The 72,089-nt window shown below is 32.0% G+C and overlaps 2 protein-coding genes, 2 long non-coding RNA genes and 1 pseudogene across 4 annotated transcripts; 3 read left to right on the top strand and 2 right to left on the bottom strand.

Annotated features, from left to right (window-relative positions):
• The first annotated feature begins 10,402 nt into the window (after window positions 1-10,402).
• On the top strand, window positions 10,403-11,032 carry LOC132936704 (uncharacterized). The gene has a single exon (XM_061003465.1). It carries the CDS (start codon window positions 10,403-10,405, stop codon window positions 11,030-11,032), a length of 630 nt encoding a protein of 209 aa, XP_060859448.1.
• Window positions 11,033-14,276: 3,244 nt separating this feature from the next.
• LOC132950405 (cholesterol 7-desaturase nvd-like) lies at window positions 14,277-29,605 on the top strand (annotated as a pseudogene).
• A 1,792-nt stretch (window positions 29,606-31,397) lies between these two features.
• On the bottom strand, window positions 31,398-31,917 carry LOC132934014 (uncharacterized). The gene is made up of 3 exons (XR_009662972.1): window positions 31,781-31,917; window positions 31,600-31,690; window positions 31,398-31,535 (listed from the first exon to the last, which is right to left on the bottom strand). It is a non-coding gene; the product is annotated as an uncharacterized LOC132934014 (long non-coding RNA).
• Window positions 31,918-32,066: 149 nt separating this feature from the next.
• On the bottom strand, window positions 32,067-33,387 carry LOC132948267 (uncharacterized). Its single transcript, XR_009665015.1, has 4 exons — window positions 33,160-33,387; window positions 32,917-33,083; window positions 32,254-32,413; window positions 32,067-32,182 (listed from the first exon to the last, which is right to left on the bottom strand). It is a non-coding gene; the product is annotated as an uncharacterized LOC132948267 (long non-coding RNA).
• Window positions 33,388-41,957: 8,570 nt separating this feature from the next.
• LOC132934100 (uncharacterized) lies at window positions 41,958-42,587 on the top strand. Its single transcript, XM_061000376.1, has one exon. It carries the CDS (start codon window positions 41,958-41,960, stop codon window positions 42,585-42,587), a length of 630 nt encoding a protein of 209 aa, XP_060856359.1.
• The last annotated feature ends 29,502 nt before the right edge of the window (window positions 42,588-72,089 follow it).

The following is a 72,089-nucleotide window of genomic DNA, read 5'->3' as shown; positions in this document are numbered from 1 at the left end:
AAATTGTATTGCCTAAAAAATTAAAACTTTGTTAAAAAAATATGTCAGTGCATCATTTGTTTTCTCTCTTTGAATAACGAGCAACATGCAAATGTGAGTACGGTAGATCTAGTTTTGTATTGTTAGTTTTAATATTAGAGGTGATATGACATGATATTATAATCAAACTTAAAGACAAAAATATATTTTAAGGAACCTTATAGAGAAGCACTAAGCACTTATTTGTATTTTATTTTTGAAACAAGTTATGATTATATTAAGATATTAATAAATAATTATTTATTTATCAATTTATTTTGACTAAACAGGCTGAGGCCTTTCTATATCCAAATATATGTCCACTCACACAGTTATTGATAATATACAATGTGTCTCGTGAACTGGTAGGTATGAGAGTTTAAAGCACACTAAAATAGCTTTAAAATAAAAACCTATTAACAATATTCTCACCCTTAAGTTTCATAATTCGCTCCAATATTGTATGGCTTCATCTAAGTCGGTAGAATTATCTTCATGAAAGTCAACGTCTGAAAAATTGTCAGGATATTTGATCGACTTCCTAGTTGCTTGTAAGTGGTACATCGTATATTTCAGTTTTGAAAATATAAGTATAATCCACTGAATGAACTAAAAAAAAAAAACCTCTAAGTAACTTTCGGTTTTGGCAAACATTTAAAATTGGATTTTTGAGTGATATACTTACATAAGTGTATGTGAATAAGACATTATTAAGTTTCTAAGGATTTTCTGGGTAAATTAAATTCATCAACTATAACGTCTCCAAATCCTTTATTCGTCTGTTAATTTTCTTCAACCTCGTCATTGGAGATATACAATATTCTGAAAATGTAAGAAAATATAATCAGTACAACTAAAAATGAAAATGAAGGCAATTGGGCAATGCGATAGTTTGGATGTTATACTAAAAAGAATACACTTATGCATGGTAATTTTTTACTAAAATGTATGAATACAACTCTGTACGACTAAAGTCTGAATTTTTGTTCAAAATTTCAAATAATTATAATTAACTAGTGATTCAAATGTCGGTAAACAAAAAAATAATAATATTATAGTGGTGAGCCATCACCCTGTATACTCTTTTTCGTGACGACTTTCCTGACGAACACACTTACCTGGCCGTCATGCACGTCTCGAGCATTAGTGCAATTTTTTGTCAGCTAACGACCGGCAACATCAACCTCCATCCTCGCCGACATTGTTCATTTCTGGAGACAACAAAAACCTTATAGAGCTCATGTTCATGCCAATCATTCTGACAGGTGAAGCATTAATCAAAAAATCTTTACAATAGTTACGATTTCACCAAAGATATATGTGATAACAGCTGGAGGTTGCTTGTGATCCAATTGTTTAGAATAAGACACAGGCAGAATATGTGTGTAAACTCTAAAATCATTATAATAATAAAATATGTTTTTAGTAGGTAATTTTGAGCAGAATATTTTTAAACTAAGATTTAATTTTATAAATAATTTTGCAATAACCATTGCTTGAAAAAAAATTTAAATTTAAAATTGGATACTTGACTGATATACTTACATAAGTGTGTATAGACATTATTAAGCTTCTAAGGCTTTTCTGGATGAATTAAAATCATCAGCTTGTAAGGCCTCGAAATTATTTATTTGTCTGTTCATTTTCTTCAACCTCATCGTTGGAGATACACAATATTCTGAAAAAGTCAAGTTATAAAAATACATAAACACAACAGAAATTCATGAATTATGTTAAATTAATTTTATCTCTTAGATAAGAATTACTAGTCGTGCTCAGAGTAGTAGCAGTGTTGCTGTAAATTATTGAAATTCTCTATCCCAGACATGTGGTTTGGATTATGTTTTGTGACAGCCTCTGACTATAATATCAACTATTTACTGTGCCTTGTTTATAATCACTGATTGTAAAATGATTACCGCCTATTCTGCTCCAGACAGAAAATTTGTAATCGTTTAGTTCGAAGATTTTAAGCAATTATTTTCTTCTATTTCCATTTTTTGAAAATTTATATTTTTGAAAAAATTAGCAAATTAGACTATATTAGACCCATATTATTAAGAAATATAATCAGTACAACTAAAAATGAAAATGAAGGCAATTGGGCAATGCGATAGTTTGGATGTTATACTAAAAAGAATACACTTATGCATGGTAATTTTTTACTAAAATGTTTGAATACAACTCTGTACGACTGTAGTCTGTATTTTTGTTCAAATTTCAAATAATCATGATTCACTAGTGAATCAAATGTTAGTAAACAAAAAAATAATAATATTATCTGTATACTCTCTCCTGTGAAGACTCTCCTGACGGACACACTTACCTGGCTTTCATGCACGTCTCGGGCATTTGTGCAATTTTTTGTCTGCTAACGACAGGCAACGAGTAGCAACGTCACGCTCCACCCTCGCTGACATTGTTCGGTTCTGGAGACAACATCGTCGTCTACCACTGCAGGGGCACAGCGCAACACGACCGACACCTTCATTCAAAACAGAATTTTCTGAAAATGTCAACTTGGTAAAAAACATATAAATACCTAATTCATGATTTATGTTAAATGATTTTACCTAGAAGCTATTAGTCATGCTCAGAGTAGTACCAATGTCACTGTACATTACTAAAATTTAGTTTACTTCTCTAATCAGACAAATGGTTTGGATTAAGTTTTAAGCATTGTTTACAATCAGTAATTGTGAAATAATGCGCAGATACAATGCCAGATAGAAATTGGGATTATCATTTAATTTGAAGATGTTTAGCCATTATTTCCTTCTATTTTCATTGTTTGGAATATATAGGTGTGAACAAATTAGCTAATTAGAACGACTGCATATTATTAAAAAATATAATCAGGACAACTAGAAAATAATACTTACAAATTAAAACTAACATAATGTGGCTAGGCGATACTTCGGATGTTTTACTAAAAACAATACACTTATGCATGGCGATTATATAATAATATGAATGAATAGAACTATTAGAACTCTGTACGACTGTGGTCTGTATTTTTGTTCAAATTTCAAATAATCGCAATTCGCGAGTGCTTCTAACGTCGGCAAACGAAAAAATAATAATATTATGTTTTTTTTTTTATTTGATAACAATTATTACTATCATAGTTCTGTGGTACATAGTGATAGGGCACAATGATTATCAATTGTTGGTTACTTCTCACCGGTCATTGGCTCCACGACCCACGATTTAAGAGGTAACACGGGCGTTTTATCGTTTCAGTCTTATATAGCAAAATTACGATCTGAGTAATACGTTTTTATTTTTTGTGTCTTAGTGCACGATACGTAGTCGAGATAACGCTTCGCTTTTCATCTTTTCCGGAATTATTACGTAAAATCGGTTTCGGTTTTTTGTGTAAGTGACTGCCACTAACAGAGCCCTAAGCAATGCGCCCCCTGGGTTTTGGGATTGACCCATAGTTAATAATCATAAAATTAATATACAATAAATTATTATTTACAAATTAATTTTCCTTGCTTTTGTGTCAGCAAATTTGTTAATAACTTCATCATAATCTAATTTACTAGCGGTTTATGTTCCTATAGAAAGTATGGCCATGCTTGACAATCTCTCCTAAACCATTGTAGATTTTAAGTATATGTTTTTATCAATTTAAGTTTACTGAGCTCCTTTCACACGAAGCTGTTGTGACGGGCATTGAGAGAAAAATCCTTATAGCAATTATTTCAATATTTGGATACGATTCTTTTAGTTTATAATCGTGAATCATTTGTAATAAATCCAAAAACGTTACTGATTCGATACTTGGCAAAATATTGATAAAGCTGCTTGTTTAAAATCTTTAATTTCTTCAACTATTCCCGTAGTATTTATATCTTCATTATATTTTAATCCTAGATCAGCAGCTGCTTTTTGCAAATTGAAAGTACACAAAATTAGTTCACTATTTATAAATAAATGATGTATTGTTCGTACATTACCTGATATGATGTAGATATTAAGCGGGTACCGACCGGGCTAAATGGAAAATAAAGTCATAACTCATAAATATAACATAATAAATACTACCAACACAAATTAGAAAACTATAATAATAATAATAATTCAATAATTGTAATGTAATAAAGGAGAAATGTGTAATCAATGAAGAAATACATTTTATATTGAAAATATAATATAACGTTTACGTATCAGTATTATACAAAAATTAATAATTTTTCTTAAATTAATCAATTAATATTATTGCGCCCCCCAGTATCAGGCACCCAAGGCAAGTACCTCGCTCGCCTCACCCTAGTTCGCCACTGGTGACAGTACTCTTAAATAAATTGCTGTACCTAGATACTTGCAATTTTCGTTGATTGTTTATAAAAGAATTTAAAACCATAACATTTTCAAGAAATTTTGATTCATGTTGAGCTGTTTATATAGGCATATTTTTCTGAATTGTCGATAAAATTTTTTTCGCTCTGAAGAAAAATTGAGGAAAAACGGGAAGTTTTACGCAAAATCTGTTTTCGAGAAAATCGATTTTGGTTTTTGGAGCAACTCAAATACATGACATTTTAACTGAATGTTTATATTAACATTTTCTATACACCATAACATTTTCCAAATATTTTGATTTTTTTTTATGTGTTTACGGACATTTACAGTTTCCATTTTTTTTAGTTTTTTTTTCTATAAATATCAATAAAATTTTATTTGTTGGGTAAAAAAGCGTGAAATTTTAATATAAGGCTCCTGATATATCGTTCTAATAGCAGTTGAAAAATATTAAAAATACATCGGCACAATTTTTTTTTATAAGCATTATTTTAAAGTTCAAATTTTGACAAATTTTATCAAATTTAAAATTTAAGAATTATTTTGTTGTTAAAAATTTATAAAATGTTCAACTTTTATGGCTAAAGATTGAAAATTTAAAACAAGATTCCACGTAAATAGGTTAAATATAAATTACATTATTCACAATAATATCATCAATAATAATTAGTAAATATGCTGTCTGACCGTTTTCGCTCAGAATCGTTTTTCTTACACAATGATATTATGAACTTACTAAATACCCATTATACAGTGACCCACTTGTAACCTACTGTACAGCAGAGCGACATCCACTTACCCACCTTTTTTTATTTCTATTTCACAATAAATATTATATACAAAATTTAAATGCACAACTCAAGTAAATGCAAAAAACCAATAAAAATTTGATTTATTTAGGTTGTTATCTTGGTTGTTTAATCTGTAATTTCCTCCAAATTTGGGCATAAAATAACATAGAATATATAAAAAAAAACTGATTAATATTTTTTGATTTTTTGGTTAGAGAATAACCTACTTACCTATAACCTTGTTTTAAGTTTTAAATCCATAGCTATAAATTTGAAAATTTTATGCATTTTTAACAACAAAATCATTTTTAATCTTACATTTGATGTATGTCAAAATTCGAACTTTAAATGCTTATATAAGAAAAACTGTGACTATGGATTTTCAATATCTTTCAAATGTTATTGTAACAATACATTAAGATCCTAGTATAAAATTTTTTAGAGATTTTTTACCTAACTAATAACATTTTATCAACATTTATAAAATAAAAACCTAAAAAAACTGGAAACTGAAACTTTTTTTCGAAAATTGATTATGTTAATACGATTCCAGAGGTACTACCCTTGACCAAAATAAAATATTTAAGAGGTGTAACTACTGTCATGCATTACTAGTAATCGTGTTTTTAATTTTTTATTAATTAAATTACATTTTTAAATAAATAAAATCCTAAAAAAGTCGTGAAAATTAAAAATAATGAGTGAATTGTCGACAAATACAACCCAAAAGTTTCATAGTTCAAATCATATGGTCATGAAAAATATCTGTGATCACTGGGGGGCATATTATCATACCATGAATATGCGAACGCATAGAAATCCACGCATTAATCACAATAAAATGCAAATAAAAGTGGTAAAACTTAAGTTAAAAAGTTTAAAGCAACATATTGATTACGCATCATAAGATTACGTTTAAAGTTCTGTTATATCCATAGGGCATAGATATAAAAACAAAATGTTCTCATTGTTTTATATGCCTATAGTTATATCTTGTATTATATTCAAATTTATTTGTTCTTACTCACTAAGAATTTCTTATTTAGTATGTACAAAAAAAACTTTCACATAACAATAAATTACAACACATTAGTCATATATTCCTAAATTTTACTTTACAATTTAACTATAAATACGACAAATATGAAAAGTATGATAACCTAACCTGTGATAGAAAATAAATACATTACATTTTTATAGTAAAATTAAAAAATAAAGTTTTCTTATAATGATAAATATGTCATTGACAAAAAATTTTATTCACAAATATGATTCAGAGTGCAATTCCAAGTAATTGGTGTTCACTTAGTCTTCTCTCATAGAAGTTTGTTGTTCCTGGTTGATAAGTAAGTTCAGTGTGTGGGAACGGGTTTGACAACCAGTCAACCTATAATTTACATACTCCGATACATTTAACAGCATATCAGCAATATCTTCAATATTATATATCTTAAAGCTCATGTTCATGCCAACCATTCTGACAGGTGAAGCATTATACAAAAAATCTTTACAATAGTTACGATTTCACCGTGATACAATGTTTTTAGTAGGTATTTTTGAATAACCATTTAAAATTGGATACTTGATTAATATACTTAAATAAGTGGTATAGACATTATTAAGTTTCTAAGGCTTTTCTGGATGAATTAAAATCATTCCTTTGTTTGTCTGTTCATTTTCTTCTCATCCTTGGAGAAACACAATATTCTGAAAATGTCAAGTCGTAAAAAATATACAAATACCTAATTCATGAATTATGTTAAATGAGAAAATAATTGTGAAATAATCCGTTGTGCTCAGAGTAGTACCAATGTTTCTGTGAATTACTATAATGTATTTCAATTCTCTAGAAATTAACTATCTATGCTGCAGCTGAAAAAAAATCTGGAAACCGCCTCTATGCACAACAATCAGATCACTAGTGAGGAATTCCAAAATAATTTAAATAACAATTAAACTATAAATACAACAAGTATTAATTTAAAAATAAAGTTTTCTTATAATTATAAATAAGTCTTAGACATATAGTTTTATTCAAAAAAATGATTCAGAGTGCAATTGAAGGTAATTGGTGTTTGCTTAGCCTTCTTCCAAAGAAGTTTGTATTTTCTTGTTGAGAAGTAAATTCCATGAATGGGAACGGGTTTGACGACCAGTAAACCTATAATTTACATATTCAATAAAATTTGATAGTTAATATTCTATGATCAATAAATGTACATACTTTGTATGTATGCATATGTAGGACACCCCAAATTTATTAACAGCGTATCAGCTACATCTTCAATATAATATTTCTTTTCACAGCTCATGCCAACCATTCTGAAAGGTGAAGCCAGGTTTGTCAAAAAATCTTGTACAATAGTTACAATATCACAAATTTAAAAATTGGATACTTGAGTGATAATCTTACTTAATTGTGTGTGAATTAGACATTATTAAGTATCTAAGGCTTTTCTGGGCGAATGAAAAAATCATCAATTGTAAGGTCTCCATATCCTTTATTCGTCTGTTTATTTTCTTCTAACTCATCATCGGAAAAACACAATATTCTGAAAATGTCAAGTTATAAAAAATATATAAACACAACAGAAATGCACGAATAATGTTAAATTAATTTTACTTCTTAGATAAGATTTACTAGTCGTGCTCAGAGCAGTACCAAAATAATTTAAATAACAATTAATAACTCTAGATAACTCTAGATAACCTTAAAAAAATCTTGTATTACATTTTAAAATCTTAGATTTAAAAATAAAAATTTTTAGAAATTTCATATTCAAAATAATTTGCACATTTTCTTGATTTTTACGCTTTTTGTCAAAATTTAAACTTTAAATGCTTATAAAAGAAAAATTGTGACTATGGATTTTTAATATCTTTCAAATGTCATTGTAACAATACATTAAGATCCTTGTAATACATTTTTTATTCGACAAATAAAATTTTATCGACATTCATAAAAAAAAAACCAAAAAAAGCTGGAAACTAAGTTATTTTTTATTCGAAAATATATACGATTCTAATTTCCAGTTTTTCTACACTCAACCAAAATAAAATATTTAAGAGCTGTAACTACTGTCATGGATTACTAGGAATGGTGTTATTAATTTTTAATCAATTTAATTACGTTTTTTTTTTTATTACTATTTCGCAATAAGCATATTCAAAATGAAAGTGCCACAACTGAAATAATTGCAGAACACCAATAAAAAATTGATTTATTTAGAATAAGAATAACATGAAACAAATGTATGTATAAAAATTACGTCGACGGCTATGTTGTGTATTGTCCAATGACGAATATTATTTCTTATTGACTTCTGGAATATATTGATATTGATGACATATTGTTTAGTAATATAGTATTTAGATTATAGACTAGTCACTATAGTATTTAAGTTTTCAACATGCCCGGGCATCGTTGTATTGTTCCGGCGTGTACTTCGGGATATGACTCTTGCACTTTTTTACTGTCCCTAAAGATACAATCAGACTTGCTCAATGGACAAAAGCTATACCCAGGAAGGAATTTGTAATCAAACCAAAACAATTCGTTTGTGAACTACACTTCAGAGAATCAGACATAATACGTAAAAAATTTATGACGGATAAAAACGGGAAAAGTACTTGCAGAGGTTTGTAAATTTGTAATTAAAAATGATCTTATACTTATTTATTAATTTAACTCTATAACTAAATACTAATGAGTATCAGGATTCAACTTTTGTGATTGATTTAGATCTTTAAATATTCTTATAACCAATCAATTACCTATTGCTTAATATTGTATTAAAAATAACCTAGGATTTTTAATGCATATTATTTATTGCTTGTGGAAATAAATTGTATTGTTAAATTTAACTATTATAAGAGTTTTATTTATTTTAATTTTATTTTAACCTATCTAGGTACCTATTTTAATTTAAAATAAATATTTAATTATTGCAATTTTAATTTGTTGTAGGCTTTGTATCAAATACCTAGATTACAAGAAGGAGCAGTCCCTTCTATATTTCCAAACTTTATTTTAATTTCTACTCAAGTACTTATGGAAGTGGGAAGTTAACTGATAGTTAAAATCTTGAATTTTTTTTCTGTATTAAAACCTATTAAAGCTTGCTTACTGCTTGTAACCACTATTTACTTTTGGATTGTGAGTATTGAATTTACAATGTGTGTTTTTAAAATTTTTAACATTCAGGTCTTACAATTTACTCTGAAGTGGTTGGATGATTGGGAACAACGAGTTGTTGATAAACTCATAAAGCCTGTACACTTTCTAACAAGCAACACAGCTGGAGGATTGAGAATAACTCTGACTTCTTCAATTCAAATTTGCTGTTATTTAAAGGAGAAGTATAATATTGTAATATTCTCGGGAGCTTGGTACCTACTATCGTAGTACTGATAGTAGATAAGTGGCTGCCAAGATATTATAGTTGCAGGTCGCAGACAATTTGTTTGATGTTGTAGTCGTGGTTGATAATAAATAAAAGACAGTTGTTGTTTTATTGTGAATATTATTATATTGTTGATAATTTTTCTAAGTCCAAAATATGCTCCTACAGAGTGGCGTGAAGGTGCTTGCACTAATGGGTGGTAGTACACGTCTGAAAACAGGCCGATTCGGGCTCCTTTTTATATGCAGTTCCCCGTACCCCTTGCCTATAGATACTGTATCTCGGCTCACGGATGTGGTTGGTGTGAACATCGTTCCAGCCCACGCATATTATGACTTCCAGTATAATTCTGTGTATTAAATTTGAAATAATCTTTTTAATATAATTTTAATATTTTTATAATGACTATCGTCGCGTACAGCGTACAGCGTTGTAATCAAAATAATCATATAGTATATATTTTTATATATGAACATCTGCCGTATACAGAGCAAATTATGGTTCAGTGAGTTCCTAATATCTACCGTCTCTTACCCAAGACATTAAAATGTAATATACAGAAAGAACCCTTACCTCCGTTTCTATTATCCGATTTATGCCGAATTACAGTATCTAAATTATAGTATAGTAGAATTATGTACCTGTGTAATTTGTTTTATTGTTAAGTAGTAACTTGCTTACTACAATATGAATTATGTTCTCACTGGCAAAATATACCAAGATTCAGCAGAAGTAAGAATCCCGCTCAGAGAAAACCGCTCAGAATCTAAAATATTTAATTTTTACAATTTATATTTTTAGAGATTCTTTGGTACAGTTCGCCAGGCAGGTGGTGCTAACGATCATCCAGCCACACCAACATTTTTGAAACTGTATAAAATGTTATCAGTGTATAGTGTATTAAAACCTCCAAAAACTGGAAACTGTATTGTTGAGAATAACGAACCTTCCCAAAGTTTAATTAGCTTGGATAGTATCAAAAACATATATAAGAATCCAGAAAAAAAATCAGTGCTGGAAACCATTCGTGTAAAATTAGATTTTGCCATTGAACAAGATGACTGGACTATAGATGATGTAGTTGAAAATAGTGATCATGATAGTTTTTTGGCACCAGTAGTTGACTGTGTAATTTATTATATAACTGGATATTTATGCAAGCAAGTTTTACGCTACAGTAAATGTGCAGTTTGTCGTTCAGCAATAATACAGTCTAATGTTTCATTTGAACCAGTTGCTCGTCTTACAAACATGAAATCTAGAAGATTTTTATTACACCCAAACAAATATTTTTTTAATTTTATTTGTAAAATAGAAAATTTATTTTGTAAATATTGTATGATGGCTGATGTGTGTGAATTTATCTTAGCAGATTTGTTGGAGAATAATACTTTATATTTCCCTTGCTTTGAACACAGCGAACAAATAATTGCATTTAGTATTAGATATTATATTAATATGAGGATGAGGCAGTTTTCTTACAAGCACAACTCGGATGTAAAGAATTAAAGAAAGATAATATGACTAAAAAAAAGTAGCAAAATTTACAAAAACTTAGCAATGTACCATGTTATGATTTTAATGTTGTGTTTATTTTTTTTTTTTTTTATTAATTCGATCAAAATAGTTAATTTTTATTATTTGTTTTAATATTTGTCTTTTCAATCTCAAGGCTCTAACAAATTTAATACTTTATTGATCGCGAGTGTTTGCCACGGAAAAGTACGTGAATATTATACTAATTTCGCGTTCGCACTACTCGCGTGGAACCACGGGCCATAATCGTCAAGCGATTAGCGGAAGATTTGTCCGCCGTCGCCGTTCCTGCGAGGGACCGATATTGGTCGGCACCACGGATCGCCGCAGTCGCCGAGCCACGTAGCCGCCGAGCGGCTGGGGGTCCGCGATACTCATGTTGGGGGTCCACGGCAGCCTTAACACATAACATACGTCAATAAGTGACATGAATGCATTATTACAATATTGTTGGATTATTATTATTTTTTTTTTCATAATAAATATAATAATATGTAGATTCTACACCAAATAATTGTATTATTAATGTTTATTAAGTATAATCAGTTTTTCGACGAAATTTATTAATACGAAATTTACATGCGTACAGCACTGTAGTTCCGACAGTCTTATATTTGCTGCCACTAAGTGCAGTTGATCGATCGTACTCAATTATGGTTTTATATTACCCATTTTTATAAAAAAAATAATCGTAATAAAATAATTATAAATGTGCATGTTTTGTTATGTCTACTTATGTAATTTGTTATATAAAATAATTATTATAATTTTGGTTATGATAACAAGAGATGTGTTGTAAAAAAAAGGTATTCGAAAAAAAATTGGTAAGGGGTTCCGCGATTTCTAGAAATCTTTCATCAGGGGTCCGTGATCTACAAAAGATTAAGCTGATCTAGATAAATTTGTCTCTATACAAAAGAATGAAATACACTTTTTACTGTCAATTTATTTATTTTTTTTTGATAATTAATACTTTAAATTGAATTGTCGTCGTCTCATTAAAAAAATCGGATTTCCATAATAATATTATATACCCATTGGTTAGTCGCACCCGCCTGTGTTGTCTCCGTCTTACACACGTACGTTATAGCAAATTTTCGTTCTCTAGTTTCAATAGGGTGCTGTTATTTTTGATTTTAGACTTTTTAGAGTGAATTGACCTAATATAGTTTCTTGAAATCGTGTTATAATTTAAATATATCGCAACGATTTGATGCAAGTTTCTATCTGATCTGCTGGAATAACCAATGGCAACCAATTTTGCAAAATCATTTCTTAGTGTTAGTCTCTACACCATAAAACGAAACTACTAGCCAAATTTCATACTCATAAGCCATAGATTCGGCGATTTGGGCTAGGCGATGATGAGTCAGTCAGTCAGACAAGTCCATTTATATATATATATGGTTAGATATTTAATATTTAAATCTTCTCTACGTGAACTTACCTAAAGAAAGACAAAAAAAAAAATTAATGTTTCAGATTTACATCTAAAAATCAAAAGTTTAAATTCATACTGTATAGTAAATCATACGATACTATCAAAAATCAATGAATAAGTATTGTAGAAAAACACCATAAACGAAAATATGACAATTTTGATCAAAGTTTATGTGAACTATATCTCGAATATACAATAATGAATTATTAAATATTGTCATTTGTTATGTATAGCTAGTGTATGTGTATAATAATAATTATATTAATGATAATAATAATATAGAAAAAAAGGGGGTAATTGGATGTCGCTCTGCTGTACAGTAGGTTACAAGTGGCTCAATGTATAATGGATTGTATTAAACTTAAATTCAATGATATTATAATATCATTGTATAACAAAAACGATTCTGAGCGGAGACTGTAACGTGACTAGCCGTTGATCACAGATCGCTGGAGTTAATCGACGTTTCATTGCTTATATATAATTAATATCGGATATTATAGGGTACCAAAACACAAGAAAATACTTTAAACTGATTTTGTGGTATGTATTGTGGGCAAAATATATAATAATAATACATGTATAGTGGGGCGGTCGCGACCAATAGGGGAAGTATGACGAATAGTAGTAATAATAATAATATGTATAAATAATAAGTTACAATAATATAATGGGAATAATAATAATAAACAATAATTGTTATGTGGCTGTCAGCCGACTCACGAAACCATCGGATGTCGTTGGATATGGAGGTCCGTGTTCCGATCTGATTGCCAAAATGGTTCTTGGTTGTAGCTGGTAAAAGATATTCTTATCTGTATAGTTTACACGATTAATATCTAAATTGTGTATATAACGCCGTTACAATAGTAAAAAAGGCGTTATGACACGGTGCGCTTTGAACGGGACCCGTCAGCGGAGTGATATCAGACGGTAGGTTCGCCGATGATTGTGGTTTATATTAATATATGCATAATTACGTAATGTACGTTATCTGTGTCCAACAGAGACGGTTTGTCAGTATAGATTTTTATAATGTTATTATTTAATTAATTAATTATTTTTTATTCGTTGCTGGTTGCTATGGGGATAAACAAAGCGTTAGAAATTAAAATCCCATTTTTAGCGGGTTTTTCGTAATTTTTCGGTAATTTTTCCCGTGGCATTAAATAATTATTGAGAAAATCGAAAAATGACCTCTCTAAAGTACCATCTTGATCTAATTTGATAAAAGATAAGTTGAAACTATATTATGTACTATGTGTTGAAATCGAAGCATTCCTTTTGGCAGAAATTTTGTATACAGGATAAAAAAAACATAATACATATTTTATTAATAATTTGATAATTTATTGCGCACAAACCAAAATTTTTGGAATTGGTTATACGCATTGACGTTGTGAAAATTGCTGTAAACTTTGGTTTCTGGTGGCATAGCTGTGTTTTGAACAGTTGAACGACTCTGTTTTTCACGAATGGTCTGAATGTACCATTCATTACTCGATTATGAATAATACGTAAAATATTCTCTTACGATAAAATATGTAATCCAATGAAAAACGTTCATGTAAAAAAAAAAAAAAAACAAAAGGTAAGCGTCAAATAACATATTGACTATTGAGGTACACCTTTTACCTATCTACCAAAACGCTTTCATGCCACCCACAACCCCTGCAGCGGCCTCAGTTCGTAAACACAGGTGGTTTACGCGCGTTGTCCGTGGGTTTCGGCGTGATTGACGTTTAAATATTACAACAATATTCTTTATAGGTAATCATGGAAAAATCGATGTTTTTTTTTTTGGCCGTCTGTTTGTTGGTTCAGTTGTCGCACGATTACTGCTGTAGTGACTGCTGCAAGTACGTGATCGCAGGAGTTGGTGCATCATTGGGACTGTGGTACGGTTACCGATTTTTGATAAGACCATTGGACATACAAAGGGTAAACAAATATGGAATGATAATATTACACTGCGTACAGACATTTTCTATAGCATAATATAATATAATTAGTAGGTATATATAAGTATATAACTGCAACCAGCATAGGCGGAACACTGGGCCACTTTTCCCAATGCTAAACCTACGCGAAACGATTTTCTGAAGTTGAGTTTCTCTAATATGTTTTTAACCTTCGCAGTGTTGAATAAGGTTACCCGTTTACTGACTAGAAATATGAAAGTGTCCATATCACACAGATATAATATAGATAAGAAACTGATTATTATCTATATCTGACATCTGTGTCATATTGTGCATAATATATTCTTTATTCAGGTAACGACGGGTTTTTAATTATTAGTATCTATGATTCCAAGTATTATCTCCCGTGGTAAAGTTTTGTCCATGAGCGAAAGGATAAGCTTACAAAATAAAAATACGACTAGAGACTAGACTTAAGACTAGCAGCAACTTTGATAGACCATGAAAATATTTTTTAGATTTTCTTAAAATCAGCCCATTCAGCCTCCTCAGCCCCCCCCCCCCTAAATACGCCCCTGTATAGACGTATAGTAGTACCAGTAGTCCAGTAGGTAGATACCTACTGACTACTCTATATATTATTACGGGGCGTGATTAGACTGGGCCGTAGTTCCACCTATGGCAACCTGCAGTGTCGTAACCTCAACATTTGAGCCCGCGAGTGATATTTTTAACGTCCCACCTCCATCTGGACAAGTATCTGAGATATCTCAAGTGGGTTCCTCCGCTTGCTGAAATTATTTCATACATTGTTTAAATATTATTACACTGTTTATTACTTGTTTTTCTTGAAAACCAAACGAGGTGACAGAAATATAGGTATCATAGCTATGTATGTAATACGTATTATTTTGTGCAAAACCCGTCAAAAAAGTAATGGAATTTAACTAATTCAAGGGTCCCAACCTTTTTAACGCCATATAAAAAACACGCAAAAATACTTAGGGTTTTTCGTTACAATTTTGTATATATTCTGTAGTGTGTCAGTGTCTATAATCATAAATTTCATACACTCGTTGACCGCCGCCGTAGGTACCTACTTACACCACGCATGAACATTGCGTTAGTAAAACTCATACGTGCTACAACACAATTATAATTGTAGACACAATATGTTCTTAAAATGAAAATGTATGATTTAAATCTTAAAAAAAAAATGTAATACAAAATATATAGTTGAAAGAAAAAAAGTGTTCACTCTGAGCTCCCTAATAAGCGTGCGGGCCCCGGAACCATACCACTGCTGCAGGGTACTGCGACTGTAATATGATAAGAATATTAAATTGTAATATTGTCACTCTGAAAACGATTCCAATTCGTCGTGATTGATTGGCGAATGAACATTGCTTATATTATTACAGTTTAAATTTATAAAATATGTATGTACCTATATTGTAAATGTTTTAAATACCCAAATAATTTAAGTAAGTTACTTCTGTTTTATTGACAAAAGAAATTGGCTGACGTGGGTTACGAACAGCACCTCACACAAAAGCAATGGGCGTCAAAGGATAAGTTACACCTGATACGATCCATGATGAGACTAAGGAAAAAAGGAACGTTGCCGCCAGTCTATCCGAATGGATGGTTTGCGCTCCTGGACTCCGATCAACTCATCGTCAATCAAGTCAAGTACGTGACGGCTCTAGGTAAGTTATAATGTTCTATTTTCGGTAACATTAAATTTAAAATGCATCTACACCCTATATATAGATAGTATAGACTAAAGCAGGCAGAAATTGGACAAAAAATTTTCCTGTTATTTTACATACAGTAAATGTTATTAAAAACACCATTTTATACGTCTCTAAAAAACTATATTTTAAATTATTTATTGTTTTTATTTTAAAATTATTTAAAATTATTCTAAACGAAGCGATGAACGTAATGATTTATTTTACAATGATGTGTGATTTTTTATATGTTTTTATTTTTGTGTGTCATAACGGTTTTGAGCAATAAAACTGCTTCGATTTTCTTCAACAGTATCTTGTGCGATATGGGAAAGTGAATCTAGTTGGTGCATTCGGGAGGTCAAAATTTAAAGTAATAAAATAAAGCCTAATTAAAATTCCTAATAGTTTTCAAAAGCACCGGGAAAAACAGCAATTTATACGCAAATTCGGGTTTTGACAAAATCGATTTTGGTTCTTGGTGTAACTTTTTTAATATTAATTATGTAACATTTAAAAATGCAAGTGATTTCAACTCTTCCACATAAATACCATTTGATATGTAACTAAGTTATTTTTATAACAAATATTGAAATACCTGTATTAATATTTTTAATAGTTTAATTTTACATTTTAATACAATGATACATTGATAACCGTATTGGTGAATGTGGAATGACAATAGAAGGTTTTCTTATCAATTTTTTAAGATGTTTTTTTTTTTTTACTTGGATTATTTTATTTTTTAAGCGTAAATACAACTTTTTAAATTTCCGAAAATTTGGTTTTTTTTTAATTTTCCGAAAACTTGGGTTTTTTTTTGGAAATTTATTATTTTAATATTCTCTAGGCCAGGGGTTTTCGAGAGCCAGTTAAAACTTAGCATCTAGTTAATAAATAATGTATTTATTTTTGTGATAAAAATACAGTTCAAGCTGTTTTAAGCAAATAATTTAATATAACAGGACATAGGTATAATGTCAGCCAGTTTTTTTTTAATTTGGTACCTGCTCTTGGAGAACAACTAATACGTAGTGTTTTCAACATGGAGATTGGAGACCAATTAATGTTATATCGTTACCAATTAACGATATTTATTCTTTAAAAACGTCATTTTAAATACTTCATAAAAATAAATAAAAATATCTATTATGTGCAATAAGCCTGCGTTAAAAAAAAATGTTTGGTGGTTCAGTTACTTTCCCTAGGTGGGCCGGATTTGGTCCGCAGGCCGCCTATTGCCGACCGCTGCTCTGGGAAAAAACGGGTTTTTTTCCGAAATTTTCATGAATTTTTTGGTCCCTATGGGTTTGCGATACTTGTGAAAAACGAAAACGCTTGCCCGTGCATGGTGCAACACGCCTCCTTGGTTATATGAACCAAGTGGCTGTCGATTGTCGATATTATACCTAATTCTGCCCAGTAAATGAGTATATGGTTGGGTAATCTTTCTACACGAACCGGTCTTGAGAACCGGGTTGTTGGACTAATATAAATATAGTTTTCTAAGTTATATTTTACAGGTCCTAGAAACTTATGACCTGCGTTCATAACTAACACAATCGAATACGACTTAGCAACGTATACAATAATTTATTTATTTATTAAATGTCTAAAATAGTTATGTTATTATACAATGCATTAAACCTGTTGTTGAGGGTAGTTTATCGAAGATCACAGGAGTATCGGAGTATGAGTTGAAGCAATATTGATTTATCATGATTTAACATGACCGCAGACCGATATAGTCTCTACTTCGCGATTCTAACTCGACTGACTGAAAATATGAAAATAATGTATAGGCTCGTATTCTACGTTTCTGTGTTCTGTCTAAGTAGTATACATTTGTATGTTCACAGTCTTTTTTTTTTCACCGCGGTAATTTCACAACGTTCAAGGGGGGATGAACCACGGTCGGATTACTTCGTATACGATAAACTAATAATTAAAAATTATTTGAGATTTTTGAAAATTCATTTTTGAAAAAATTAAATAACTTATAAAACAATTTAATGAAACTTTGAGAAAATAAAGTAAATTAAGACACAACTTTGACTAAATGACGGATCATTAGTAACTGAATATAAAAAAATGATTGGCTTATAACTTAAAAGTATATTAATTAAAAAAAATACGGACATTCATTAATTAGATAAATTACAGTGAATCCAATATAAATGGAAAAAAATGTGAATGTAGTAATTATTATTTCAGTTTTTATAATAAGTTTTGTTGGAAAAAATACATTTGGTGTGTACACGGTAAATATTTTTGAGTAAGGGGCAAACAGGTAGATAGCGAGTGTGATATCTCCCCGTGATTTTTGTTACGATAAAATCATTGTGATCAAGGAGTACATCCGCGCTTGAACGTTGTGAAATTACGCAGTGAAAAAAAAAAGACTGTGAACATACAATTAATGTATACTACTTGTCTATTCTGTAAATTCACCGAGTGTGACGTAAATGACGAGTCAGTAATCTGTGAATCGTTACAACTTACAATGTGTACACAGGATTGTCGTCGATGGCGGCGTCGGTGAGGAGTTGGGAGTGTTGCGAAGCCAACGGGTTCGTGTTCATGTGGTACCACGCAGAGAACGATGTGCCATCGTGGCGGCCGGCCAGAGACGTCGAGGCGGCAGGCCGTGGGTGGACGTACCGCGGCCGCAGCGAACACTACGTGAACGCGCACATCCAAGACATCCCGGAAAATGGAGCGGACGTGGCCCATCTGCCGGCGCTGCACGGCCACATGGCGCTCGGTGGCCAGTACGCTGCGCAGGCCGACCGGTCGCTGTGGAGGTGGATCGGCGTCCACGAGTGGACGCCCGCGTGGCGGGCGGATGGCTCCCGCGGCCGGCACGTGACCACGCTCGATCTGCAGCACGGGGTAGTGGTGTTCGGCAAGTTTATCGTTTTCAAAATGGACGTGGAAGTGCAACAGGTAGGTACACGCCACTACTTAGTACCCAAGGCTGGGCATTAACAATTTAAAAAGTTAAAGTTAAGTTTAAAAGTTTATTTTATTTTAACTTTTTAACTTAACTAGTTACTTTTGGCTTTTCATTAACTTAACTGTTGACTTACTAAATTTCTTTTTTAATTAAAATGAAAATGACGAATTAAATTTTCATTTTAAGAAGTAATAATTAAGTTCATTTATTTTGTTTTTAATTTTATTATATTTCACTAATTCATGTCAAATAATATTTACCGTGAATTGTTTAATGTAAAAAAATTATATGTATGTATGAATATAACTTATATGGAAATACTCTATAATGTATACAGTATAGCTGGTGGTCTAATTTAGTTTTGGATTGGAAACAATTTAAGTACGCTAGCGTTGTATAAACAAATTAACTTTTTTTTAACTTAATAAAAAGTTAACAAAAAGTGTGTATTAACTTTTAACTTAACTGAGTTAACTGATATAGTTAATTTAACTTTTAACTTTTTGTTATTGGTGCATATTAACTTACCTTAGCTGAGTTAAAAAAAATATTTGACTTGCCGAGCCTTGCTAGTACCTTTATAGCTGGTATTGAGGCAGGTTTTAGAAAATCATATTTTAGAATGCTGAGTTTTAGAATTCCAAGTTTTAGAATCACTGTGTTTTAGAAAATAAAACTTTTAGAATTTCAATTTTTTAGAAATATTTTTATTTTTTTTAACTGTTTACTCGTATATAAAATGTTTTTTAATAATTCTAATACCTAATTCTATAGTAAAAAACTAATATAATAATTGTTAATATTTAAGATTGTTAGCGCAATAGATCTCATAAATTCATCTAAATAATAATTACTAATAAGAATAATCAACTATGCGTTTACATATTTGCAATAAGTTATTATTCCGTTGTAACAATTATAAATATAAATAAATGTTACATGACACCTATGTATATAATACGAACTCTACTGTATATACGATTTACTGCTGACCGATATATTATTAATATTAAAACACACACATAATTGTAAGGCCTATGGCCAAAGCACACAATGTATTAGTAAGTTAGTTCACTGTGCACCTTAGACCTCAATACACACTACGATTACCGCACTCCGTATGACTACGATACAGTTACATAGTATAATAGAACATAGTTGATATAGTTGTGAGTATTAATATTTGTAAGTGTTTAGTAGACAATAAAACATAATTATAACTGAAAAGGAATCCTAGTAATTTAAATATATTTAAGATCCTGATATCTACATATCTGCCCCTGGCTACGGTATTTATATCTATAGGATCCTACGATTCTCCCTGGATATCTTATATTTAACTGGTCGTTCCCCCGACCACGTTACACCGTGTTTCATTGTACGTTTTTCTCATGAAATACTTGAATACTTTATATTTCGGCCAAAAATTTATAATAATTGTATGTAACACTACGTAGGTATTTGGTACGATGTACGGCACTGGTCAACTACTTTTTGATATTTCTCGTATTCGATCAGATATAAAATAATCACATATTATATCAATAAAGAACTCTATCGTAATTCTAATTCAATAATAGTTGGCAATATCAATCAAATAGAAACTTGATAACGATTATTGAGTAACAAAACATTATATTTATAAATATTATGTACCTATTCTGATATTTCCCGTTTCCCAATCAAACATAAACTATTATTTAAAGTGGCTTCAAAGACATTCCACGTTTTTGTTAGGAATACGGGTTTAGTTTTTCTTTAATTTATATTCATATCGGCACCAACTCTCTTATACGAACCATTTACATAATATGTGATATCGAAGTAATTTAATAATTATTCATTCGCTACAGGGATAATAGTTTGTTTTAAAAACTAAATTTTCTCGTAAACCCGTTCAAGGGGAAGGAATGCCAGACCATCAGTCATAGAACATAAATGACTAATTTTGTCACCATTCATAATATATACGTTGTTTGTAAACCTAACTCCTGGACCTTACGAAATGTACTCTGGCAAAGATGGTAAAAGCACCCTCTAATAACTAATTCTTAAAACATTATTAGCCGCTGTAATTACTGCCTTTTCAAAATCTAGACTTAACTTAATAATTATTAAATTTGAGACTTTTATTCCGTCAGACTTTTTTTTCGCCGGATTTTTGTTCGGGGATTCGTATATATTAATCGTGTAACTACATTATAAATAGGACGTATTCGTAAAATTTACGTATATTACCATTCTAAGTATTTTGATAATTTAAAAAATAAAAATTTGTGATAATAACTAATACCAATGATTGGAAGGTCTCGAACAACCTTAAAAACAAGTAATACTTTTTCAAAGCCAAAGTTTCGTTTATGAATCTCATTTCCTCATTTGAGTTATAAGTATAGCTTAAGCAATATTTATTTTTAAGCATCGAAAATTAATAAATTAAGAACCTATGAAATATTTTTAATTTGAGTGAGTAATGCTGTGGTTAGTTTTCAATATTCATGAATACTTTCAATATAATATGTAATAGCATAGTTTAAATAATTTATTTAAGTGGTAAACAGGTGCCAATAACGCTATAATTTAAAAATGAAATACCTTTGTTATAATTAATCAAACATGGGTGTTTCTATGCATGTTCTAGTTTTTGTAATAAATAGCCAAATAGGTACCTATCCATATTTGTAATCGCTAAAAGATTTGATAATTAAGTTATTTTCTGATAATAAGATTTAATAGTACCAATAACTATACACTTGACCCAATATACATTCCTTATTTATACACAATTCGATAACAGAAACAAATTAAATAACATTCATAAAGAAAAATGCTAAGAGAACCGCCTTTACCTTAAAGGCCTTAACATCTTACCCTGACTTAATTACTGAAAACTGGTAAGTTGTTACCTATTAACAATAATAATAGTCTAAACCCATTGGCTATTAATATAATATGCATAGATATTAGATAGGCACATAATATATTAGTACCTATATTTTTATACCTAGGTACTTGTTATGTGGATAATGAATATACATATTTAATACTAAAAATATTATTGTAAAATAATGTAAAAATGTAAGTGTAGTAAAAAACTGTACAATCAAGTAGGTTTATAACATGCGTGTGATGTGTTATAAATTATCATTAACTGTACGTGTGTATGGGCATAATCAAATCATCAATGCATAATAGACAATAGTTTTTTTTTTTTTTTCAATATTAATTAGAATATAAACAATCTATACATGTGAGTACAATAAGCTTATGTGCTAAGAGAAAACATGGCATGAAAAATTGAGTAAGAAGCCGCCCACTGACGACACTTAGCATGAATTATTTATATATATGTTTTGTTTTATTTTTATTTTTATTTTTTTTGCAATATGTTGAGATTAAAATGAATATATACATGTAATGAACATAGTATATTTAAAATTTATAATTGTATTAGGTCACGACACCATTTCCTTTTTAGCCTGCGCCTTGGATTCCCTGGGAGGGTTAGAGAGGAGAGGTTTTTAATAAGACGATTTTGGTGGGATAGAAGTCGTGTAGCGCAAGTAAAATGATTGAGCTTCTTCATTGATGGTTTTTAAGTGAAAATCATTATGCAATGTTAGGTTAGAAACGTATGGTGGTGCATTGGACAGACGACGAAGAGATTAGACAATAGTAAAGATAAAGTTATTAAAAACTACATGTTTCGTATTTTCTCGTTTAAGTTAGCGGTAATTAGTCATACCATTTACGCCGTCAGCGTAACATCGTTATTTCGTCGTTCTGCTTATAGTACTAGCTGTGCGAGTCAATCACCACCGAATTTTTTCGTTGAAGTGTCTAAACATTCGTATTGTCTCAACCTCAAACATAACGTCTACCTTTCTTTGATCGGACCTGTGGTTGTCCCAAAAATCGAAAATCGGTAACATATTTAATTGCTTACTTGGGCGGCGTCTGCCCGCCCATCCCGTGCGTGTTACCGGCCGACCGGCTTATCGGTCTAATTGCCTACCGTTGCTCGCTATCTCAAGTCGACGATGCTCGATTCAAGGTCGTCGGGTAAAAATAATAATTCCGCTCGTGCTAATGTCTTGAGTCAAAAAAACTCTAATCAGCCTCCCATGCCGACCGATAAAACGTAAATAAGAAATTAACTATCAATACTAACTTAAACAGCGACGTACGTAATCTCTCCGATGATTCCGATGACCAATCATGGTCTACTAATAAATCCAAACGTCTCGTTTCGCCAGGTCTTTCTCCAAAATCCAAAGAGCCAAAAATCTCTGAAACTAACACTTCCAAATTCTCCACGCCAAATCGCTATGAAGCACTCAGTGAAGTGGTTACCCCCGACCCCATGGATACGGCTGAACAAACAAATGAACTTTCTCCTACAACTCTGCCACCTATCTTCATCACTACACCAGTCGATTTTAACGATTTTTGCAAATCCTTACTATCGATCACGGGCGAAAACGGTTTCGAATGCAAATCGTCTACCAAACACCTAAAACTCACTACGACCAAAATCGAATTCTATCGCCTTATTATACATCTGCTAAACGAAAACAAATTCGAATATTTTACTTACCAAGTCAAAGCTGATAAGCCCTATCGGGTTGTAATAAGAAATCTTCACCCAACGACGGACACAAATTCCATTAAGGATGAACTAACTTCTAAGGGCTTCGCTGTAAGAAACATCTCTAATATCCAGGCAAGACTATCTAAATCTCCTCTCCCGCTTTTTTTCGTCGATCTAGACCCGGCTCCTGAAAACTCAAATATCTTCAAACTTACCTCACTTTGCTACACCAAAATTAAAGTCGAAGAGCCTCACTCCCGAAAGAACCTTCCCCAGTGCCATGGATGCCAGGACTACGGCCACACCAAAACTTATTGCAATCGCGATCCTCGTTGTGTCCGCTGCGGCCAAAGTCACCTCTCTGAACTCTGTGAAAAATCAAGGGACACCCCGGCATCCTGCGCTCTCTGTGGGGAAGCACACCCTGCAAACTATAAGGGATGCATCAAACCCAAAACTCTGTTGCGATCAAGAAACTCCAAACTCAAGAACCTCGCCCAAACCAACTACTATCAACACTCAAGCAACCCATCTACCACCAGCCATGTTAACCTCACCAGTTCGGACATCTCTCGGCAGACCAACCCTAACCTTGTACAAACCAGTTCGGCCACCCAACAGAACTCCTTCGCCAGCGCAACTAAAGGTAAAACCCAATCCCCTATTAACGAATCCCCTCCCGAAAACCCTCTCTCAAATCAACTGACATCCATTCATTCATGAGCTCAAATCACTCATCACACCTCTAATAACCCTCCTGTCCTCTCTCATCAATAAATTAGTTGTTACCAATGACTCTGAATTCTAATCTAAACTCTCCCCTGTCCATAATCTCCTGGAACGCCAATGGTCTTTCCAAACATAAGCACGAATTCCAATGCTTTCTCGAAGCTAAAAATATCGACATCGCCCTTATCTCCGAAACGCACTTTACCCCCACATCTCACTCAAAAATATTTGGATATCAAGTTTATCATACTTGCCATCCGGACGGTACTGCCCACGCGGTTACCGCTATCTACATTAAAAACAATTTATCCCATCATCAATTAGCACCACACTCTGAACCCTACTTACAAGCCACTACAATCCAAGTCAACTTTGTCAACTCTACTCCCATTGCCGTTTCTGCAATCTACTGTCCCCCTGGACCCAAAATTTCGTCTGTCGATTTTCAAACCTTTTTTTCCACCTTAGGTCAAAAATTCATAGTTGGAGGTGATTTCAACTCAAAACACCCCTACTGAGGAAACCGCTCCGCTAATACCAGAGGCCAGCATTTTCGCCGAACACTTGGCTAACGCTTTCAAGCCACATAATATCATCCAAAATAAAATTCATACTCTAAATATTACTAGATTTCTTGAATCCCCTCTCCCCATGGCCCTTCCTGCCAAACATACTAGCCCGGGTGAAATTCAATACATCATCCGCAAACTCCCAACCAAAAAAGCCCCTGGGCACGACCTAATAAGCAACTTAGTTGTCAAACACCTCCCTGAAAAATCTATCATTCTTTTAGCACTAATTTTCTACTCTATGTTTCGTTTATCCTACTTTCCTACAGCCTGGAAACATTCAAACATAATCCTATTCTAAAACCTGACAAACCACCTGATATCCCATCTTCCTATAGACCAATCTCTCTCCTCCCCACATTCGCAAAAATTTTTGAAAAAATACTCCTCAAAAAGCTTCTTCCACTATCAGACAAATTCAACATCATCCCAAACCACCAATTTGGATTCAGGTCCAAGCACTCCACCATCCACCAACTCCACCGCACTGTCGACTTAATCTCTACCAGCATGGAATCAAAACTTTACTGTGCGGCTGTACTCCTTGACGTGGCTCAGGCCTTCGACAAGGTGTGGCATGAAGGACTTCTCTTCAAACTCAAAAAATTCCTCCCTGCCCCCTACTACCTTCTCTTAAAATCATACCTCGAAAATCGCACCTTCTGTGTCCGCGTTAACAACAGCTACTCATCAAACTTCCAAATACTAGCTGGAGTCCCTCAAGGAAGTGACATAGCTCCCTTCTTATACTCTATATTCGCCCACGACACTCCGACCTCTCCCCATACATCACTGGGTACATATGCTGACGACACGATAACCCTGGCTTCAAACCATGACCCCCAGGTAGTATCTCTCCGGCTACAAAATCATCTCAACTCGATTCAACTATGGTCAAACCGCTGGAAGATCAAAATTAATAAAGCTAAATCATCCTTTATCACTTTCTCTCTTAGACCAGGGAACTACCCCTCTGTATCGTTTAATAATAACCAAATCCCAATCACCCCAACAATAAGATACCTAGGTTTGATATTTGACAGGTGCCTCACATAGGCCCAACACCTTAAAATAAAAAGAAAAACAGTCAACTCCAGACTCCATTTACTCCGCCCACTTCTTAGATCCAAGACATCATTAAAAAATAAACTATAAATATACAAAACCATCATCAGACCTGTTTGGTCCTATGGCATCCAGATTTGGGGCTCTGCCAAACCTTCCAACACGAGAACAATCCAGGCATTCCAGTCTATCTGTCTGAGGCAAATTGTCTCTGCTCCATGGTTTATCACAAATAACAATCTCCACAAAGATCTAAATATTCCACCGCTCTCTCAATTAACAAAATCTCACTACATCTCCTTTCATTCCAAGTTAATCCAACACTACAATCCATTAATAAAACGCATATCTTCTCTAACAATCCCTGATAACCCCCAGAGACGTTTAAAACGCTCCTGGCCTAGAGACCTTCTAATTTAATCTGTCGGGTGGCACTACTGCAGTACTCATGAGTGCCCTCCCCCATCTGTTATTCTAGACATGTAAATACTTTATCTAAATTACTTATTGTACCAAATTGTTGTATGGATTGTAATTATATTTTAAATAAAAAAAAAAAAAAAAAGTTAGAGGTAAAACCAACAATGCCTACCGTTATATGTATATAATATTATATAATTTAGTTTTTAGTTTTAGTTTTTCTGATTTAAAAAAGGTACATTTATTGATTTTTTTATTAGTTTACCAAAGTAAGCATTGATTCATAAAAATCCTTAAATATGCAAAAAAAAAAAAATTAATGTATACCTATGATTCCATGCCATACAAAATTAATTTTACATTAATATGGGTAGGTATGTTTGATCATTATAATAATATATTGGTGTAGGAAATGAAAGAGCTGATGCACTTTCCAAAGAGGCTACTGTGTCATAAAATGCAACCCCATGCCAAGTTTATTCAATAACCGACATCAAACAAATAATTAAAAAAATAATTCTCAATTTCTGGCAAAACGAATGGAAAACTTCTAACGCCAAATTGAATGAAATTAAAAACCACATTCTCCCTTGGCCAAACAACACACTCACCAGAAAAGAAGAAGTAGTTATCAATAGGCTCAGAATAGGCCACACTGGATTAACCCACGCCTTCCTAATGAAGAAAGAAGACCCACCCATGTGCCCGACTTGCAACGATCCCATGACAGTTAAACACATCCTCACCGACTGCAGAAAGTACGAATTACAACGTCAAAAATTCAATCTAACTTACCATCTCGCTGAAAACCTCAACATCGATACCCTAACCAACGTTCTCAAATTCGTAAGGGATACTGAACTTCATAACGAAATTTAATATATATTATAAGTATAATGTACCTACCATATTTAATGTAACTTATCTATTATTAATATAAATACTAAGTAATTTCTTTTGTAGCCAATGGGCCATTGGCCCATAGTTGCCGAGGCATTTGTCACAATAAAAAAAAAATAAAAATAATATTGGTGTTGTCGTCGCCGCGACAATGTGAGTAGGTACCCAACGACCGACCGCCTCGCACACGCACACACAGTCGTTATTGTTATAATTTGTATTAAATGTTTATTGTGAATTATTGTTATGTAATATGCAGATTATAAAGCTCGTTATCGCATGCCGCCGCGTCGGCTGTTTAATTATGACATTTGCACGGCCGCCAAAAGGTGTCCAGTCCGCTCGGCAGTGCTAACGCCGAATTGCATTATATTATTGTCTAGTTTTTCTATATTGTAATCTTTACGTGTGCGAATCGCCGTATTTTAGATTCTGAGCGAAGCGATGAATGTATTGTTTTTACAATGATGTGTTGTTTTTTTTATTTTTTTTTTTTATTTGTGTGTCTGTCATCACTTTTTAGGACAGTAAAAGTGTTTGGATTTTCTTCAACAGTAACTTTTCCTATAGGAAAGTGAATCTAGTTGGTACTTTGGGGGGGGGGGGGGGGTCAAAAGTAATTTCCCAGTAGTTTTCAAAAGCGACGTGAAAAACAAAAGAAAAATTAAGGAAAAAACGGGAATTTTTACGCAAAATCTGTTTTTTCGAGAAAATCGATTTTGGTTTTTGGTGTAACTCTACAACAAATGACCGTAGGGACATGGAATTTTGACTGAATGTTTATATTAGCATTTTCTATACACCATAACATTTTGAAAATATTTTGACTCTTTTTGAGCTGTTTACGGACATTGTCAGTTTTCATTTTTTTTAGTTTTTTTTTCTATAAATATCAATAAAATTTTACTTGTTGAGTAAAAAAGCTTGAAAATTTAATAGAAGGCTCCTAGGTTATTGTTTCAAAGGCAGATGAAAAAAATTAAAAATCCTTAGTCACAGTTTTTATTTATAAGCATTTAAAATTCAAATTTTGACAAAATACGGAAAAATCACGAAAATTAGCTAATTATTTTGAGTTGAGAATTCATAAAATATTTTCTTTTTAAATCTAAGATTTGAAAATGTAACATAAGAATACTCATAAGTTTGTCTACCTTTAGCAAAAAAAAAATGTCTACAAGAACCTTAAATTAAATTTTTATGAGCTTCTGAAATTTTACATTAATACGGGTTTGATCATTATAATAATATATTGGTGTTGTCCCCGCCGCGACAATGTGGGTACCCAGTACCCACCGACCGACCACCTCACACACGCACACACAGTCGTTATTGTTATAATTTATATTAAATGTTTATTGTGAATTATTGTTATGTAATATGCAGATTATAAAGCTCGTTATCGCATGCCGCCGGGTCGGCTGTTTAGTTATGAATCATAATATTTTATTTTTATACAGTATACGTATATTTTTCCAAACAATTAATAACCAATTTATATATTAACCATTATGTAGGTAAGTATCTAATTATTAGGTAATCAATAAAAATTATGAATCCTTATATTTTTAAAAATTCATCATAAAGATGGTAAGGGGAAAGTATTTTGTGAGCAGCTTATCTGCGGGCGTACCTGACCAGTTATGGTATTATATTAATATGTTTATTACATTTGTACATCTATAATACACAACATGTTTATTGTTTATTTATTTCAGTAATACACATATTTTGTTTTGCGCTTGAAAAAAAATGTACAATGTCAATACTAAAATATTGAAGTATAAATTGTTATTGCCTTATAGATTGGTCCTGGATAAGTGATTTTAAATTTTAAAACCAGTTTTGGGCCCATAAAATTGGTACAAGCTATCACACTAGTCGATCCATTGATTCAAAAAGTTGTACATCGTATCTACTGTCCAGTGTGTTTGTCACTGTATGCTAATAGTTTTATTTATGGAAGCTGCAATGGTTGGTTTAGTGTTAATTACTATTGTTTTATAATTTTCACTAATGAATACTAAATTATTATGTATTTTATGTTAGGTATTACAGTTCGAGAGAGATGTAGTCATTTGGAACCACAAGAGTTACATTGAAAAGCCTTTAGTTTCAGAATAAGAACCAACACTCTTGGCACATAGAAAATGGTACAAACAATTTTATAGTGCCAATAGTATACAATTTAGTAACAGAAAGGAAACAATGGATTGGTGAATGAATATATTAATTTTTATTTAACATAACTGAAAAATATTACTTAATACATATTATATAATATAGTATTATAGGTATGTAAAATTACAATATTAAATTTCACTTAAAAAATTTTGTCAAATGAAAAAAAAAATTATTATATAATGGAAATATTTAAATATACATAATATAATATTTATCACTTGAAAGGTTGTGTTACCTTTTTTAGCCATGTTAATACTCTCATTGTCATCTAAATTTTCTAATAATGGTGTCAGAACTTCCAAACACTTAAGATGGTGTTCATTTAAAAGAATCAATCTAATCAGTTTTAAAACAATTAGTTACAATATTACTAACGCATTACTCCCAAAGTCCTGAAGTCCCGAACACTGTTTTTACTACACACAATTTTAGCCCTGCTGAAGAGTATATAATTTTACTAAACCAATTTGACTAATATTAAATCAATTATTTCAAATTACAATACCAATAAAATTATTTTTTTTTTTATTTTCCTGTCAATTGCTTTTGAACTTGATATATATTCCATAGCATATTTTATTTCTATGAAAATAAAAACTAAAAAGTGGGTAAGCGGATGTCGCTCTGCTGTACAGTAGGTTAAAAGTGGGTCAATGTATAACGGATTGTATTTAACTAGAATTCAATGATAAAATATCATTGTATAAGAAAAACGATTCTGAGCGGTGACGGTTTGTCAGTTTGGATATTTTATATTGTTATTATTTATTATAGCCTGTTAGTTAATTAATATTTATTTTTATTAATAATTTATTTGTTTCTACGGTGATAAACAAAACGCAAGAAATTAAAATTCCATTTTTAGCAGTCTTTTGTAATTTGTTGATGGTTTTTCTCGTGGCATAATTAATATTACTCAGCGTTTGCGAAGATTAACATAGGCAAACATTGTGTTTACAACAATATGACATAATATTTAGAGGCAAGTGCCAACCCTGTAGGAAAAAAATAATATTAAATTAAAAGGTGGGCAAGAGGCTGTCGCTCTGCTGTACAGTAGATTACAAGTCAGTCACTATAACGAATGGTGTTAAATTTGAATTCAATGATATTATATCATTGTATCAGAAAAACGATTCTGAGCGGAGAAAAGTTGGAAACTGAATATATCTGTAAACAGTTCAAAACAAGTCAACAATAAACATATTCAAAATTAAAATTCCACAACTGAAATAATTGCATAAAAGCAATAAAAAATTGATTTACAATACAAACAAATGAGTTAGTTGTCGAAATATGCAGCCCAAAAGTTCACAGTTTAAATCGTTATGGTCATGAAACAAATTCTGTGCTTACTCAGCATATCATACTATCACCCAGAATAAATATGTAAACGCAAACAAATTTGCGCTCATATCATAATAAAATGTAAATAAAAAACTTAAAACTTAAGTTAAAAAGTTTAAAGCAACATATTGATCATAACTCATAAGACTACTTTTAAAGTTCTGTGATATCCATAGATATAAAAACAGAATGTTCTCATTGTTTTAAATGCCTACAGTCATATCTTGTATTATATTCAAATTTATTTCTTCTTACTCACTTAAAATTTCTTATTTAGTATGTACAAAAAACTACTACAAGTATAACAATAAATTACAGCACATTAGTCATATATCTCTAAATTTTAAATTACAATTAAGCTATAAATACGACAAATATGAAAACTATGATGGTATAACTAATAAAGATTTTAAATACTTTTTCCTCAAACTATAAAATTTAAAAATAAAGTTTTCTTATAATTATAAGTAAGTCTTAGACATATAGTTTTATTCAAAAAGATGATTCAGAGTTCAATTGAAGGTAATTGGTGTTTGCTTAGCCTTCTTCCAAAGAAGTTTGTCTTTTCTTGTTGAGAAGTAAATTCCATGAATGGGAACGTATTTGACGACCAGTAAACCTATAATTTACACATTCAATAAAATTTGATAGTTAATATTACTATGAACAATAAATGTACATACTTTGTATGTATGCATATGTAGGACACCACAAATTTATTAACAGCCTACATCTTCAATATAATATATCTTTTCACAGCTCATGCCAACCATTCTGAAAGGTGAAGCCAGGTTTGTCAAAAAATCTTGTACAATAGTTACAATATCACAAATTTAAAATTGGATACATGAGTGATAAACTTACATAAGTGTGTGTGAATTAGACATTATTAAGTATCTAAGGCTTTTCTGGGTGAATTAAAATCATCAACTGTAAGGTCTCCATATCCTTTATTCGTCTGTTCATTTTCTTCTAACTTATCGTCGGAAAAACACAATATTTTGAAAATGTCAAGTTTTAAAAAATATATCAACACAACAGAAATGCATGAATAATGTTTAATAAATTTTACTTCTTAGATAAGATTTACTAGTCGTGCTCAGAGCAGTACTACCAGTGTTGCTGTAGAAATGATTACCGCCATTTAGGTTATCACCACAATACAGGAAGTATATATCTACGGTCCCCTTGCTCCGGTTGGCGATACCAAATTCTTTATTAGTCTGTTCATTTTCTTCTAACTCATCGTTGGAGAAACACAATTTTCTGAAAATGTCAAATTGTATTAAATATATAAATACAACTGAAATTCATGAATTATGTTAAATTAATTTTACCTCTTGGATATAATTTATTAGTCGTGCTCAGAGTAGTACCAATGTGTCTGTGAATTACTAAAATGTATTTTACTTCTCTAGAAATTAGCCATCTATGCTGCATCTGAAGTAAAATCTGGGGAACGCCTATGCACAACAATCAGATCACCAGTGAGGAATTCTATAATAATTTAAATTACAATTAAACTATAAATACGAAAAGTATGAAATTTATGATAGTATAATTAATAAAGATTTTAAATACTTTTTTCTCTTATTATAAAATTTAAAAATAAAGTTTTTTTATGATTATAAATAAGTCATTGGCAAATAATTTTTTTCACAAACATGATTTAGAGTGCAATTGAAGATAATTGGTGTTCACTTAGTCGTGCAAAATTTGCAAAATATGTGTGTAAACTCTAAAAACATTATGATAATAAAGTATGAGAGACAATGTTAATAGTAGGTATTTGGAAAGTAAATATTTAAATTTTTGAACAGAGTATTTTTAATTAAGATTTAATTTTACTATTAACGTTGAAATCTAGTAATAACAATTGCATGAAAACAACTGTTAAGTGTAAGTCATCTGCTAAACAACTTAACATAAACTATAGACCTGAAAGATATAAGTTATAAATAAATGTGATATTATATATAAAATAAACAATTCATATTAACCTGTATCAATAATTAAGGTGTACATCTTATTAGTTTGTATCTATATGAAAGTTTAGATGTTCATAATGTTAACATGATTTTACACTTCAATAGAACTTCCTAGCTCCTTGTATGTGGTACATCGTATATTTCAGTTTGGAAAATATAAGTATAATCCACTGAATGAACTAAAAACGATAATCTATTAAGTAACTTTCGGTTTCGGCAAACATTTAAAATTGGATACTTGAATGATATACTTACATAAGTGTATGTGAATTAGACATTATTAAGTATCTAAGGATTTTCTGGGTGAATTAAATTCATCAATTGTAACGTCTCCAAATTCTTTATTTGTCTTTTCATTTTCTTTAACCTCATCGTTGGATGATACGCTTTACCCTTGCAGGCATTGTTCGATTCTGGAGATAACACAGTCATCTACCACCGCAGCGGCACAGCGCAGCACAACCAACACTTTCATTCGAAACACAATTTTCTGGAAATGTCAAGTTGTAAAAAATATATAATTACCTTGAATTATGTTAAATGATTTTACATGGATGCGATTTATTAGTCGTGCTCAGAGTGGTACCAATGTCGCTGTAAATTACTAAAAATTATTTTACTTCTCTATCTGAGACAAATGGTTTGGATTATGTTTTGAGAGCATTGTTTACAATCAGTCATTGAGAAATAATCCGCGAAATAATTCACTAGTGATTCAAATGTAGGTAAACAAAAAAATAATAATATTATAGTGGTGAGACATCATCCTGAATACTCTCTCCCGTGACGACTCTCCTGACGGACACACTTACCTGGCCGTCATGCACAACTCGCTTATTTGTGCAATATTTTGTCTGCTAACGACCGGCAACAAGTAGCGACGTCACGCTCCACCCTCGCCGACATTGTTCGGTTCTGTTGACAACACCGTCGTCTACCACCGCAGCACGAAAGACACCTTCATTTGAAACACAATTTTCTGAAAATTTCAATTTGTAAAAAATATATAAATACCTAATTCATGAATTATGTTAAATGATTTTACATAGATGCAATTTATTAGTCGTGCTCAGAGTATTTTTCTTCTCTATCCCAGAAAAACGGTTTGGATTATGTTTTGAGATCATTGATTACAATCAGCAATTGAGAAATAATCCGCAGATACAATGTCAGATAGAAATTGGGATAATCATTTAATTCAAACATGTTTAGACATTATTTCCTTCTATTTTCATTTTTTGGAAATCTATAGTTGTGAACAAATTAGCAAATTAGACTGACACGATATTATTAAGATATATAATCAGTACAACTAGAAAATAATACTTACAAATTAAAACTAACATAATGTGGCTAGGCGATACTTCGGATGTTTTACTAAAAACAATACACTTATGCATGGCGATTATGTAATAATATTTATGAATAGAACTATTAGAACTCTGCACGACTGTGGTCTGTATTTTTTTGTTCAAATTTCAAATAATTGCAATTCACGAGTGCTTCAAACGTCGGCAAACGAAAAAATAATAATGTTATGTTTTTATTTATTTGATAACAATTATTATTATCATAGTTAGTACATAGTGATAAGTCACAATGATTATCAATCGGAGGTACTTCTCGCCGGTCGGTGGCGGGCATTACATTTTACCGAACACCGAAACTTCGTGAAGACGTGAACGCAGGTTACTGCCTGCTCAACGACCCGCGATTTAAGAGGTAACACGGGCGTTTTATCGTCTGATATATCAGTCTTATATAGCAAATTTACGGTCCGTGTGATACTTTTTTATTTTTTGTGTCTTTGTGCACGATACGTAGTCGAGATAACGCTTCGCTTTTCATCTTTTCCGGAATTATTACGTGAAATCGGTTTCGGTTTTTCGTGTAGGTGACAGTCAGACCCGTACTGAGCCATTTTTTTATCCTGAAGCAGAACTTAAGAAATGTGACCCCTGGGTTTTGGGATTGACACACTCACAGCTTTTAATATTATTAATACGATTCGGAATAATCTGAAAAGTTGCAATTAGGTTTCGAGGAACAAGAAATAACATTTTTAGCCACAAGTATATAATTTTTAATTATTTAATTACTATCTTCTTATACTATGGTAAACAAATAAATTTGATATATGCAAATTATTAGAATTATTCAAAATAATAGTAATATGCTAGCGATTTATGTTTCTATAGAAAGTATGGCTATGCTTGACAATCTCTCCTTAACCATTGTAGATCTTAAGTATGTTTTTATCAATTTAAGTTTACTGAAACTCCTTTCACATGTTACGTCCCAACCGACGTTGATATATACCTCAACGCAGAAATGAAATACGTGATGTACTAGGTATGATGAATGTTTATTATCGTAGTACAAAATTACAATGTTATAATATATGGTGTAAAAGAGTGGTGTCACGACTCTTTAAGATAGAATTTAAACTGTGAGTGGTGTTACGACCTGACTCTGAATGTCCCTAACCGTCTGAAGAGCTCTTGTCCTGGACTTCTATATATACGATTGTGTCCTTTGGAGTGGGTGGTTGTAGTAGTGGCTAAGCTCAGTCATGAGACAGAGTCCGGCTCTCGTATTTGGTATGCTGGTCGACTCGTATCCTTCGTATGGGAATTGGCTTTCCAGGAAAGATACGTGTGACGACACCTTCTGTAGTTCAATTGTTTTCTCTACGATTTTGAAACGACCTCCGCATGTTATACTATACTAATTGCCTTATTAGTTATAGTGTCAAATATTATTAGAAACGTGCGGCGCGCAGTACACAGTTAATATATGACTACTTAATACGTGGGTGCGTAGCACCTCCCTTCTAAAAAAATACTTTATGTTAAAAAGCTTAAACATAAATCTTTAACATTTCCATAGTATGTAGTTATTACAATAGTTTTACAATAGTGATACATTGGTTATAATACATTGATACATAAAATAGTGATAAATTGGTTATAAAATAGTGATACATTTGGTTAGTAATATAATAGTTATTAGATATTAGTACATTTTTTTTTTTATATAAGTATATAGTTTCTTTTGTTTTACATTTTCTTCTTAGTCTAGTGTTAGTAAATGGTGGTCATATATGTGTGGTTAATATACGTATTCTGTTATTTCGGGCGAAATGAAAATAAAGTCATAACTCATAAAGATAACATAATAAATACTACCAATAACAAATTAGAAAATTATAATAATAATAATAATTCAATAATTGTAAAGTAATAAACGAGAAACGAGTAATCAATGAAGAAATACATTTTATATTGAGTATATAATATAACGTTTACGTATCAGTATTATACAATAATTAATAATTTTTCTCAAGTTAATCATTTAATATTTTTGCGCCCCCCAGCATCAGGCGCTCAAGGCAAATGCCTCGCTCGCCTCTGGTGGCAGTACTCTAAAATAAATTGCTGTACCAAGATACGTGCAATTTTCGTTGATTGTTTATAAAGGAATTTAAAACCATAACATTTTCAAGTTATTTTGATTCATGTTGAGCTGTTTATAATATAGACATATTTTTCTTAATGGTCGATAAAATTTTTTTCGCTCGGTCCAATAACTTGAGAATGTAATACGCCTACAATGTTCCTCGTAAGTTTTACTTGGTAGATAATAAAAAAAAGTCCAGCATAATTCCACAATAGATTTTTATGAGTGTCTGAAGTTGGAATTTTGACAAATTTCGTAAAAATCACGAAAATTTGAAAATTATTTTGAGTTAAAAATTCATACAAATGTATACCTCTTTTTAATCGAAAATTGAATATATATATATATAGGTATATACATACGATTCCAGAGATTCTACCCTTGACCAAAACAAAATATATCAGAGCTGTAACAACTGTCATGCGTTACTAGGAAATAGGAATCATGTTTTTAATTTATTATTAATTAAATTAAATTTTAGATTCTGAGTGAAACGGTGAATGTATTGATTTTACAATGATATGTAATTATTTTTTCACTTTTAATTTTTCGTTTTCTCATGTAACGATTTTTTTATTTTATTGTTATTCAAGAACGAATCTAGACTACAGATACATGAAAATTTTTGCTGAATGTTTATATTAGCATTTTCTATACATCATAAAATGTTGACAATTTTTTGACACTTCTGGAGCTGTTTACAGACATTGTCAGTTTTCAATTTTATTAGTTTTTTTTCTATAAATATCAATAAAATTTAATTTGTTGAGTAAAAAAGCGTGAAAATTTAATGCAAGGCTCCTGATATATTGTTATGATAGCACAAAAAATAATAAAAACACATAGGCAATTTTTTTTTTAAAAGCATTTTAAGTTCAAATTTTGACAAAATTTAATAATTATTTTGTAGTTAAAAATGTATAAAATGTTCAACTTTTACAGCAAATGATTGAAAATTTAAAACAAGATACCTTGTAAATAGGTTAAATATAAATTACATTATTCACAATAATATCATCAAATATAATTAGTTAATAGTAAATAGGCCGTCTGACCGTTATTTTCGCTCAGAATCATTTTTATTATACAATGATATTTTATAATTGAATTCAAATTTAACACCATCCATTTCAGTGACACACTTGTGCAGCAGAGCGACATCCACTAAACCACCTTTTTTTATTACTATTTCACAATAACTATAATATACAAAATTAAAATGGCATCACTGAAGTAAATGCAAAAAAACCAATAAAAAATGTATTTCTTTAGAATCGGAATTACATGAAATAAATGTATGTATAAAAATTAGATTTCTTTATCTAATTTAGAAAAAACGCTTGCCAAGTCAGGGTTCGGCATGTAAACTTTCTTCATTTTTAATTTTTAGTAATTAATTAACAGATATCACACACAAGCGGTGTAACAACTTGAATACAGAAAAATGTCGATGTGAACAGCCCCACAAAAAACCATTTTCATTTTCATTTAGTAAGATAGATCTCCGAAACCAGAGAGCGGCTTTCGTTGTTTGGGGTCTTGTTACATTCACATTGGTTAGGAGAAGTGCAGTAAGGATTTTCAGAATTATATCTTTAATAATTATTTCATTAAAGAACAAAAACATTTTTTCTTTTTAAATTTAAGATTCATCATAGGTTAAACAACTTTTCTCAAAAAAAAAAATGTCTTAAAGAAAGTCAAATTAAATTTTTATGAGCGTTTGAAATTTATATTTTTACAACATTTGATATTCTTTCAACGAGCAACATGCAAATGTGAGGAGTACAGTTGATCCAATTTTGTATTGTTAGCTTTAATATTAAAGTGATATGATATAATATTAAAATCAAAATTAAAGAGAAAAATATTTTTTAAGGAACCTTATAGAGAAGCAGTAAGCATTTATTTGTATTTTATTTTTAAAACAAGTTATGGATATTTTAAGATATTAAGATATAATTATTTATTTATCAATTTGTTTTGACTAAAAAGGCTGAGGCCTTTCTATATTCAAATATATGTCCAATCACACAATTATAGATATTATACAATGTGCCCATGAACTGGTGAGTACGAGAGTTGAAAGCACAATAAAATAGCTTTAAAATAAAAACCTATCAACAATATTCTCACCCTTAAGTTTCATTACCTAACCTATGAAACTATTTTTTTTTACAAAATCACACGATATGTAAGCGAAACAATTGTTACGTCCCAACCGACGTCGATATTCGGATATATACATCGACGCAGAAATGAAATACGTGATGTACTATGTTTTGATGAATGTTTATTAACCAAGTACAAAATTACAATGTTATAATTTATGGTGTAGAAGAGTGGAGTTACTACTCTATTATAGAATTTAAACTGTGAGTGGTATTACGGTCTGACTCTGAATGTCCCTAAACCGTCTAATGGTTAGCTCAACCCATACTGTATAACCGAAATTTTATGAAAAATGATTCTGAGCGAAAACGGTCAGTCAGCCTATAATATTAGTATATTACTAAGTATATTTGATATGATATTTAGATGAACAAAGTAATTTATATATGACCAATTTACGTGGAATCTTGTTTTAAAATTTCAATCCTTAGCTATAAATGTAGGTTATTATTAAATTTTATAAATGTTGTCAACATTTGAACTTTAAATGCTTATAAAAAAAAATTGTGCATATGTATTTTTAATGTTGTTCAACTGCTATTGTCCCTTAACTCGACAAATAAAATTGTATTAATAATCATGGAAAAAAAACTAAAAAAATTGAAAACTGACAATGTTCGTAAACAGCTCTAAAAGAGTCAAATTATTATCATTATGTTTTCGTGTATAGAAAATAAAAATATAAACATTCAATGAAATTTTCAAGTATTTACAGTCATTCGTTTTTTAATTACAATAAAATAAGAAAATTGTTACATAAAATCAGGTGAATATCAAATGTTGTAATAATATGATTTTCAAACGCTCATAAAAATTTAATTTGACTTTCTTGTACACATTTTTTCTTGATAAAGATAGACAAACTTATGATTTATGAGGAATCTCGTATTACAATTTCAAATTTTAGATTTAAAAAGAAAATTTTTTATAAATTTACAACTCAAAATAAATTTGCAAATTTTCGTCATTTTTACGTATTTTGTCGACTTTAAATGCTTATAAAAAAAATTGTTACAATGGATTTTTAATTTTTTTCATCTGTTTTTGAAACAATATAAAAAGAGCATTTTATTAAATATTCAAGCTTTTTTAACAAACAAATACAATTTAAATGATATTTATAGAAAAAAAACTAAAAAAAATTGAAACTGAAAATTTCTGTTAACAGCTCAAAATTAGTCAAAATATTTGGAGAATGTTATGATGTATAGAAAATGCTTATATAAACATACAGTCAAAATTGCATGTACCTACGGTCATTTGTTTAAGAGTTGCAACAAAATCAAAATCTTTGCGTAATTTTGTTTTTCATGGCGGTTTTGAAAACAACTTACTAGGAAATTTTACTTTTGGCCCTCCCAAAGTACCAACTAGATTCACTTTCCTATCAAAAAAGACACTGTTGAAGAATATCTAAGTATTTTTACTGTCCTAAAAGGTAATAACAGACACAAAAAAAAAACAATCATCATTGTAAAATCAATACATTCATCGCCCCGCGTTCTATTTGTTTTTGAATTAGAACAAAATAAGAAAATCGATACATGAGAAATCGAGTGAATATATCCAATGTTGTAAAAATTTGAATTTCAAACGCTAATAAAAAAATAATTTGACATTCTTATAAATATTTTTATTTTAATAAATCTAGATAACCTTATAAAAAATCTTGTATTATATTTGAAACTCTTAGATTTAAAAATAAAATTTTTTAGAAATTTCATATTCAAAATAATTTGCACATTTTCTTGATTTTTACGCTTTTTGTCAAAATTTGAACTTTAAATGCTTATAAAAGAAAAATTGTGACTATGGATTTTTAATATCTTTCAAATGTCATTGTAACAATACATTAAGATCCTTGTAATAAATTTTTTATTCGACAAATAAAATTTTATCGAGATTCATAAAAAAAAAACCCAAAAAAAGCTGGAAACTAACTTTTTTTATTACTATTTCGCAATAAGCATATTCAAAATGAAAGTGCCACAACTGAAATAATTACAGAACACCAATAAAAAATTGATTTATTTAGAATAAGAATAACATGAAACAAATGTATGTATAAAAATTACGTCGACGGCTATGTTGTGTATTGTCCAATGACGAATATTATTTCGAATTGACTTCTGGAATATATTGATATTGATGACATATTGTTTAGTATTATAGTATTTAGATTATAGACTAGTCACTATAGTATTTAATTTTTCAACATGCCCGGGCATCGTTGTATTGTTCCGGCGTGTACTTCGGGATATGACTCTTGCACTTTTTTACTGTCCCTAAAGATACAATCAGACTAGCTCAATGGAAAAAAGCTATACCCAGGAAGGAATTTGTAATCAAACCGAAACAATTGGTTTGTGAACTACACTTCAGAAAATCAGACATAATACGTAAAAAAATTATGACGGATAAAAACGGGAAAGTACTTGCAGAGGTTTGTAAATTTGTAATTAAAAATGATCTTTTTTTTCTTTTAGTAGCTATTAGTATATAACTGATAAAAAAAAAATGATCTTATACTTTTTTATTAATTTAACTCTATAACTAAATATTAATGAGTATCAGGATTCAACTTTTGTGATTGATTTAGATCTTTAAATATTCTTATAACCAATCAATTACCTATTGCTTAATATAGTATTAAAAATAACCTAGGATTTTTAATGCATATTATTTATTGCTTGTGGAAATAAATTGTATTGTTAAATTTAACTATTATAAGAGTTTTATTTATTTTTATTTTATTTTAACCTATCTAGGTACCTATTTTAATTTAAAATAAATATTTAATTATTGCAATTTTAATTTGTGGTAGGCTTTGTATCAAATACCTAGATTACAAGAAGGAGCAGTCCCTTCTATATTTCCAAACTTTATTTTAATTTCTACTCAAGTACTTATGGAAGTGGGAAGTTAACTGATAGTTAAAATCTTGAATTTTTTTTCTGTATTAAAACCTATTAAAGCTTGCTTACTGCTTGTAACCAGTAACCACTATTTACTTTTGGATTGTGAGTATTGAATTTACAATGTGTGTTTTTAAAATTTTTAACATTCAGGTCTTACAATTTACTCTGAAGTGGTTGGATGATTGGGAACAACGAGTTGTTGATAAACTCATAAAGCATGTACACTTTCTAACAAACAACACAGCTGGAGGATTGAGAATAACTCTGACTTCTTCAATTCAAATTTGCTGTTATTTAAAGGAGAAGTATAATATGAATTATGTTCTCACTGGCAAAATATACCAAGATTCAGCAGAAGTAAGTATCCCGCTCAGAGAAAACCTCTCAGAATCTAAAATATTTAATTGTTACAATTTATATTTTTAGAGATTCTTTGGTACAGTTCGCCAGGCAGGTGGTGCTAACGATCATCCAGCTACACCAACATTTTTGAAACTGTATAAAATGTTATCAGTGTATAGTGTATTAAAACCTCCAAAAACTGGAAACTGTATTTTTGAGAACAACGAACCTTCCAAAAGTTTAATTAGCTTGGATAGTATCAAAAACATATATAAGAATCCAGAAAAAAAATCAGTGCTGGAAACCATTCGTGTAAAATTAGATTTTGCCATTGAACAAGATGACTGGACTATAGATGATGTAGTTGAAAATAGTGATCATGATAGTTTTTTGGCACCAGTAGTTGACTGTGTAATTTATTATGTAACTGGATATTTATGCAAGCAAGTTTTACGCTACAGTAAATGTGCAGTTTGTCGTTCAGCAATAATACAGTCTAATGTTTCATTTGAACCAGTTGCTCGTCTTACAAACATGAAATCTAGAGGATTTTTATTACACCCAAACAAATATTTTTTTAATTTTATTTGTAAAATAGAAAATTTATTTTTTAAATATTTTATGATGGCTGATGTGTGTGAATTAATCTTAGCAGATTTGTTGGAGAATAATACTTTATATTTCCCTTGCTTTGAACACAGCGAACAAATAATTGCATTTAGTATTAGATATTATATTAATATGAGGATGAGGCAGTTTTCTTACAAGCACAACTCGGATGTAAAGAATTAAAGAAAGATAATATGACTAAAAGAAAAGTAGCAAAATTTACAAAAACTTAGCAATGTACCATGTTATGATTTTAATGTCGTGTTTATTTTTTTTTTTTTAATTAATGTTTATATTATAATTAATTTGATCAAAAAAGTTAATTTTTTATTATTTGTTTTAATATTTTTCTTTTTAATCTCAAGGCTCTAACAAAATTAATAGGTACTTTATTGTATACAAACCTAATAGTAATAACTAATAAATTATAATTGACAATATGCCTATAACAATTAATATTAAGTAATTATAGAATTTTTCAGACTTGGGTAAAACAGTTTTTAAAAGTATTTCAAGTACATATTCCAAATAATTAAAAAAAAGTGATAATAATATTCCTAAGTATTCTAAATATTTTTCGAATACTTTTTTTAGTAGATTTAGATCTCAATAGCAAAAATAATTTTTTTTTTTATTCTGTGTTTAAAAATGAATATTATTATAATCTTGATAATACACACCTATATGGCTAACTATTAGTTATAAATTATATTCATGTTCGACCGTGGAACGGGGTCGCAGCCAAAATCCTGGACGCTCTAAGTCGCGCGAGATGTTGAAGCTCCGCGCGACGCGTTCCCCCTCCGGAGTTACCGCGCTGCCGTCAACGGCCGACGAGCGGGCCATCGGCCGTCGCGAACTTTGTGGCGTTTGTCTTTTTCCAACGGCTGAACGTAGCGCAACGTCCGCGCTATCGTTCCCGTGTGTCGTAAAACCTCGTGTGAACGCGAGGTGCAAGTGTGCCCGAGCTGTGATCAGCGGCCACGATCGATACCTAGTACCTATTACTGAAGTACGTTTTCGCTTTATTATCGTTGTCGCAATACGTATCTATTTACATCGAGTAAAATAAAAATTCGCGTGTGACCACGCCTGTTTGTCCGTCGGGTCCGTCGTGATTGACGTCCGACGTCAAGCTCACATCGAGCTTCCGCTCGCGTCTATTAACGCCGTGCGCGTGTTTTGTTACCCTCCGCGTGATCGAGAGTGTTTGCCACGGAAAAGTACGTGAATATTATACTAATTTCGCGTTCGCGCTACTCGCGTGGAACCACGGGCCATCATCGTCAAGCGATTAGCGGAAGATTTGTCCGCCGTCGCCGTTCCGGCGAGGGACCGATATTGGTCGGCACCACGGATCGCCGCAGTCGCCGAGCCACGTAGCCGCCGAGCGGCTGGGGGTCCACGGCAGCCTTAACACATAACATACGTCAATAAGTGACATGAATGCATTATTACAATATTGTTGGATTATTATTATTTTTTTTTCATAATAAATATAATAATATGTAGATTCTACACCAAATAATTGTATTATTAATGTTTATTAAGTATAATCAGTTTTTCGACGAAATTTATTAATACGAAATTTACATGCGTACAGCACTGTAGTCCCGACAGTCTTATATTTACTGCCACTAAGTGCAGATGATCGATCGTACTCAATTATGGTTTTATATTACCCATTTTTATAAAAAAAATAATCGTAATAAAATAATTATAAATGTGCACGTTTTGTTATGTCTACTTATGTAATTTGTTATATAAAATAATTATTATAATTTTGTTTATGATAACACGAGATGTTTTGTAAAAAAAAAGGAATTCGAAAAAAAATTGGTAAGGGGTTCCGCGATTTCTAGAAATCTTTCATCAGGGGTCCGTGGTCTACAAAAGATTAAGCTGATCTAGATAAATTTGTCTCTATACAAAAGAATGAAATACACTTTTTACTGTCAATTTATTTTTTTTTTTTTAATAATTAATACTTTATATTTGAATTGTCGTCGTCTCAGTAAAAAAATCGGATTTCCATAATAATATTATATACCCATTGTTTATTATTGATATTTTCGTTAGGGGCCCAGCTTAGTGCTCAAATATGCCTACATTTCATTGTTATCTTGTGTTGGTGACTCGTCAACAGTAAATTAGTGGAAAAATGATTATAATGATTTAATTTATAACTTATTTTTGGGTAGAGTAAGCTATATACCTACCGCGTATTTAATTGTGTTTTCCTATTTCCGACGTGTGTTGTACCGATACGGGTCAACTGTGTCAACCAACTGCAATGGGCTTGAATTTTTAATTTAATTAAGTAATCGAAACAATATAAATCTTTATACAATTATTATTTATCAGATAGGTTAGGTTTACATACTACTTTACATAATAACAATAATAATTATAATTATTGTATATCTACTAAAAACGATTTAAATGCATACCTACTAAAACTGTTGTAAAGGTTCATAATAATTAAAGTTTACTATGACGAGTTGTTTAAAATAGTTTTTTGTTGATATTTATACCTAATTTTGAAAATGTTTTTTCAGTTATACCTTAGTCAGGTATTGATTAAGAGGACGTCGCACCCGCCTGTGTTGTCTCCGTCTTACACACGTACGTTATAGCAAATTTTCGTTCGCTAGTTTCAATAGGCTGCTGTTATTTTTGATTTTAGACTTTTTAGAGTGAATTGACCTATTATCAAACGTTTAGGTAACAACATTGTCCGTGCCCTCTCATTGGTTTTTTACGATATTTTAATTTTTAAGTGAGTTATGAGCATTTTCAAACATTGATATTGTACATACTGATAATTCATTTAAAAATTAAAATATCGTAAAAAACCAACGAGAGGGCACAGATAATGTTGTTACCTAAAAGTTTGATAATAGGTCAATTCACTCTAAAATCAAAAATGACAGCACCCTATCGAAACTAGCGAACAAAAATATGCCATGTCGTATACGTGTGAAAGACGGAGAAGACACATGCGGGTGCGACGTCCTTTTAATAATAATGTTCACTGCTAATATTAATTTAAACATATAGCCGGTGTTTATATAATATTGAAGTCCTAAGTAGTATCTAAGCTGTACTCTCAAAAGTTAGATTTTATAGTAGGTATTAAAATAAAAAACATCTTTTATTATCTAGATAAAGAAGTATTTATCTAATCCCAACACTGCAGTTAGAGCGAATTGAGGGAGTTTGGCCATCCAAAGATGGAGTTTTTAATTTTCCTTAATTTAGTGTTTTATCGAGCCAGTGTGTTTGCCATTTAATTTTAATTATTAGATTCTGAGCGAAGCGATGAATGTATTGATTTTACAATGATGTGTGTTTTTTTTTTTATTTTTTTTTTTTTTGTGTCTGTCATCACCTTTTAGGACAGTAAAAGTGCTTGGATTTTCTTCAACAGTAACTTTTCTGATAGGAAAGTGAATTTAATTGGTACTGTGGTCAAAAGTAAAAAATTACCAGTAGTTTTCAAAAGCGACGTGAAAAACAAAAGAAAAATTAAGGAAAAACGGGAATTTTTACGCAAAATCTGTTTTCGAGAAAATCGATTTTGGTTTTTGGTGTAACTCTAAAACAAATCACCGTAGGAACATGAAATTTTGACTGAATTTTTATAATTGCATTTCCTATACATCATAACATTTTCCAAATATTTTGACTCTTTTTGAGCTGTTTACGGACATTGTCAGTTTTCAATTTTTTTAGTTTTTTTTACTATAAATATCATTAAAATTTTATTTGTTGGGTGAAAAAGCGTGAAATTTTAATATAAGGCTCCTGATATATCGTTCTAATATCCGTTGAAAAATATTAAAAATACATAGGCACAATTTTTTTTTATAAGCATTTAAAGTTCAAATTTTGACAACATTTATCAAATTTATAATTTATTAATTATTTTGTAGTTAAAAATGTATAAAATGTTTAACTTTTATGGCTAAGGATTGAAAATTTAAAACAAGGCTCCACGTAAATAGGTTATATATAAATTACTTTATTCACAATAATATCATCAAATATACTTGGTAATATCATAGGCTGACTGACAGTTTTCGCTCAGAATCGTTTTTCTTATACAATGATATTATATCATTGAATTCAATTTTAACACCATCCATTACAGTGACCCACTTGTAACCTACTGCACAGCAGAGCGACATCCACTTATCCACCTTTTTTTTATTTTATAATATTTTAAATATTGTATCTATAAGTAAATTTAAAATTCTTTTCTATATCTATATCCCAATGTAACATCAAATAACTTTTCAATTAATGAAGAAAAAACTGTAAAAAAAGTTACTAGTTAATACAGGCCATTAAGTACACACTTTTTAATTTCGTATTCCACGCTTAGCATTAATTCTTACTACACATTATGTGTCGTATCTACCTATACTATTTACAATAATATAGTTTCTTGAAATCGTGTTATAATTTAAATATATCGCAACGATTTGATGCAAGTTTCTATCTGATCTGCTGGAGTAACCAATGGCAACCAATTTTGCAAAATCATTTCTTAGTGTTAGTCTCTACACCATACAACGAAACTACTAGCCAAATTTCATACTCATAAGCCATAGGTTTGGCGATTTTGGCTAGGCGATGATGAGTCAGTGAGTCAGACAAGTCCATTTATAAATATATGGTTAGATATTTAATATTTAAATCTTCTCTACGTGAACTTACCTAAAGAAATACAAAAAAAAAATTAATGTTTCAGATTTACATCTAAAAATCAAAAGTTTAAACTCATACTGTATAGTAAATCATACGATACTATCAAAAATCAATGAATAAGTATTGTAGAAAAACACCATAAACGAAAATATGACAATTTTGATCAAAGTTTATGTGAACTATATCTCGAATATACAATAATGAATTATTAAATATTGTCATTTGTTATGTATAGCTAGTGTATGTGTATAATAATAATTATATAAATGATAATAATAATATAGAAAAAAAGGGAGTAAGTGGATACAGGATAAAAAAAACATAATACATATTTTATTAATAATTTGATAATTTATTGCGCACAAACCAAAATTTTTGGAATTGGTTATACACAATGTCGTTGTGAAAACTGCTGTAAACATTGGTTTCAGGTGGCATAGCTATGTTTTGAACAGTTGAACGACTCTGTTTTTCACGAATGGTCTGAATGTACAATTCATTACTCGATTATGAATAATACGTAAAATATTCTCTTACGATAAAATATGTAATCCAATGAAAAACGTTCATGTAAAAAAAAAAAAAAACAAAAGGTAAGCGTCAAATAACATATTGACTATTGAGGTACACCTTTTACCTATCTACCAAAACGCATTCATGCCACCCACAACCCCTGCAGCGGCCTCAGTTATGATAATTTTTATACGATGGAATGACTCTCTTACCTTGATTTTTATTCGTCAGCTCATCCCACGATGTGAATTTTCAACACGAACCTCTTTTTGAATTTCACTGACACTATAACCCGTTTGAAATCGACAAGAGATAATACACGACACTCTTGCGATCCGGCCGATGGACCAAATGTTAAGCTGGTTAATAAATTTAACGCATTTCTTTTAGTGGACTGTACATTTTATCTTTATTTTACACGATATTATGCTCGACACAGTGCTCACGTCCGACTAACAGCAGTGCAAGAGGGAGACACCGATCTAGCGACAATTAACATAAATAATAATAAGAAAAATACACTGATAACGACCAGGTTAGGTTAAAGTGCATAGATATAAATAATATATAATAAGCACACGCGACAATTATTATGTAAAAATACTATATTATCCATTACTTTATAACCATTGACAAAAACCTACAACATTAGTAGTTTATAAATCAAGTGTATTCTCTGGTTCTACTATAGCTGTTTTCATGTGGTCTACTACAGTTGTTATGAGCATACAATTATTTAAATAACTAAACAGCATATAAAAACCGGTATAAAACTTCAAATATAGGTAAAAATTTAAAATAATACTTCGTATCACTAATTATTTTACCCAAAAATATGATACACATAATATATTTACTTTTTGAGAGACAATTAATGTTTCAAGCCATTGCGGTTAAGTCCCACTGTTGATGCTAAGTTAAGTACTTTTAAATTGGTATTGTGTCCAATGTACTTGCAACAAAAAGAATCTAAAGAACAGTTTAAAACTAAGTTTTATCAAATTTGAACATTGCCTTAATAATGAACGTAGCACTTTAAATAAAAATAAACAAATATATTTATAAATATTGAATTTTATAACTTGTTCATTAATATTTATAACTTACTCTTATAATTCATAATTACTGAACTCAAATCTACGTACTGCAACTTGGGAAATGGTGTTTCACATGAATAATGGTTTTCAAAAATATAAAACTGAAATACAGATCAAATTACATTAGTAATCATGGTAAAAGTACAAAATGGGTAATTGACTTACATCTGAATGAAAAACAGAAAAGTATTTGATATTAAGGGCAAGAAGATGATCTTAAGTCAAAATACTCATACTCCGAGAATATATGTTTAATTTTTGCCATAAAGATTTATCATATGCAATACGGTGCCATTGATGGTGCATACACGTGTACATGTTAATAATGTTCGTTTGTCCATCATTTTAAATATCTTTAATATTATTTTTTCTGGTAATGTTGTAAAGGAATAGCTTTACGTACTCAATTCATGTATTAGTATATAAGTATTATTATACTCGGAGAGGCAGTTCTCCTTGAGTTGCTATGGTCTCCTAGACGTAACCTCATAGTTAGAAACTATATCCTATTTTGGCAAACTAATCAAGGGGAGCGGCCAACAACAAGTCACGAGCGGCGGTTGCGAGAATAACAACTTATTGAACCAGCTACATACACCGCCCCGTCCATGCGCAGGATCCATCAAAGGAACCGACATCATATATAGGAGGGCTGGGAACACAGTAAAGACAGATGTACCTGGACCAGCAACGCAGAAGCGACTTCACGCCACTAGCCATATACAGGACGACTACTACTACTACTACTATTATCACGACGATACTATACATTTTATATTTGTTCTAATAAAACATTGTATTATAAATCTAATTTGGCTACCATTATTTTCAATCATCTACATAGTGAATCCCTGAAGGGGCAGCACGTAACAATGTAACAAAATACTTTATAGATAACATACTTTTTATAAAGGGTAAAATTATCAAAACTGTTAATATTGATACAAAGATAATTACAATAATATAAACTAATATAATATGGGTTTCTTTTACCGAATTCACTATTACATTTGAACATTTGAAAAGTATTGTTTATAATTTGGCGATTATCATAATTGTGTTTAAAATTAAACTCTTTATGATTATATAAGTATAAATTGCATAAAACTTCTTTAATATATAGTTGTTTAAGGTTGAGTAAGTTATAAGTTTTATATATAATATCAGTATTTGTGCGAAAGGGTAATTTAAAGGAAATTCTAAGTAGCGAATTTATTGTCGATGTAAGTTTTTTAAGATGTGTAATATAAGCTCCTCCCCAAGCTGAAATCCCATAACTAAAAATAGATTGAGCAAGTGCACAAAAAACCATTCGCATGGTAACTGGCAATAAGATATTCTTTAGAGACTTGAATTTATAGAAAAGACTTCTAATTTTTTTTACAGTAATACCAATATGAGTATCCCATTTTAAGTACTTATCAAGAGTTACACCTAGGTATTTAATTGAGTCAACAGATTTAATATTAGTACAATTACAACTAAAGTTATCATTATTTGGAGATTTCACTTTAAAACAATTTAAAAGGTGTATTTTTATACCGTCTAACATTTGAGAGCTTTTTTTTGAAATCGCGAAAGAAATGCAACACGTTTTTTCATAGTTTATTTCAAGAGAATTTAAACTAAACCATTTATTAACATCGGACATAATTTGTGTCGCTTTAGAAACTAGAGCGTCTTTATTTTTATCATTGATTAATATAGTGGTATCATCAGCAAAACACGTAATCAATCCATCACAATTTAAATCTAGAAGATCATTAATATAAACAATGAATAGTAGAGGTCCCAGCACGGTTCCTTGTGGAACTCCGTAATTTAAAATGTTATAATTGCTAAATGTATTATTTATTTTAACCCTTTGGTTACGATTTGTTAAAAAGCTTTTGATGAGATTGTTTGCAACACCACGAATTCCATAATTTTCTAGTTTTTTTAATAATAAATTATGATCTACAGAATCAAAAGCTTTTTTTACATCAAGAAAGATTCCAATTACAAAATCACCCTCATCAAGCTTTTTATGGATTTTGCTAATAATATGTTGTAACGCTTTAGATGTACCTTTATTTTTTCTGAAGCCAAATTGGTTTTCAGTGAAAATTTGTGACGCTTCAAGAAACTCATATAACCTTGATTTTATACATTTTTCAAGCACTTTAGCTAAAGTGTAAGTAAGAGATATTGGGCGATAGTTTGTACACATATTTTTATTTCCCTGTTTAAAGAGTGGAATTATAATAGTTTCCTTAAGTGCATTTGGGAAAATTCCAGAAGTTAATGACAAATTAAAAATATATTCTAAAGGTGTAATAATGTCATCGATAATATGCTTCAAAACAAAGTTTGTTAGACCATATATATAAAAAGAGTTGTGTTCTTTACTATTGAGGATATAATTTTTAATTTCATCTTTAGAGATAGGCCTAAGGAAAACAGAGTTTATATTAGTTTTGTAATTAGAATTGTTTATAGTGATATTTGATGTCGAAAGTAAATTAATTTTTTTGGCAATATTTTCACCTATATTTGTAAAAAAATTATTGAATTTATTGGCAATATCTTTGCTTTCATGAATAATATTATTATGATTATGTTCATCAATTAACGATGCAACATTAGTTATAGTTTTTTTATTATCTTTATTATTTATTGATTCCTTAATTAAATTCCATACCTTTTGTGTATTTCCTTGTGCTATAATTATTTCCTTAGAAAAAAATAAATCTTTAGCAGATTTAATAATTTTTGTTAGTAAGTTTCTATATATTTTGTAGCTAGATTTGAGTTTAGTATTGAAAGGTTGTTGTTTAATTTTATTAAACATTTTATCTCTGTGCCGCATCGATACAATTATGCCTGTAGTGACCCATTTTTTAATTTTATATTTAAATTTAGGTTGGCGAAATTGTTTAGTAGTAATGGACAAATTAATTGCATTATTTATTTTATAAAAGAACGAATTTATTGCATTATTGATATCATTTGTATTAACAACATCATACCAAGTTTCTTCTTTACATAATTTTTTAAGTAGATCAAAATTTATACGTTCGATTTTTTTATTTACAGCAATTTCACTAACGTTTATGTTTCCATTTTTAGTTTTTTTTAAAGTGAAAATTACAGTATAATGGTCAGTAATAGTATTTTTACATACATATCCCTTAACATTATCAAGACCAAGACAATCTTTATAAAAAATATGGTCAATGCAAGATGACGAGCTATTTAATAAGTTGTATCTAGTAGTATTATTAATGCATGATTTAAAACCAAAAGTAGATAAGACATTAAGATAACTAACAGTATCAACGGTATCTAGCTGTAAATTAATATTTACGTCTCCACAAAATATAACTGTGTCTTTTGCAGTAAAATTGTTTAAGTAATTTTCTAAACTATCGATAAAAAGATTTTGTGACAGACTTGGTGAACGATATACACATATTATATTGAATATAGAATTATTTTTTAATAAGTTAAAGTTTATAGAGCTACAATGATCAATTACACCGTAATTAATAGTATTTACATTTATTGTTTTTCTAATATAAATAGAGATACCATCAGATTTATTTAATTTCCTTTAGTAGTTATAATTTATGTACCCTTCTATTTCAAACTCTAAAGAATTATCTTCTAGCCAAGTTTCAACCAAACAAATAACATCGAAGATAACTTCACAATCATTCAAGAATATAATAAATTCATCAAAATGTTTACAAATACTACGTATGTTCATGCACAGTAAAGAAAATTCATTAGTTTTATTATGAATATCATTTAAATTATTTATATTGTATGTACTATAATATTCTAAATTGGACTTAGTGTCTAAAAAATTAAAATCTAAATTATTAACCATGGATAAACAAAAAAATACTAATACATGTTATAAAAATATAGGTACTTATTAATCAATATTTTCCCAAAGAACTTTTACCTTTTGTTCTTCATCCATTTTTCGTAGAATCTCTAAATTTGAAATTTTGAACGCTTGTCCATCAATTTGTTTTCTGATGAATATTCCTCCCGAGTTCGCCCAAGTGTATTTGAAGTTGTAGTTTTTTGCTACTTCCTTAGCAGTCCATAATAGCTTTTTGTTGTAATGAGTTAATTGATCATTTATGTAAATATTCGAATCATCAAAACTTGAATGGAGGTGCTTTGCGGTTACTGGGTTTTTATTTTTATGACGAAGTTTAATATTATTTAATAATGAATCTTTAACGGTTTTTGAGCAAAACTGCACAAAAATATTTCCATCTTTGTTTTTATATGATTTTCCTCTAAATGAATGTAAAATATCGCTAGGTATAATTTCATAGTTTAAAACGTTAGCTATTTTTTTTACAATTTCTGACACATTTTCATTTGCAGTTTTTGGAACTCCAGAAATTTCAATATTATTGATCATAGAAGCTTGTTCAGCATTACAAATATTGCCTTTGAGAAAATTTACTTCTTTCTCAAGTTTATTACATTTTTGTTCATAAAATTCAATTTTATTTTCCATGACCGATATTTTTTTAACAGCCGATTCTAGTTTTGAACTAAAATCATCAATAGAATCAGAACAAAATTTAATTGATGTTTCAATAGTAACCATATTTTTTGAAAGTGCTTCAATCTTTTGTAACACATTTCTAAAGTCAGTTTTTACTGAGTCAAGATCATAATTTAAATCGGATTCATCCACATATGAAATATCAGTTTTTTTATTACGAGTAGAAATATTTTTCAACTTACTCAAGCAAAGATCACAATTCCAGAAATCTTTATTGATTTTGTAATTTGTCAGTGTTTTGAGTTTAGTGCATACCGGATGATAATTTTTATCACATGTAATACACACAGCCGATTTAGCTGGGGAAATAACAGTATTGCACTTGCCACAAGACATTATTATCGAAGTAATATTGCCTAAAGATTAGATAAGAGAGCGCACTGAACACTAATCGAAACACACGACCGATTAGGATAACCGATCGAATCGAACTATGATTATTAAAATTATACATTGTTATTAACGTGTAAACGTAATTTTTTTGTAAAGTTGTAATTTAATATAATACTAGCTGTCCCACCCGTCGTTGCCCGGGCAAATGTTACCTCAGGTGAAATACATTGGCAATATTATAACTTATAAGTATAAGTTCAATAACTCAAAAATGGTTTAATTGTATATATATAATATTATAGCTGACCCCGTTCACTTCGTGGCTCGTTAAAATATGTACCAACTCTATATGCAATTACAATTTTAGAAAAAGAAAAAGATTCTGAAATCTATCAGCGTATATTATTACAAAATAAGTATATTTTATGATATTATAATATATTATAATTTACACACTATTTAACTCAATGAATAAAATTGTATTGACATTTATGGAAAAAAAAAACTAAAAAAATTGGAAACAAGTCACAATATTTTAAATCTCAGATTTAAAATGAAAACATTTTATGAATTTTTAACATGAAATAATTTGCACATTTTCGTGACTATTACGTATTTTGTCAGCATTCAAACTTCAAACTTTAAATGCTCATAAAAAAAATTGTGAGTATTTTCCAAATCTCTTTGTAAAAATATATTATGTGACTTTAAAATAGCTTGTCCCCTGTATACTTCAGTTCCAATCGCCCACTCACCCCCTTTGTAAGCCCCGATTTATTATAGAATGTATAGACGTATTATATTCAGAGTAATTAAGTCGAGTACTATAATTCTTCTGTACCTATATCAAATCATCAAACAACTTCATAATATTATATCAAACGATATAATCGTGATAAAATTATCGATGGTTGGTAATTACACGAATTCAATAATCAAACAATTATTATTTGATTATCGATAAAACTATAATTGCATTAGTTAATCATTGTCTTATTTTTATTTGTCACTACTATTTGTTTTTTCGCTGACTCACGCGTAATATATTTAATACAATTGAATATACCATTTGCATTCAGCAGAATCAATTTTGTATTGTTAATTTTATTATTATAAATTGATCTATCATAAACCACTTAGAATAACAATTTATTGACATAAGTAGAAAAAAACTTAAAAAAATATAAACTGAAAATGTCCACGTAAACAACTCAAACAAGTCAAAATAGTTTATGTATACATCAGCCGTTTTCAATTGTACTCAAAAGTTTAAATCACGGCTAACTTCCACGAAACTTGGCCGTTTTGGCATTTCAAAGTTTTTGACTACTCCAAATCGTTATGCGAAATTTGTAAGTATTTGTAAACATGAATTTAAATTTTGTAAGTCGTTCCTTCCTAATTTATTCCCAAATAGAAGTTGGTCGAAAAATTAATAAAAAAAACTTAGTAAAAAAAAAAGGTGGATAAATGGATGTCCCTCTGCTGTACAGTAGGTTACAAGTGTTAAATTTGAATTCAATGATATAATATTATTGTATAAGAAAAACGATTCTGAGCGAAAACGGTCAGTCAGCCTATGATATTACCAAGTATATTTGATGATATTATTGTGAATAAAGTAATTTATATATAACCTATTTACGTGGAGCCTTGTTTTAAATTTTCAATCCTTAGCCATAAAAGTTGGTCGTAATATTTGTACTTTTGTCGCTTACTGGCAGTCTTTCTTCCACACTAATTGGATCTCGGAAATTGGTCGATTTGAGATTTAACTCAGGTTTTATACTTTCAACAATATAATCAAAAGTTGTTGTAGACATTCTCGTGTATGCGTAAAACAAATTTTCATTGTCACGTAATTTTCTATACAAATGATGAAATTCACCAAACATTTTGCGATTTTTCAAAATAGAATTTATATTTTTTTTTTTTTTTTATGTATTTTTTGTATAAATAATATTTTACACCTATACTCTCTGCGAGCATACATTTTTTTGCATCTTATGTGTAGACATTATGAAAAAAACACAAGTGCACTCTTACGCGTTCAACCACGTTCTAGTACATCGAGAATACTCTTGATATCGTAATCATCGGACGCATCGGACGCAAATTCACGTTGGACATGCATGCGTTTGCCGCAATAATGTGCGTTGAGTGCGATCAAATCAGGATTTGTATGTGTGTATTTTTTTTTCCTGGGAAATACCTACGGTCCGGGAGTATACTTTCCAGATTTATACGGTCCGTGACAATATGGTTCGCCAATTTACATTCCGGAAATCTACAGTCCGTGAGAATACTTTCCGAGCTTGTACATGCGTCCATAGTTTTTTAAGTTTGAAAAACACAAATAATAATGGATTTTAACAATAAGTACTTTTTTCGTATAAGTGATTTCAAAAAAATAAAAATGATATTGCACAGCCATAGTTCTGCTTTATATGTAGTGAAAATTTTGTTTCTTAGTTATGACTGTGTATAGGTACTGATATATTTCGTAGTACCAAAAGAAATCACTTTAATGCAAAAGCGCTAACTGTAATTCTTGCTATGACAAAATTGATAACTTTTCGTGCACCAAAAAATAAGTTTTGTTGAGTAACCTCAAGGTGTATTGATAAGGTGTCGTCACTTGTTTGAAAACTTGATTGAAAATTTTACTACAGATAAACGTAACCACCGGGTGCACTGTATGTCCTAAAGAGGCCAACTTTAGATGCATATCCCCAGCCCCACCCTTAGTTTTTTTTATTTTATGATTCAACTAAAGGCTTGCAAATTGTGAAAATAGTCTTGCTAATTGTTGCTAATTGACTGCTAAATGTTGAAATGAAAAAAATGTTAAAATTTTTATTGAGTTGGGCTGGGGACATGTACGTCTCTTATTCATTGTATTTTACTCCAAAAATGTCAATGCTTAATTTTACATTCTGAGCGGAGCGATGAATGTATTGATTTTACAATGATGTGTGTTTGATTTTTTTTTTCTGATAAGAAAGTGAATCTAGTTCTTACTTTGGGAATAAAAAGTAAAAATTTCTCAGTAGTTTTCAAAAGCGCCGTGAAAAACAAAAGAAAAATTAAGGAAAAACGGGAATTTTTACGCAAAATCGATTTTGGTTTTTGGCGTAACTGTAAAACAAATTACCGTAGATACATGAAATTTTGACTGAATGTTTATATTAGCATTTTCTACACAAAATAATATTTTGACTCATTTTGAGCTGTTTAGGTACAAATTCAAATTTCAATATTTTTTTTTCTATCAATATTAATAACATTTTCTTTGTTGAGCCAAAAAGAGTGAAAATTTAATACAAAGCTCCTGATATATTATTGTTACAATAGCAGTTAAAAAATATTAAAAATACGTAGGCACAATTTTTTTTTAATGAACGTATTTTAAAGTTCAAATTTTGATAACATTTATCAAAATATCGAAAATTACCATTCATAGTAACTAAGAAATTATAAAATGTTCAGTTTTTATAACTAAGGTTTAAAATTTAATCTTTAATTTTTAAAGATTCTCATAAATAGTTCATACTGTAACCAAAAAATCTAAAAAATATATAAACATTATAAACAGTAAACACAGTTATTTTTTACAGATATTTTAAATTCAAATTTGGACGAAATTACGTATTAAATCCAATAATAATGATTTTGGGTATTTTGTTGTAATTTAAAAAATATTATTAGTGGGTATATGAAACTTTTAGAGAATATTGTTATGTTTTATACACACAATGACATTTTCAAATATAATTTTTTTGGGAAAAATGAATTTAACCTACTTTATGCCTAATACTAAAATGAATTACTTTATTCACAATAATATCATCAAATATACTCGGTAATATCATAGGCTGACTGACCGTTTTCGTTCAGAATCGTTTTTCTTATACAATAATGATATTATGTCATTGAATTCAAATTTAACACCATCCATTACAGTGGCCCACTAAAGTAGGTTACTAGCAGAGCGACATCCACTTACCCACTTTTTTGGAATCGTTTCTTTCTGTATGAAATATATAAGATTTCAAAAGTCTCCTCCGCCTCCTATTTATATAATTTGGAGTCGGACACCCTTGTGCTACATATCATTTGATATTAACATATTCGTGGTAATATAGGACTCCTCTCAGATGTCCTCTTGTCAGTTTCAAATGTGTAGAAAAAAATATGTGGATTTTCAATATTTTTAACGGTGGTAAAAACAACATGAGATAATTTTTTATTTGAAAACTGTTATCTTCCTATCTGAAACTAAATTCGAACTAGTAGTTTTTGACTTATATAACTTTGTGTAATAAGGATAATACGTCTATATTATACTGAATACTACACAATGTCAGTCTGGCAAATGAATTGGCCCCCGGCACAATAATTTTGTATGGGCCTCTTTAAAAAAAAAACCTTTTACCAAGGTAAATTTATTTTCTGGGTAGGTACAATATCATAACTTATTATAACTATAGTCCAATCTCATAAACATAGTATTAACTATTAGTTAGAATTATTTGAAAAATAAAATGCTTAAAATCTTTATTTTTGATTTTCAAAATTCGAAAGTATCCATTTTGTATTAATCAGAAAAACTAGAAATAAGAATTTTTTGAAAAATCGTTGAAAAAAATAAAAAAGCACTTTCAAATTTTATAATTGAACGTGTTGTAACACGACGTACACTTCCATGGCACTCTGCTACATTTTAAATCAATCCATAAAAATAAGCAAAAGTCCCGAGCCCTGGTAATGGCTAATATAACCATTACTTATATTATTTTCTTAATTCTTACCTTAAAATACTTAAATAATTAAACTTTAAAATTAACGTGCAATGAGTGCAATTGCCCGACAAAACACCAACCATATATATTCGGAAAGCTAAGAAAATTCTCCATAAGTCGTTCAAAGTTCAGAAGTGTACACGGCTTTTGAGGACTTAGTAATATGCGTCAGACCAGGCCAGGGGACCATTTTTTCGTAGATCCGCGGTACAGGCAAACGTATGGTTTATCATTTTTCCGACCGAGGTCCGGAAGGTGGCCATGCATTTAACATATAAATTTGGAAAGCTAAAAAAATTCTCCATAAGTTGTTCATTGTTCATAAGTGTACACGGCTTTCAAAGACTTAGTAATATGCGTCAGACCAGGCCAGGGGCCCGTTTTTTCGTAGAGCCGCGGTACAGGAAATCGTATCGTTTATCATTTTTCCGACCGTGTTCCGGAAGGTGGCGACGCATATAACCTATATATTCGGGAAGCCAGGAGAAATCTCCATAAGTCGTTCATAGTTTAAAAGTGTACTCGGCTTTCGGTGATATATTAATATGCGTCAGACCAAGCCAGGGGAACGTTTTTTCGTAGATCCGCGGTACAGGAAAACGTATGGTTTAACATTTTTCCGACCGTGTTCCGGAAGGTGGCCACGCATTTAACATATAAATTTGGAAAGCTAAAAAAATTCTCCATAAGTCGTTCATTGTTCATAAGTGTACACGGCTTTCAAAGACTTAGTAATATGCGTCAGACCAGGCAAGAGGACCGTTTTTTTTGTAGAGCCGCGGTACAGGCAATCGTATCGTTTATCATTTTTCCGACCGTGTTCCGGAAGGTGGCGACGCATATAACCTATATATTCGGGAAGCCAGGAGAAATCTCCATAAGTCGTTCATAGTTTAAAAGTGTACTCGGCTTTCGGTGATATATTAATATGCGTCAGACCAGGCCAGGGGAACGTTTTTTCGTAGATCCGCGGTACAGGCAAACGTATGGTTTATCATTTTTCCGACCGTGTTCCGGAAGGTGGCCACGCATATAACCTATATATTCGGGAAGCCAGGGGAAATCTCCATAAGTCGTTCATAGTTTAATAGTGTACTCGGCTTTCGGTGATATATTAATATGCGTCAGACCAGGCCAGGGGACCGTTTTTTCGTAGATCTGCGGTACAGGAAAACGTATCGTTTATCATTTTTCCGCCCGTGTTCCGGAAGGTGGCGACACATTAAACATAAATATTCAGAAAGCTAAGAAAATTCTCCATAAGTCGTTCATAGTTTAGAAGTGTACACGACTTTCGGGGACATAGTAATATGCCTCAAACCAGGCCAGGGGACCGTCTTTTGGTAGATCCTCTTGTACAGGCAACCGTGCCATTTATCATTTTTCCGACCGTGTTCCGGAATGTGGCAAAACACCAACCATATATATTCGGAAAGCTAAGAAAATTCTCCATAAGTCGTTCTTAGTTCAGAAGTGTACACGGCTTTCGGGGACATAGTAATATGCCTCAAACCAGGCCAGGGGACCGTCTTTTGGTAGATCCTCTTGTACAGGCAACCGTGCCATTTATCATTTTTCCGACCGTGTTCCGGAAGGTGGCAACACATCAACCATATATATTCGGAAAGCTAAGAAAATTCTCCATAAGTCGTTCAAAGTTCAGAAGTGTACACGGCTTTCAAAGACTTAGTAATATGCGTCAGACCAGGCCAGGGGACCGTTTTTTTGTAGAGCCGCGGTACAGGCAATCGTATCGTTTATCATTTTTCCGATTAAGTTCCGGAAGGTGGCGACGCATATAACCTATATATTCGGGAAGCCAGGAAAAATCTCCATAAGTCGTTTATAGTTTAAAAGTGTACTCGGCTTTCGGGGACATAGTAATATGCCTCAAACCAGGCCAGGGGACCGTCTTTTGGAAGATCCTCTTGTACAGGCAACTGTGCCATTTATCATTTTTCCGACAGTGTTCCGGAAGGTGGCGACGCATATAACCTATATATTCGGGAAGCCAGGGGAAATCTCCATAAGTCGTTTATAGTTTAAAAGTGTACTCGGCTTTCGGTGATATATTAATATGCGTCAGACCAGGGCAGGGGAACGTTTTTTTGTAGAGCCGCGGTACAGGCAAACGTATCGTTTATCATTTTTCCGCCCGTGTTCCGGAAGGTGGCGACACATTAAACATAAATATTCAGAAAGCTAAGAAAATTCTCCATAAGTCGTTCATAGTTTAGAAGTGTACACGGCTTTCGGGGACATAGTAATATGCCTCAAACCATGCCAGGGGACCGTCTTTTGGTAGATCCTCTTGTACAGGCAACCGTGCCATTTATCATTTTTCCGACCGTGTTCCGGAAGGTGGCAAAACACCAACCATATATATATTCGCAAAGCTAAGAAAATTCTTCATAAGTCGTTCAAAGTTCAGAAGTGTACACGGCTTTTGAGGACTTAGTAATATGCGTCAGACCAGGCCAGGGGACCGTTTTTTCGTAGATCCGCGGTACAGGCAAACGTATGGTTTATCATTTTTCCGACCGAGTTCCGGAAGGTGGCCATGCATTTAACATATAAATTTGGAAAGCTAAAAAAATTCTCCATAAGTTGTTCATTGTTCATAAGTGTACACGGCTTTCAAAGACTTAGTAATATGCGTCAGACCAGGCCAGTGGACCGTTTTTTCGTAGATCCGCGGTACAGGCAATCGTATCGTTTATCATTTTTCCGACCGTGTTCCGGAAGGTGGCAACACACCAACCATATATATTTGGGAAGCTAAGAAAATTCTCCATAAGTAATTCATAGTTCAGAAGTCTACACGGTTTTCGGGTATATAGTATTATACCTCTGACCAGCCCAGGGGACCGTTTTTTTGTAGAGCCGCGGTACAGGCAATCGTATCGTTTATCATTTTTCCGATTAAGTTCCGGAAGGTGGCGACGCATATAACCTATATATTCGGGAAGCCACGAAAAATCTCCATAAGTCGTTTATAGTTTAAAAGTGTACTCGGCTTTCGGTGATATATTAATATGCGTCAGACCAGGGCAGGGGAACGTTTTTTTGTAGAGCCGCGGTACAGGCAAACGTATCGTTTATCATTTTTCCGCCCGTGTTCCGGAAGGTGGCGACTTATATAACCTATATATTCGGGAAGCCAGGAGAAATCTCCCTAAGTCGTTCATAGTTTAAAAGTGTACTCGGCTTTCGGTGATATATTAATATGCGTCAGACCAGGCCAGGGGAACGTTTTTTCGTAGATCCGCGGTACAGGCAAACGTATGGTTTATCATTTTTCCGACCGTGTTCCGGAAGGTGGCCACGCATTTAACATATAAATTTGGAAAGCTAAGAAAATTCTCCATAAGTCGTTCATAGTTTAGAAGTGTACACGGCTTTCGGGGACATAGTAATATGCCTCAAACCAGGCCAGGGGACCGTCTTTTGGTAGATCCTCTTGTACAGGCAACCGTGCCATTTATCATTTTTCCGACCGTGTTCCGGAATGTGGCAAAACACCAACCATATATATTCGGAAAGCTAAGAAAATTCTCCATAAGTCGTTCAAAGTTCAGAAGTGTACACGGCTTTGGGGGACATAGTAATATGCCTCAAACCAGGCCAGGGGACCGTCTTTTGGTAGATCCTCTTGTACAGGCAACCGTGCCATTTATCATTTTTCCGACCGTGTTCTGGAAGGTGGCAACACACCAACCATATATGTTCGGAAAGCTATGAAAATTCTCCATAAGTCGTTCAAAGTTCAGAAGTGTACACGGCTTTCAAAGACTTAGTAATATGCGTCAGACCAGGCCAGGGGACCGTTTTTTCGTAGAGCCGCGGTACAGGCAATCGTATCGTTTATCATTTTTCCGACCGTGTTCCGGAAGGTGGCGACGCATATAACCTATATATTCGGGAAGCCAGGAGAAATCTGCATAAGTCGTTCATAGTTTAAAAGTGTACTCGGCTTTCGGTGATATATTAATATGCGTCAGACCAGGCCAGGGGAACGTTTTTTCGTAGATCCGCGGTACAGGCAAACGTATGGTTTATCATTTTTCCGACCGTGTTCCGGAAGGTGGCCACGCATTTAACATATAAATTTGGAAAGCTAAAAAAATTCTCCATAAGTCGTTCATTGTTCATAAGTGTACACGGCTTTCAAAGACTTAGTAATATGCGTCCGACCAGGCCAGGGGACCGTTTTTTTGTAGAGCCGCGGTACAGGCAATCGTATCGTTTATCATTTTTCCGACCGTGTTCCGGAAGGTGGCGACGCATATAACCTATATATTCGGGAAGCCAGGAGAAATCTCCATAAGTCGTTCATAGTTTAAAAGTGTACTCGGCTTTCGGTGATATATTAATATGCGTCAGACCAGGCCAGGGGAACGTTTTTTCGTAGACCCGCGGTACAGGCAAACGTATGGTTTATCATTTTTCCGACCGTGTTCCGGAAGGTGGCCACGCATATAACCTATATATTCGGGAAGCCAGGGGAAATCTCCATAAGTCGTTCATAGTTTAATAGTGTACTCGGCTTTCGGTGATATATTAATATGCGTCAGACCAGGCCAGGGGACCGTTTTTTCGTAGATCTGCGGTACAGGAAAACGTATCGTTTATCATTTTTCCGCCCGTGTTCCGGAAGGTGGCGACACATTAAACATAAATATTCAGAAAGCTAAGAAAATTCTCCATAAGTCGTTCATAGTTTAGAAGTGTACACGACTTTCGGGGACATAGTAATATGCCTCAAACCAGGCCAGGGGACCGTCTTTTGGTAGATCCTCTTGTACAGGCAACCGTGCCATTTATCATTTTTCCGACCGTGTTCCGGAATGTGGCAAAACACCAACCATATATATTCGGAAAGCTAAGAAAATTCTCCATAAGTCGTTCTTAGTTCAGAAGTGTACACGGCTTTCGGGGACATAGTAATATGCCTCAAACCAGGCCAGGGGACCGTCTTTTGGTAGATCCTCTTGTACAGGCAACCGTGCCATTTATCATTTTTCCGACCGTGTTCCGGAAGGTGGCAACACATCAACCATATATATTCGGAAAGCTAAGAAAATTCTCCATAAGTCGTTCAAAGTTCAGAAGTGTACACGGCTTTCAAAGACTTAGTAATATGCGTCAGACCAGGCCAGGGGACCGTTTTTTTGTAGAGCCGCGGTACAGGCAATCGTATCGTTTATCATTTTTCCGATTAAGTTCCGGAAGGTGGCGACGCATATAACCTATATATTCGGGAAGCCAGGAAAAATCTCCATAAGTCGTTTATAGTTTAAAAGTGAACTCGGCTTTCGGGGACATAGTAATATGCCTCAAACCAGGCCAGGGGACCGTCTTTTGGAAGATCCTCTTGTACAGGCAACTGTGCCATTTATCATTTTTCCGACAGTGTTCCGGAAGGTGGCGACGCATATAACCTATATATTCGGGAAGCCAGGGGAAATCTCCATAAGTCGTTTATAGTTTAAAAGTGTACTCGGCTTTCGGTGATATATTAATATGCGTCAGACCAGGGCAGGGGAACGTTTTTTTGTAGAGCCGCGGTACAGGCAAACGTATCGTTTATCATTTTTCCGCCCGTGTTCCGGAAGGTGGCGACACATTAAACATAAATATTCAGAAAGCTAAGAAAATTCTCCATAAGTCGTTCATAGTTTAGAAGTGTACACGGCTTTCGGGGACATAGTAATATGCCTCAAACCATGCCAGGGGACCGTCTTTTGGTAGATCCTCTTGTACAGGCAACCGTGCCATTTATCATTTTTCCGACCGTGTTCCGGAAGGTGGCAAAACACCAACCATATATATATTCGGAAAGCTAAGAAAATTCTTCATAAGTCGTTCAAAGTTCAGAAGTGTACACGGCTTTTGAGGACTTAGTAATATGCGTCAGACCAGGCCAGGGGACCGTTTTTTCGTAGATCCGCGGTACAGGCAAACGTATGGTTTATCATTTTTCCGACCGAGTTCCGGAAGGTGGCCATGCATTTAACATATAAATTTGGAAAGCTAAAAAAATTCTCCATAAGTTGTTCATTGTTCATAAGTGTACACGGCTTTCAAAGACTTAGTAATATGCGTCAGACCAGGCCAGTGGACCGTTTTTTCGTAGATCCGCGGTACAGGCAATCGTATCGTTTATCATTTTTCCGACCGTGTTCCGGAAGGTGGCAACACACCAACCATATATATTTGGGAAGCTAAGAAAATTCTCCATAAGTAATTCATAGTTCAGAAGTCTACACGGTTTTCGGGTATATAGTATTATACCTCTGACCAGCCCAGGGGACCGTTTTTTTGTAGAGCCGCGGTACAGGCAATCGTATCGTTTATCATTTTTCCGATTAAGTTCCGGAAGGTGGCGACGCATATAACCTATATATTCGGGAAGCCACGAAAAATCTCCATAAGTCGTTTATAGTTTAAAAGTGTACTCGGCTTTCGGTGATATATTAATATGCGTCAGACCAGGGCAGGGGAACGTTTTTTTGTAGAGCCGCGGTACAGGCAAACGTATCGTTTATCATTTTTCCGCCCGTGTTCCGGAAGGTGGCGACTTATATAACCTATATATTCGGGAAGCCAGGAGAAATCTCCCTAAGTCGTTCATAGTTTAAAAGTGTACTCGGCTTTCGGTGATATATTAATATGCGTCAGACCAGGCCAGGGGAACGTTTTTTCGTAGATCCGCGGTACAGGCAAACGTATGGTTTATCATTTTTCCGACCGTGTTCCGGAAGGTGGCCACGCATTTAACATATAAATTTGGAAAGCTAAAAAAATTCTCCATAAGTCGTTCATTGTTCATAAGTGTACACGGCTTTCAAAGACTTAGTAATATGCGTCCGACCAGGCCAGGGGACCGTTTTTTTGTAGAGCCGCGGTACAGGCAATCGTATCGTTTATCATTTTTCCGACCGTGTTCCGGAAGGTGGCGACGCATATAACCTATATATTCGGGAAGCCAGGAGAAATCTCCATAAGTCGTTCATAGTTTAAAAGTGTACTCGGCTTTCGGTGATATATTAATATGCGTCAGACCAGGCCAGGGGAACGTTTTTTCGTAGACCCGCGGTACAGGCAAACGTATGGTTTATCATTTTTCCGACCGTGTTCCGGAAGGTGGCCACGCATATAACCTATATATTCGGGAAGCCAGGGGAAATCTCCATAAGTCGTTCATAGTTTAATAGTGTACTCGGCTTTCGGTGATATATTAATATGCGTCAGACCAGGCCAGGGGACCGTTTTTTCGTAGATCTGCGGTACAGGAAAACGTATCGTTTATCATTTTTCCGCCCGTGTTCCGGAAGGTGGCGACACATTAAACATAAATATTCAGAAAGCTAAGAAAATTCTCCATAAGTCGTTCATAGTTTAGAAGTGTACACGACTTTCGGGGACATAGTAATATGCCTCAAACCAGGCCAGGGGACCGTCTTTTGGTAGATCCTCTTGTACAGGCAACCGTGCCATTTATCATTTTTCCGACCGTGTTCCGGAATGTGGCAAAACACCAACCATATATATTCGGAAAGCTAAGAAAATTCTCCATAAGTCGTTCTTAGTTCAGAAGTGTACACGGCTTTCGGGGACATAGTAATATGCCTCAAACCAGGCCAGGGGACCGTCTTTTGGTAGATCCTCTTGTACAGGCAACCGTGCCATTTATCATTTTTCCGACCGTGTTCCGGAAGGTGGCAACACATCAACCATATATATTCGGAAAGCTAAGAAAATTCTCCATAAGTCGTTCAAAGTTCAGAAGTGTACACGGCTTTCAAAGACTTAGTAATATGCGTCAGACCAGGCCAGGGGACCGTTTTTTTTGTAGAGCCGCGGTACAGGCAATCGTATCGTTTATCATTTTTCCGATTAAGTTCCGGAAGGTGGCGACGCATATAACCTATATATTCGGGAAGCCAGGAAAAATCTCCATAAGTCGTTTATAGTTTAAAAGTGAACTCGGCTTTCGGGGACATAGTAATATGCCTCAAACCAGGCCAGGGGACCGTCTTTTGGAAGATCCTCTTGTACAGGCAACTGTGCCATTTATCATTTTTCCGACAGTGTTCCGGAAGGTGGCGACGCATATAACCTATATATTCGGGAAGCCAGGGGAAATCTCCATAAGTCGTTTATAGTTTAAAAGTGTACTCGGCTTTCGGTGATATATTAATATGCGTCAGACCAGGGCAGGGGAACGTTTTTTTGTAGAGCCGCGGTACAGGCAAACGTATCGTTTATCATTTTTCCGCCCGTGTTCCGGAAGGTGGCGACACATTAAACATAAATATTCAGAAAGCTAAGAAAATTCTCCATAAGTCGTTCATAGTTTAGAAGTGTACACGGCTTTCGGGGACATAGTAATATGCCTCAAACCATGCCAGGGGACCGTCTTTTGGTAGATCCTCTTGTACAGGCAACCGTGCCATTTATCATTTTTCCGACCGTGTTCCGGAAGGTGGCAAAACACCAACCATATATATATTCGGAAAGCTAAGAAAATTCTTCATAAGTCGTTCAAAGTTCAGAAGTGTACACGGCTTTTGAGGACTTAGTAATATGCGTCAGACCAGGCCAGGGGACCGTTTTTTCGTAGATCCGCGGTACAGGCAAACGTATGGTTTATCATTTTTCCGACCGAGTTCCGGAAGGTGGCCATGCATTTAACATATAAATTTGGAAAGCTAAAAAAATTCTCCATAAGTTGTTCATTGTTCATAAGTGTACACGGCTTTCAAAGACTTAGTAATATGCGTCAGACCAGGCCAGTGGACCGTTTTTTCGTAGATCCGCGGTACAGGCAATCGTATCGTTTATCATTTTTCCGACCGTGTTCCGGAAGGTGGCAACACACCAACCATATATATTTGGGAAGCTAAGAAAATTCTCCATAAGTAATTCATAGTTCAGAAGTCTACACGGTTTTCGGGTATATAGTATTATACCTCTGACCAGCCCAGGGGACCGTTTTTTTGTAGAGCCGCGGTACAGGCAATCGTATCGTTTATCATTTTTCCGACCGTGTTCCGGAAGGTGGCAACACACCAACCATATATATTTGGGAAGCTAAGAAAATTCTCCATAAGTCGTTCAAAGTTCAGAAGTGTACACGGCTTTCGGGGACATAGTAATATGCCTCAAACCAGGCCAGGGGACCGTCTTTTGGTAGATCCTCTTGTACAGGCAACCGTGCCATTTATCATTTTTCCGACCGTGTTCCGGAAGGTGGCAACACACCAACCATATATATTCGGAAAGCTAAGAAAATTCTCCATAAGTCGTTCAAAGTTCAGAAGTGTACACGGCTTTCAAAGACTTAGTAATATGCGTCAGACCAGGCCAGGGGACCGTTTTTTTGTAGAGCCACGGTACAGGCAATCGTATCATTTATCATTTTTCCGACTGTGTTCCGGAAGGTGGCCACGCGAGGTTAGGTAATTTATGCATGGTAATTTTTTACTAAAATGTTTGAATACAACTCTGTACGACTATAGTCGGTACTTTTGTTCAAATTTCAAATAATCATGTTTCACTAGTGAATCAAATGTTAGTAAACAAAAAAATAATAATATTATCTGTATACTCTCTCCTGTGAAGACTCTCTTGACGGACACACTTACCTGGCTGTCATGCACGTCTCGAGCATTTGTGCAATTTTTTGTCTGCTAACGACCGGCAACGAGTAGCAACGTCACGCTCCACCCTCGCTGACATTGTTCGGTTCTGGGGACAACATCGTCGTCTACCACTGCAGGGGCACAGCGCAACACGACCGACACCTTCATTCGAAACAGAATTTTCTTAAAATGTAAATTTGTAAAAAATATATAAATACCTAATTCAAGAATAAATTATGTTAAATGATTTTACATGGATGCGATTTATTAGTCGTGTTCAGAGTAGTACCAATATTGCTGTAAATTACTAAAATTTATTTTTCTTCTCTATCCCAGACAAACGGTTTGGATTATGTTTTGAGTGCATTGTTTACAATCAGTAATTGTGAAATTATCCGCAGATACTATGTCAGGTAGAAATTGGGATAATCATTTAATTCAAAGTTGTTTAGCCATTATTTCCTTCTATTTTCATTTTTTGGAAATCTATAGTTGTGAAAAAATTAGCAAATTAGACTGACACGATATTATTAAGATATATAATCAGTACAACTAGAAAATAATACTTACAAATTAAAACTAACATAATGTGGCTAGGCGATACTTCGGATGTTTTACTAAAAACAATACATATATGCATGGCGATTATGTAAAAATATGTATGAATAGAACTATTAGAACTCTGCACGACTGTGGTCTGTATTTTTTTGTTCAAATTTCAAATTATTGCAATTCGGGAGTGCTTCTAACGTCAGCAAACAAAAAAATAATAATATTATGTTGTTATTTATTTGATAACAATTATTATTATCATAGTTCGTGATAAGTCACAATGATTATCAATCGGAGGTACTTCTTGCCGGTCGGTGGCGGGCATTACATTTTACCGAAGACCGAAACTTCGTGAACGCAGGTTACTGCCTGCTCCACGACCCGCGATTAAGAGGTAACACGGGCGTTTTATCGTCTCAGTCTTATATAGCAAATTTACGCTCTGTGTGATACTTTTTTATTTTTTGTGTCTTTGTGCACGATACGTAGTCGAGATAACGCTTCGCTTTTCATCTTTTTCGGAATTATTACGTGAAATCGGTTTTGGTTTTTCGTGTAAGTGACAGTCAGATCCGTACTGAGCCATTTTTTATCCTGAAGCAGAACTTAAGAAATGTGACCCCTGGGTTTTGGTATTGACACACTCACAGCTTTTAATATTATTAATACGATTCGGAATAATCTGAAAAGTTGCAATTAGGTTTCGAGGAACAAGAAATAACATTTTTAGCCACAAGTATATAATTTTTAATTATTTAATTACTATCTTCTTATACAATGATAAACAAATAAATTTGATGTTTGCAAATTATTAGAATTATTCAAAATGCTAGCGATTTATGTTTCTATAGAAAGTATGGCCATGCTTGACAATCTCTCCTTAACCATTGTAGATCTTAAGTATGTTTTTATCAATTTAAGTTTACTGAAACTCCTTTCACATGTTACGTCCCAACCGACGTCGATATATACCTCAACGCAGAAATGAAATACGTGATGTACTAGGTATGATGAATGTTTATTATCGTAGTACAAAATTACAATGTTATAATATATGGTGTAAAAGAGTGATGTCACGACTCTTTAAGATAGAATTTAAACTGTGAGTGGTGTTACGACCTGACTCTGAATGTCCCTAACCGTCTGAAGAGCTCTTGTGCTGGGCTTCTATATAAATGATTGTGTCCTTTGGAGTGGGTGGTTGTAGTAGTGGCTAAGCTCAGTCATGAGACAGAGTCAGGCTCTCGAATTTGGTATGCTGGGTGACTCGCAATTGAGTATAGTCCACAATTTAATATTTATGGTCCATACATTATTATTTATTTGTATAGATATAATCATATAAAATAAGTAATAATTATTATAATAATATTAATAATAACAAAAAATTCAAATTTTATTTGATCAAACACTTCACAATATTATAGCCAATAGTCATACTATAACACATTATTGTTATGTTTACTTAAGAAACAATATCAATATCTGTAAAAATAATTAACTGACAATCAATAACTTATTTGATGCTAGACGAACAACAATATACCAATATGTATTTTCCCACATGGCGATAAAATGTAATGCATTACATTCAATCTAGAGTTATCTTTATTACCTATTGGCTATAATAATATGGACAGTCCATTTTATTGATTTCAGTACTCGTTTATTATTTACAGAGTTAACATAGAGAAACCTATTACAAATATTATAAAAATGGACGTAATTATTTATTATATGTTAAGTGAAAAGGGAAATATTCTTTTAGTCCATAATAATTATAAATTTTATAAGAAACACACTGCGACAACAAATATATGGATGTGTGTTAACACTAAGTGCTGTTCTAAATAATACACCGATAATGTATAATTAGTTGAAAATAAAAATATATGTTTTGTACCCACGAGGAAGAAACTACCTACTCTAAATCAGGAAAAAATAAGTAATTTTTGTAAAAGAAAAGCAGTAGATAGGGTTGTTGAAAAACCATTAAAAATTATCAGACGAGAACTTACACAACATACAAATGCAGGTAACTTTTTAATGTCTGATATGGAGCTAATTTCCAGAAATGTACAAAATGCTATAGCCAGTTGTTATTCCTTAAATACCAAAGTCAAGAAAAGAAGTTCATAATACTTTGAGTTATATTGATGTAAAAACAAATAGAGGTGAACATTTTATTTTTGAAAATTACGATTTAAATGAGATTATTATATTACGATATCACAAATGATATGTGTGATAAAAGCTGGATGTGGCTTTTGATCCAATTGTTTAGAACATGACACATGCAAAATATGTGTGTTAACTCTAAAAACATTATGATAATAAAATATGTTATTAGTAGGTATTTGGAAAGTAAATATTTAAATTTTTGAGCAGAGTATTTTTTATTAAGTTTTAATTTTATTATTAACGTTGAAATGTAGTAATAACCATTGCATGAAAACAACCGTTAAGTGTAAGTCATCTACTTAACAACAACACATAGAATATGGACCTGAGAGATATAAGTAATATGATATTATGTATAAAATAAGCAGTTCATCTTAACCAGTACCAATAATTAAGGTGTAGAACTTATTATTTTGTATCTATATGAAAGTTTAGATGTTCACATGATTGCACACTTCAATAGAACTTTATTTTGTATCAAGTTGCCACTTAATCGCAAAGTCCCAAAACAGTTCAATTGTCATAACAAACAGATCAATAGTTATGAGTTATAAAATAATATTTTTTATTTAAAAAATAAATGTAGTTGATAACCGTATATTATCAACATTATTATCAATTAGGTACGGGATTTGTGAAAATGACGGTAAATAAAGAAAACTTATAATTTTAATGTAATTCCACCAAAATGTCTTAAACTCTATAGTTAGTTGAAAAAGAATAAAATTGTTTTAAAAAATGTATGGTGTATAGAAAATGCTAAAAGAACTGTTTTTCCCGATGTATTTGAAAACACCTATGAAGTTTCAATTTTTACCTATCATCCAACTATATTTACGTTCCTTTCAAAAAGATACTGAAGGCCAAAGAAAAGCACTAAGCATTTATTTTTATTTTAGTTTTAAAACAAGTTATGGATATTTTGAAATATTAACATATAATTATTTATTTATCAATTTATTTTGACAAAAACAGGCATTTCTATATTCAAATATATGTTCAATCACACAATTATAGATATTATACAATGTGTCCAGTGAACTGGTGAGTATAAGAGTTAAAAGCACGGTAAAGTAGCTTTAAAATAAAAACCTATTAACAATATTCTTACCCTTAAGTTTCATAATTCGCTCCAATATTGTATGGCTTCATCTAAGTTGGTAGAATTATCTTCATGAAAGTCAACGTCTGAAAAATTGTCAGGATATTTGATCGACTTCCTAGTTGCTTGTAAGTGGTACATCGTATATTTCAGTTTTGAAAATATAAGTATA

This window comes from Metopolophium dirhodum, chromosome 1 (assembly GCF_019925205.1).
Source record: "Metopolophium dirhodum isolate CAU chromosome 1, ASM1992520v1, whole genome shotgun sequence".
Lineage (NCBI taxonomy): Eukaryota > Metazoa > Arthropoda > Insecta > Hemiptera > Aphididae > Metopolophium > Metopolophium dirhodum.
Note: the sequence above shows the minus strand (reverse complement) of the source record. Positions and strands in the feature narration are given on the sequence as shown.

Coding starts and splice junctions, on each gene's coding strand:
- LOC132936704 (XM_061003465.1), top strand. CDS start 10,403: ATGTTATCAGTGTATAGTGTATTAAAACCTCCAAAAACTGGAAACTGT.
- LOC132934100 (XM_061000376.1), top strand. CDS start 41,958: ATGTTATCAGTGTATAGTGTATTAAAACCTCCAAAAACTGGAAACTGT.